This window comes from Anabrus simplex, chromosome X (genome assembly GCF_040414725.1).
Source record: "Anabrus simplex isolate iqAnaSimp1 chromosome X, ASM4041472v1, whole genome shotgun sequence".
Lineage (NCBI taxonomy): Eukaryota > Metazoa > Arthropoda > Insecta > Orthoptera > Tettigoniidae > Anabrus > Anabrus simplex.
In genome coordinates, this window is record NC_090279.1 from 35,952,033 (window position 1) to 36,024,121 (window position 72,089).

The window sequence follows — 72,089 nt, forward strand, 5'->3', positions numbered from 1 at the left end:
AGGGTCCCCATCAGTGGCGGCTCGTGAAAAAATCGTCCTACGTGCTACAAAAAACGCTAAATACTCTGTTTTCACTCTTCAGTGCAAACAGGATCTTGGAAATATAGATCCTCACTAAGTACACTAGTTTAATTTCACTTGATAAATAATTGGATAAATCTCCATATGAACTTTAACACTAACAAAGTGATAGAAAAACACGCACCAACAATATAACCGCGAGATCAAACATCGCAGAAAGCAACTGAAAGTGCTGCCAACCAACTGAATCACTGAGACCTCCTCTATTACCAGCATAATTTACCTTCTAATGCGGGATAACATTTAGGGTCAGTCCAAGATTCTTTGACTCACGTACGAATTCCTTATTTTTGACACAAAAGGAAGATGGATATTGGTTGGTTACCTTAATAACAACGTTATGTTTGCGATAGATTGCCCCCAGTTACGCTGTACATTTGAGCCCAGACGATGCTGCTCTCTAGTGGCAGAATCGCTTATCACGTTCAACATCAGGGTAGCAGGAGGCATCGAGCACTTCTACCCCCTTGCGGGAAGACAAGTAACCATAGACGGGATCAGTGAAAGTTGATCGCGGTTGACGGTATACTCCACCGGCTACGGGGAGTGTTGCAAGCTTGGCTGCGCCTGCGTATTGCTTCCTCCAGGCTACAGGCCAGAGCTCATTTCTCATGAGCACGAGAGGAGTTCCCCGGGAGAACAGAGCTAGGTGTTCGACAGATCTCGTCCTGATTTTCACAAAACACAAATTCATACCGTACTCAAAACAAAGAAAAGGCACCAGGATAATTGTACTGATAATAATTAATCCCTTACAGTTTCAAGCTATGTGCTGGAGCCCGGTAGCACGTATTGACCGGCCGCCACTGGTCCCCATACTGCGAAAACCATAAAAGTGGGGAATTTCCTCAATTGTGCCGAGAGTTGAGGGACTAACGTGTTATGTTGTGAGAACTAGAGAACTCTATCAAACTAAAAAAGCAAATTTCGAAAAACACTTCGAGCCTAAAACCGCTTGGTCATTACTCGTTTTCTATCTTATTCAAATCCCAGCTGAAATATTCTTTCTGTAATGCGTTCCTTGGTTCAGTACTCTCCGGGATCTTTGATCTTTTGAAAAATGGATCGCGCCCAACGCAGGTTTTTCTATACCGGGGCATCGATCCTGTACTACGCACTAACCAAGGGGTGGAGGATGGCTGTTCAGGTGGACAACGCCACCGCTGATGACCTGGTCAACTTGCCGCCCGGTTTCCAGTTTCAGAACCCCACCAGGCTACCCGCGGTCAGTCGCGGCGCTCACGGGGCCCGTGGGGCGCCATCCGGAGGAACAACCTAGTGACGACGTCTGGGAAGTGCCTGCCGCCCAGCACGCCGTACATCAGCCATCATTAGTTGTGTCATGGACTTGTGGAGTGATTCTGTGTATTGTTTTGTTCATTACAGCCTATGCAGCCTTGATCTTATTCTTTTGTTAATTGTATTCTCATGCATAATTTGTTTGTACTAGGTCTTCGGACCGCCCTCCTGTATTCTTTCATGTTAATAAACCACTTGAGGGTTCCAGCTTGACGCCACAATCGACGTGCCGACTAAGCGAGTTTGGGGAGTACCCTCTGGTCGGACGCCCGATTGTAGGTCTCCAGCGGAGCCTCTCGCCACCGTCGCCCGGACGCGCGCGGCTGCGCCGAATGCTGCCCGGCGGTGGAAAGGTGACGCCCCATCGCCCCGAACCGACAGCCGACTGACGTCCCTCCAGGGGCGAGCCTCCTTATATAGAATTGAGGCTCACGTGTACTGAGGACAGCACTTCCCGGGAGGGAGCGTCAGCAGGATTATCGGCCGACGCGATGGGCCGCCACGAGAGGCGAACGCCTCTCTGTGCTGCTTTATTGAGAACTTGTACTTACAAATCAAGAAGAAATACATTAGAATGGAGGGGAGGTCCGCGGCCCGACTACAAAGTGTATCGGGCCACGGAACTGTCCGTATACACAAGAACATGATCATAGCCCAAGTGGGCAAAGTCCTGTACGAAGTGATGCACTGCCACGACCGCGGCCACATTGATCCGATGAGGCTGGTGGAATGCCTGTGCCCAGGCCTGGTTCACTGCAGGGCAGACTGCTGCAACGCTTTGTGGGGTGGCGTCGCTGTAGAGAGCCACCGGACATCTGGCGGGCCGTCGACAGGAACTGAGGGGTGAAGAGTCCTCGTACCCAGAAGAACTCGCCTGAAAGGATGTGTTTAGCAGGGAATACCGGCCACCCCATGACCCAGCAGAGCCAAGAAAAGTAGCCGGCAGCCTGTTGGAGTTGATGTGGGGACAGGTCGTGCAGCTCGCGCACAAGGGAGAGGGCGCGCTGCTGGGTGACATGATGCATGGTCACCTCTTGGCTGGGGAGGTCGATGGTGACGCCAAGATACGTCAGTATGGGAGTCGGGTGTTGGAATAGTTGAGGGTTTGCCGAGAATCTGGGTAAGATAGACATCGATCTCGCGCATGAGAGCGTCCGTGAGATCGGGGCTATGGATGAGCCAGGGATCATCTGAACACCGAACTCAAGGGACTGCAACGGCCCAGCGTTGCATGACGCATGGGGCCAGGCTATGTCCCATCGGCAGGCGGGTCCAGCGGTAGAGTATACCGTAGGAGTGTCGGGTGTCGCGGGAGATGGGGATCCATGAGGGGCCATATGGACGAAGACTTAAGGGAAACTCTGCTTAGACTCACATTAGCGCTCGTAGTGGTGCTTAAGTGACACAATGCATTGGCTCACACTAGCGCTCGTAGTGGTAGACAAAGGCAAACTGCTAAACTAATCGACCGGGTGACGATGATTAAACAAATGGTTGCAGTTTTTAGGAATCAATATAGAATATATTCTCATAGTTTATTATATTTTACTTACTTAACAGTCGTAGCTCATATCGCTACGATATTTTCAGCATTGAGTTGCTTGCCAGAGGCCTAGAACTGTGGATTTTCCTCCCTTTTCTTCTTGCGTTATGCCATATGTGGAAGCATTTTTGTTCATTACTGCCGATGTGTTTATAAAACATCCTCCGCACACTTTTACTCATACCCCATCTGTCTTAAGATATGAAACATATGACACAATTCCAAATGTCCCCTCATCAGGATCTCCTGTTCTGTATCAACATGTGGTGTTCTCCCCTGCGCACTTTTGCTCATACTACATCTGTCTTAAGATATGAAAAACATGACACAATTCTGAATATCTCCGTATCAGTATCAACATGTGGTGTTCTCTTACCACTGCTGCCAAGAGTCCAATATTCTTTCAATAATCTTTCTCGTACGTCTTCACGAAGTCTCTCTTTACACTTTGATCGATAGTCGCTAAGTGGTTCCATTACTCTGGCTCTAAAGTGGTATAAGATTTTCCCTTTCCGCTGTTTTCAACCTGCGAACAGCATTCTTCTCGCGAAAAACCTGATGGAAAACATTAACATCTTCTCCACTTGAGCTTTCAACTTACACAGGCAGAGAATCTGGATCGTTTCCCTGTTGTCATTCACTTCTTCACTTTCATCTCTGGCCATTGGCTGCAACACTCAAATGACCATTGTTGTACTCCTGAGCACGTAAGCCCGTGCACTAAGGGTGCAACCTTACTCTTTCTCCCCTGTAATGTAAAGATAGTGATTTATAGTTACCTTTCTAACTGTTGGGTTTCTATTCAGTGTCGCTAACCATACAGTTTAGGGACCCTACTTTCCGATACGATGTCCGGCACTATACAGTCAGGATTTATCTCCTGAATTGCCTGAATTACGTATTGCCACTGCAGTCACTAGTCTTACGTTTGCGGGTGTCATTGTATATCTGTTTGGCTAATACCAGGTGGCATTTGATAACGTAGTTTATGACAAATGACGAACGCAGCATTTTATTAATTTTGGTTTATTAATTTGGTTTTATTTCGTCCAATACTTACGTACAGAAATCAGTTAGGATGTCTAAGGAGCACGATATGTCATAAAGGACTCCCACGAAGTGAAAGCAACGTTACCTCGTTCACAGAACACTTCAGACCGTGGTACGGGGTATTGAAAAAGGAAGGCGATGAGTTGTCACTCTTAGCGATATGGAATTTATGGCAAGAGTTTCACAATTAATTAGGGCAAGTGTTAATTTTAACTTTATTCCTGTGATAAGTTTCTGACAATGAGAATCAGTTGAACTGGAAAAATTCTTCGTTATGAACCTATCCTAACCAAACCTAAGCTAAACATCTCTAGTCTCGAGCTTTAATGCGGTTTGCAGACCTAGCCTTTGTGTATTCTTATTGCCTTACGGCATATGTGTATGCAATATACTAGCTCTTGTTTATTATTACAGCGTGGTTTAATTTATATTTCTATTCTGTTTATTGGGTAACATCTGCCGCCTGTGCGACTGTCCTAAATGCTTCCAGTAATGCTGGATGGTTTGCACACCATTTCTAGTGGTTAAATCCTCCACTCACTAGTAAATTAATAGTTTCCGACTGCAACTGAAGAGCATCCTCTATATTTTCATAGCCGCTTACTTGGTCATCAGAATAAAAATCTCTGCGAACAACTTGTGCGTCTCTGGGGAAACCTTGATTCTTCATCTTCAGCTAGTTGCTTCTGTGATCTGGTAGCTAGGAAGGCTGCTGCTGCTGTACCATATGCTACAGTTGTCAGTCCATAATGACCGGTGTGTCCCTAGGACATTCACTCCAGATAATAAGCTGAGCGTTCCTATCATCTGCATGAACCGTCACTTGCCGATACATTTCAGCAATATCTGCAGTGAAGGCAAAGATATGAATTCTAAATCTTAGAATAATGGAGTAATGATCATCTTGTATTGTCATTCCAGCCATTAATATATCATTAAATGAAATATTGTTAGAAGTTTTAGCAGGTTAATCAAATACAACCCTCGTTTTTGTAGTTGTGCTACTAAGCTTAAAAACTGGATGATGTGGTAGATAATAGTTTCCACCTTCATTCCCTGACCTTATCCATATACCACATGGTCTCATACTAGTGAAGAAGGTTACAGAACTCGTGCTTAAGTGAAGGCTGCCTACTGAAATGCAGTTCTAGTTGTGCCAGTCTTGACATGGCATGACTGAAGGAGTTTCCCAGAATCTCAGGTTTGTGCTTGAGGGGTAACTAAACTATAAATCTACTTGTAGCTTCCCTAGTGGTACTGTAAAGTGCCTTTCTGTTGCTCTCTCTTCTCTTGTCATGACTGGGGACGTAATCTCTTCTATTTCCCTGGACTGCTCTAGCTGCGTGTCTAACCTGTCCTCTGACTTCGAGAAACATGTTATTAATGTAAGACATTATTCTCTTCCCCCTGATGGTAGTGTCCAGCAATAATCCATCCTAGTTCTGTGTCTTGAGGAAGAGGATAATCTGGTGATCGAGTTCTGTGACCAAGTTCAATAATGAAAAGAAATGTTCTGTACCCATTAACAAGTCAATGTCTCTTGGCGGGAAGAACTTGCGGTCAGTGAGCAAGTTCCAATGTTAATGCTGAATGTAGAGCTAACACTCTACCCCACCAAGTGCCAAAGTTATGAACAGTGGAAGCCTTTACCTTTCACCATTCCAATGGTCCCCATTGCTTGTACGGAGATGATTTTGTTTTTTCCTTTTTAAATACAAATACTCATGTTTATTATGTTTGTTTATTCACACTCCCTGCTCTGTAGGTAATTCAGTGTCCATGGAATGGCTCTTGATTTTGAAAATTACCGTTCATTTATTTTGTATTGCATACTTTTGTTGTTATTATTATTATTATTAATATTACATACGGTATCTCTTAAAATGTAAATAAACTAATATTTAATATAGTAAATTATGCTTATCTCTTTGGATTCATTTATTTTATTGCATATTGTTATCGCTATGGCAAGACGACTTCTTTATGATGTAGACACAGTACAAAAGTATTTCTTCCCAAATAGATTTGTTATACACCCCGTGTGGGTGAGGGACGAAGATAAAGAATACACCCACGATGTACTCTGTCTGTTATAGGAGGCAACTATAAGGGACGATCAAGGGATGATAGTGTTAGAGCCATGAATATAATTGTGATTAGTAGCATCATGCGGGGAACTCCATGGGTCACCTTTACTTGCGAGTGGTACCACTATGTTAAGTACACAATAGGTTGGTGATTAGTAGCAACATAAGATGAGTCTGTATGGGTTTTCCAGTACCCGTGATTGGTGCCATTGTGCGAAACACCACGGGTCTGGGCGTTGTCTGCGATTAGCACCACTATATCAGCGACACCGTGGGTCTGCGTTGCCTGTAATTAGTACCCACTATATGAAGAAGACCAAGGGAATAGTGGAACCCGTGATTAGTACACCTAGGTGAGGAACACTGTGGGTTTGCGTTGCCTATAAGTAGCGTCATAATGTGAGAAACACCATTGGTCTCCGTTACCTGTGCGAAGTAAAATACTTTTGAGTCATACCATAATGTGTGGAACACTATAAGTCTACACTATTTTTTATTAGTACTGCAACATTACAAATACTATGATTTTACTTTACTAGCGATACGTGTCATTATGACGGGCCATTGACCACCATTTTGGACCCCTTTAGACAACAAGCATCCTCAATTCAGGATTATGCTTTAGAAGCAGTCCCTTGGTCAGTAATACTATCGTTTATGACAGTTTCTGGGTCGGATCCACCGATTGTTTTAAATTCATATCCATCCTTAATTCTTCATCACGTTTTTATTCTGCTCTGTGGACGATTTTGAATTTTTAAATTGTCATTCTCTTTCGTCTCATTTCATACCATTAGGGACTGATGACCTAGATGTTAGGCCCCTTCAAGCAAAAAGTACCACCATCATCACTCGGTTAATTATACCCGCACCAATTAGACTACAGACTAGGGAAGTGCCTTTTATTGCAGTACATAACGTTCTTACTTATTGGTATAATTAAAGATCTGAAGATCCATATACGGTTATAACTGGTATAAATCGAAACTGTGTAACTTGGGAGAGAGTAAGCCCATGTGGTATTGCGCGTCACAAGAAACTGAGTGAATTGGCTGTGCAGTTCGATTACACTGCTGTGAGCTTGCTTTCAGGAGGTGGTGGATTCCAACCCCTCAGTCGGTAGATCTGTATTTGTTTTTTCCTTGGTTCCCTCGTTTTCACTTTAGGCTAATTCTGTGGCTGTACCTTTATTAATGCAAAGACCGCTTCCTTTCATTTTAGTATTAGCCCTCTTTCCTATGCCATTCTTGCCTTACAACCTGTCCTCTATCAGTGTGACTTAGGCCAATATATTTAAACAATCTGGTAATTTTGTTTGACTCATTAGTGCCCCTGGAGAATTCCTCGGCTCCCCTAATGTGGTAAGCTTGAGATACACCAAAGTGTAAGTTCAAAATATGTTTAAAATGACCCTCCTGTCCCCTACTGCTTATTAAAGACAGACGAAGAATAAAACAATATCCAAGCCAAAGGAAGGATGTATAGGTCCTACGTGGTAAGTCCTTGAACTTATGGAAATTGCAATAAAATATACAATCTAGATCTCTCTCGCTCCCCCCTCCCGTTGACAATACGGTTATACTAATGCCTAAATCAAAATAAAGGCAGGAAATATTTACATTTAATTTAAGCTGATGAAGGAGGGAACGTATGACTAGCTCGGGTTGGCGGGTTCGAGTCCGGCAGTATTTGAGGGTGTTCAAATACGCCAGTCTCATGTCTGCAGACATACCGGTACGTAAAAGAATTCTTGTGGGACGAAATTCTGGCTCCTCGTTCTTTATAAAAACCATAGATTTAGTTAGTAGAAATATTAACATTATTATTCTCAATTCAGAAATGAGCTTGAAAGCTGACCTAATTTCCGTTCACATAGCTTAGCACATTAGTTGTCCTCTATGTTTCCTGGATAAGCATGAAGACATAACCAGCCTGTAAACTGAAAATATGACGAATAATCTCTCTTACAGGTTATTGATGAGAGAAAGAAACTGAGAAAATCGAAAAGAAAGCAGCTTGATTTGTTCTGGGTGATATGTGACAAAAGAATAGCTTTACAAAAATGTTGCAAAGTTTGGGCTGGGAAGAATTGGAATAAAGGAGACGAGCTGCTCGACTAAGTGGTATGTTCCGAGCTGTCAGTGGAGAGATAGCGTGGAATGACATCAGTAGACGAATAAGTTTGAGTGGTGTCTTTAGGAGATTAAAATACGAAGATAAGGCTGGAATTCAAGAGGAAAAATTGGGGCAAATATACGTTCATAGGATGTGGAGTTAGGGATTGGAATAACTTACCAAGGAAAACGTTCAATAAATTTCCAATTTCTTAATAATCATTTGAGAAAAGTCTAGGAGAAAAACAGATAGAGAATTTGCCACGTGGCCGACAGTTGTAAATGCAGATCAGTATTGATTGATTGACTGATTGGTTTAATGATTGATTGATTGAATGATTGATTGAATTAATGATTGATTGATTGATTGATTGATTGATTGATCGATTTATTGATTGATTGATTGATTGATTGATTGATTGATTGATTGATTGATTGATTGATTGATTGATTGATTGATTGATTGACTGATTGCTTGATTGATTGCTTGCTTGCTTGCTTGCTTGCTTGCTTGCTTGATTGATTGATTGATTGATTGATTGATTGATTGATTGATTGATTGATTGATTGATTGATTGATTGATTGATGGACGCTCGTACAAAAGAAAGTAAAGGCACTAAGTAATTTCTGGAACTTTCGAAAATCACACTTCAAAGTCTTCACGCAGAATGCCAAGGAATGTAATGCTATTCTTCAGAAGATGCTCAGCGAGCGGTTAGCTACAGAAGTAGTAGTAGCTGGTCAATTTTCTAAGTAAGGATGCGTATATTTTATATTATGACAAAAGTTTTATAGTATGTACTTATTTGTATTAGACATTAATAATCTTATAGTTAATGTCGTTAAAAACACCTATTTACAAAGCAATCCACAAAACAAATATACTTACATTGTGACCAAGAGCTGAGACATACTGGCAGACAGCCGCCGATCTGACACCTATGAACTTAGAAGACACACAGGGCGCCTCCTTGTCGTGGAGACTTCTGGAAACCGTGCCGCCTAATGGGGAAGGGTGTAACTTAGGAATACTGGCTCCTTCCATTACACTGTGATGCGCTGAGACGAAACGGCGAGTTGGTTCTAAATTTTGCGGCCAACAGCCGCATACGTTAGTCGATTGGGCGATATCAATGCGAGAGTTGGAAACAGAACTGAAGTATTCGAAAGGGTAATTGGTAAATGTGGGGAATACATGGAAGCTAAAAGGAACGGGAAGCGTTTGTTCGACTTCTATGCTAGTTTGTGTTTAGCTGTTACGAATATATTCTTCAAGCATAAGGCTATGCAGTTGGGGAGCTAAGGGTAACAGGTCCACAAAATATATTATATCTTAACTGATTTTAAATTCTGGAAGTCTGGTAGGAAAGTATGAGTTTTACGGGGATTTTTCGGTGATACAGACCACTATCCGATCTGTAGTGAACTAAGTATCTCTAAACCTAAAATACAGAAAATGAAATCTATCTGCAAACGAACAAGAGTAGAGAATCTCCAGGACGAGGAGATTAGACAGAAGTACATGGATATGATTAGTGAGAAGCTTCGAACAGTGGACGGTAAGCAGGTTCAGGATATAGAAAGAGAATAGGTGGCATACAGGGATGCTGTAGCAGGAACAGTAAGGGAATGCCTAGGAACGCGTATGTGTTAAGGTGAGGAAAAGCGAACTTCTTGGTGGATTGATGAAATGACGGCAGCTTGTAAACGTAAAAAGAAGGCTTATCAGAAATGGCTCCACACAAGGGCTGATACAGACAGGGAATTGCACGTAGTTGAATGAAACAGAGCGAAACAAATATTTGTTGAATCCAAAAAGAAACCGTGGGAAAAATTTGGTAATAACCTGGAGAGACTATGTCAAGCAGCAGCGAAACCTTTCCGGACTGTAATAAAGAATCTTAGGAAGTAAAGGAAAAAGGAAATGAGCAGTGTTTTGGGTAATTCAGGTGAACTCATAATAGATCCCAGGGAATCAATGGAGAGGTGGAGGGAATATTTTGAACATCTTCTCAATGTAAAAGGAAATATTCCTGGTGGTGTCGCGAACAACCTAGCTAAAGGGCAGGAAGAAAGTGATGTTGGTGAAATTACGCTTGATGAAGTGGAAAGGATGGTATATAAACTCCATTGTCATAAGGCAGCAGGAATAGATGAATTTAGACCCAAAATGGTGAAGTATACTGGGAAGGCAGGAATGAAATGGCTTTATAGAGTAGTAGGATTAGAATGGAGTGTTGGTCAGGTACCTTCAGATTGGACAAAAGCAGTAATTGCACCTATCTATAAGCAATGGAACAGGAAGGATTCCAACAACTATCGAGGTATCTCATTGATTAGCAGGGAACGGATTTATATGTAAATGCATATCTCTTTAGGAAGATAAAATTAATTATATTTTTCATTATTTTTACGAATCATGACGCGTGGAGTTGAAAAATGGAGTATTCATTTTCCATATTCTTCCATATTTCGGAGTTTAGTACATATGTTCCATATTCTTCGTCATTAAAATCAATATAGTCCATATTTCGGTTAAAAAGTATTAAATTATATTAAATTAGCATTCATCTCAATAATGAAGAGATAAATTAAAAATCAATATTCAAAAAATTAATATTTTAAGTGGTGTGCAGGTCATTATCACGCCTGTCCAGGTCTGGGCTGATAAAGTAAGCTGAAAAGCGGTGCGAAGAAAGAGAGAGGTTGAGCCCGGAAGTGGTGGAGATCAGATGGTCAGTACCGTGACTATCTGAATCACACTTACAGCACTGATAAGCTGCATTACATAACATCGACTGTGTCTGTGCCATGCTTTCGTAACTAGGGAAATCTCATTCAACGACGATGTGCTAGTGGTTTCCGGATTAGTTAATTCGGGCATTCCCGTCGATTGCTTCATAACTCCATCTAGTTCACTACCAGTCTTCACAGTTTGAATTATCAGTGAGACGGATCATAGTGTTCTAGTACGTTCAGTGTGTGCAGTTGTATATTGATATTCACTGAAGACATTAACATTGTTACAATGTGCCTAAAGTAGCTCAGTCAACCAGTTTAAAATTGAAAAGTTACGTATCAGAATTTAAAGAAGATGGTTTATCAACTGACAGTAAGATATTATTTTGTAATTTGTGTCATTGTGCAGTGACATCTACTCAAATGTTCCTAGTGCAACAGCACGTTTCAACCAGTAAACACCAGGCTAACAAACAAGGAGATTCCAAGCAGAGACAGTTGTTTCTGACACAACCAGCAACTTCCAGTGTAACGTTCGAGTTCAACACCGATCTCTGCCGTGCTCTCATCTCTGCTGACAAACCTCTCTTATAATCAGCGCTTCATGGAATTTCTCGAGAAATATACCAAACGATCCATCCCGGATGAGTCAACGTTCAGAAAAATGTACTGTTCAGCCATATACGATGAAACTGTTCGGAAGATAAGGCAAGAGATTAAAGACGGTACAATTTCGGTTTCCGTGGATGAGACAACAGACAAAGAAGGCAGGCTAATTGGCAACGTAATCATTGGCTCTTTAAGCGAAGATTATTGTAAACGCATTCTCTTAAACTGTGATGTTCTAGAAAAGTGCGATAACAAAACTATAGCAAAACTGTTCGGTGAGGCTATGAGTAACCTCTGGCCACAGGGCGTTAAGTATAATAAAGTGTTACTTTTTATTAGTGATTCTGCACCTTATATGATGAACGCCGGATAACCATTATGTGCTGTATATCGTAAGATTACTCATTTAACATGTGTAGCACATGCCTTTCATCGTGTGGCTGAAGTGGTAAAAGGCAGTTACCCCAAGGTATATTTTTTGATTTCCTCAGTGAAAACAGTTTTTCTCAAAGCCCACAGAAGAGTTCATCTTTTGAAAGAAATGTACCTAGAGATTCCAGTGCCGCCTAAGCCGATTCTAACTAGGTGGGGTACGTGGCTGCAAGCGATTGAATATTATGTTGAATATATATAGGCTGTATTAAGAACGTTCTGCATACCATGGACTCTGAAGATGCAGCCTCAATTGAAGCCGCGAAAATAGTTGTTTGCGACATATATGTGAAAAATGACTTATGTTACATTCAGCATAATTTTTTATGCATCAAAAAAAACACTGAAAAGGCTCCAAAACTCGCATCTCCCACTTTCAGAAAATTGTGAAATTGTGAATAAAACTGTGGAACAACTAAATCCTGCAAATGAAGCAAACAAGAGATGGCCACTGTGCTTTCAAATAACCTCGGATATGAAGAAATGACAAAGGTTGCTGCAATGCTGTGTGGAGATTTAACTGTAAAATTAACACTGGATTTAACGCCAGTAGGTATTGTGAAGTTGAATTATGCCCCCATTACGTCTTCCGATGTTGAACGCAGTTTCAGTCAATATGAAACTGTCCTTACAGATAATAGATGGAGATTCACTTTGCAGCACTTAATAGAACATTTTGTAATCCATTCTTTTGGTAACAGAGCATAGAATATTGTGTGTTCTTCAAATATATTAAAATGTGAAGTGCAACATTGTGTTGCATGTAGATCTACTTTCTTTAGCTTCTTTGAACTTTGATAAAAATAGAAATGAATGTTATATGTGCAATTTTAAGTCCATATATAATTCCATATTTGAATAAAAATAACTAAATATATATGTACATATTTCAATATATATTAGTAGATATAAATCCGTTCCCCGTATGGTTACTATACAAAGCAAAGTATTCACCGGCATCTCGGCAGAGAGGGTGCGATCAGAGAGGAAGTTGCATGAAATCCAGTGTGGTTACTGAGCACGGAGGGTCTGTCAAGATCCAATTTTCAGTACGCACCAGGTGAATGTAAAATGTTAGGAAATGAATAGACAGCTGTGTATTGGTTTAGTATATCTAGAGAAAGCATATGAGAGTGTACTGAGGGAAATGATGTTCACAATACTGCGGGGGGATGACGTTAAGGGTAGATTATTAAAACCAATCAAAGGCATTCGTGATGACAATAGGGCTCCAGTAAGAATTGATGGTAGAACGGGTTCTTGGTTCAGGATTCTTACAGGGGTTAGACAAGGCTGTAATCTTTCTCATTTACTCTTCGTAGTTTACGTGGATCATCTGCTGAAAGGTATAAATTGGCAAGGAATGATTCAGGCGGGTGGAAATTTAGTATGCCGTCTGGCCTCTGCTGACGACTTCGTCTTAATAGCAGATTGTGCCGAAAGCCTGCAGTCTAATGTCCTGGAACTTGAAAATAGGTGCAGTGAGTATGGAATAACAATTAGCCTCTCCAAGACTAAATTGATGTCAGTAGGTAAGAAAGTCAACAGAAGTGAATGTCAGATTGGTGATACAAACATGGAACAGGTAGATAATTTTAAGTATTTTTGTTGGTTGTTCCCCCAGGATGGTAATATAGTAAGTGAGATTAAATCAAGGTCTAGTAAAGCCAATGTAGTGAGTTGGCAGTTGCGATCAACATTGTTCTGTAAGAAGGAAGTCATCTCCTGGACGAAACTGTATTTACATCGGTGTGTTTCCAGACCATCTTTGCTTTACGAGAACGAAAGCTGGGAGGACTCAGGATATATTATTCATAAAATTGAAGTAACAGACATGAAAGTAGCGAGAATTGTTGCTTTTAAAACAGGTGGGAATAAAGGCAGGAGAGTAGGCCTACTCGGAACTAGCAGATAAAGGCTATGTTGGGAATGAACTCGATGGATGAAGCTGCACGCGTAAACCGTCTTCGGTGGTGGGCACATGTGCGATGAATGCAGGAGGATAGGTTACCTAGAAAAATAATAGTCTCAATTATGGTGGGTAAGAGGAGTAGAGGGAGACCAAGTTGACAATGGTTTGGTTCAGTTTCTAACGATTTAATGATAAGAGGTATAGAACTAAATGAGGCCACGGCACTGGTTGCAAATAGAGTATTGTCGCGACGTGCCGTTTTGGTAAATTCACGGAGGCTTGCAGACTGTACGCCGAATGGCATAACGGACTTTAATGATAATGCATGTATGTATGTATTAAAACTGTATGATTTTATTTCCGTTAGTGTACGAAGAATTGGATCGTAAAGTTCAGGCAGTTCAATCCTCCATCCATGGCTGTCCACATTCGTTTAGACTTACGGACCTGCTTTCGTATTCTCTTTCTTTCACCCGGAGAGGTTCCTTCGCCCTTATATATCCTCTTTGAGCTAGACATAGCGGGACACAAGGTTCTTAAACTCTACTCATTTCACTCAGTGCCAACAGTGCACTTTTCAGTAAGTGCCTCATACTACAATTATAGACATTACGGATGTGTTCAACTACAACTCTCCCCACAGTTGTGTATTTTAGAATATATATGTGTGTTACAGTGTGATTTATTACAAGTATTGGAACAAGCCCATTCACATTTCAAGTAGCGGAAGAAGTGTCTCATACTCTGTAGTTGTCTTAATACAGTCTACGCTGTGCTGCGAATCAGTTCGGTTGTACAGTGTGCACGGTATTTACTTGGTGGTCGCGAGGAGTTTGTTCGTGCTTTGTGTCTTGTGAAGTTAGCGTGTGATGGCTGCCGCCAGTGATGGGAGGTCCCTTCTGGATATCTCCAAGTTACCAGTTGAAAAGGAGATTGAGGTGGAAATGGAAGATGTTTCTCTAAATAGTCAATCTAATAATCAAAGTTCTCAAGATCCAATACCTAACAAACAAACCACTCAGAATACTCAAAAGTCGACATCTTTGATTAGTTCGGACGAATACACTCGAGAACATTCTGGTCCTTACATTGTTCTAGTAGAATCTGTAACGGACAAAAATGTTGGAGAGCTGCATCCTATGACCTTAGGTCGTTTATTTTATGATCGAAATTTACCAGTAAAATCCATCATACGTAAGGGCAGAAATCGTCTTCAGGTGCAATTTGAGCATGCAACCCAAGCAAATAAATTTTTGAGTCACCCGTTATTAGAATCTATTTGTGCACGGGCATATATTCCAAGCACAAGCATATTCCGTGTTGGTGTCATAAGAGGGGTTGATAAAAATTTGACTGAGGAATCTATACTCCAACATCTCAAATCTGACTACATTGTTAAATCTGTCCAGAGATTAAAACGTAAAGCGGTTGTTAATGAGGCTATCGAATACCTTCCTACTGGATCAGTAAAAGTAGTTTTCCGATCCCAGCAGTTGCCACGATATGTCTCTCTATATAGTGTCTTTCTGAAGGTGGAACCATTTATCTTTAATCCCATAATTTGTAAAAACTGGCAGCGATACGGCCATACAATACGTCAGTGTCGTTCGCAAACGTTCCGATGCGGCAAATGCACCTTGTCGCATGGTACGGATAAGTGTACGGAGCAGTATACCAAATGTGCTCATTATAATGGGGACCATCCCACAGGACATGAGTCATGCCCCGAGCACAAACAACAACAGCTTATTAAGAAAATAATGAGCACCGAGCATGTATCTTTTCTTGAGACCAAGTCCAAGATTTCACCACCTAGCTACTGCCCAGCGCAACACCCCCAACAATTTCCCCCTCTTGTTGCTGAACACTCCCCTCCTCCTATTTCAAATCCGAGAAAACGAAAGTTTACTCAGATTATTACTCAATCACCCAGACCGCAACCCGCTCAGGGGTATGATCGAGCTGCACACATGGCTATCCTTCGGGATACACCTAATCCACTTACTGTGCCTATGAACATAATGATCCCCCCACCCCTTTCACAGCCGCAATTCTCGGCTCCTTTGGCAGATGTAATTTCCCCCCTTCCATCTTCTGACCAGCCACAACGTCCCGTTTATCGCCAAAAAGACGACTTACAACAGGACATACATAACATTCTTATCCTCCTACTGCAGGCGGTAGGCGGTCACCCTTCTTTACAGCATGTTATTTACCAATTACGTGACAGGTTAAGTGATATTTTTTCGTTATATGATCAATATCATCCAATGGAATGCTAGAAGTGTCCTTCATAAGAAGAGTGATATTCAGTTAATGAAACTCATGCACATGTTATTGCTTTACAGGAAACATGGTTTTCCGAACAAACAAATTTTCTACTTCCCGGATATGATCTTGTGCGGCATGATGGCCCGGGGTATGGAGGGGCTGCATTTCTTATTCATTCTACGATCTCACATCAATCATTACCTATACAGTATTACATACCACATACTTTTCTTGTCGCCATTTCTTATCGGCAACTACACCTTATTAACCTGTATTGCCCCCCTGATATTTATATTTCGAGTTCGATTTGGTCTCGCTTTTTCCAACAATTTCATCATTTGCCTCATATTATCATCTTTGGGGACTTAAATCTGCACCATACAGCATGGGGTGGCATTAGTGATACCCCACGAGGCTCATATCTCGTTATAGCGTCTCAGCAGCATGACCTAACTCTTCTTAATTATGGATCCCCCACTCGCCTCACTGTACCTGGATCCCCACCTAGTGCGGTTGATTTAACATTTTGTCGATCAATCTTGACCCCTATAATTACGTGGTCAAGACTCTCAGATACCTACACCAGCGACCATTATCCCATATGGATTACGTATGGAGTTGGTAGACCCATACAAGACCAGCCCACTTCAATGTCATCCAGCAATGTACGTTCAATACGATCATTTGATGAACAGACACATATATCTTATAGGCAATATCATCTTCGTCATATTTCCGAGCGCATCAACACGTAGGCCTACTCTTCCCTTATGTCACTTCTTCATCAGTATCTTGATATCTATCATCCTCCCAAACCATTCGCCTCTTCTACTCCTCGCCCGTTCCATTATATCCATTGGTGGGATAAGGAATGTCACCAATTAATATTAACCCGCAAGGCTTTATTCCGCACATATCGTCGTTCTCTAACGCGAGATAATTATTTACGTTTAAAGAATCATATTGCCAAAACTAAACTTATCCTTAATCAGAAAAGACGTGCTGCGTGGAAGTCGTTCATCTCCTCTCTCAATTCTCATATGTCAGCTCTGCATTTATGGAACGCTATTCGTATGTTGTTGCGTGCCTCTCAACATCAAGTACATCGAATCATCCCACGTGATATCATCAATAAGTTTCTGCATTCTCTGACCTCCGACTATGTGATACCTTATTTTGAACTTCCCTCGTATAATGTTCGCTCACAGTACTCCACTCTAATTCAACCCATTCAATTAAGTGAAATATCAGCTGTCCTTCATTCCGCCTCTAAATCCACCCCAGGCCCGGACTATATTTCATACACTATGCTCCGGCTCTTACCCTTAGGAACACAAAATGCACTTCTAAATTCTTATAATGATATTTTACTGAATAAGCATATTCCACCGCATTGGACTGAATTTTTTCTGATACCGATCCTCAAACCACAAAAATCCCCAACAGATCCAAACAGTTATCGTGGTATTGTACTTGGATCTTGTATTCGTAAGACATTCTTAAAAGTATTATTACAAAGACTATTATGGACTATTGAGTATTATCAGTTAATACCTAAATATCAATATGCTTTCCTTAAAGGCAAAAGCACCCAAGATCCTATTAATATTTTTACTATTGATCTGCTCCTAGCCAAACATCGAAAGCAAAGTACTCTTTCTATATTTTTAGATATCAAAGGTGCATATGACTCCACTGTCTTTGGGAAAAATTAGCGGTAAAAGGCATACCTCCCGCCTTTATTGTTATCCTGCAAAAATTATATACATATCGCTCATTAAAAATTAAATAATCGTATCATCACGTACCCAGCCGCTCTGCTTGTAATGGTTTGCCTCAGAGTGATATATGAAGCGGAATTTTATTTGCCCTTTATATCAGTGAATTGGAACATCTCATTTCACAATATGCCCGAGCACTTATTTATGCAGATGATATAGTTCTATACACATCGCAAGACAACATTGATGTTGCCCGACAGCTGATGAACCAGGTCATGAGTCACGTGTATATATGGTTTCAAGATAATGGCCTTCAACTATCCATCGAAAAATGTGCGGCAATGATATTTACTCATAAGCGTTCATATGATCACTCTCCCTTTACTTTTGAGGGATATAGTATCCCTCTCACTACTCATCATAAATACCTTGGCATAATCTTTGATCACAAACTCACCTGGCAACGTCATATTACTTTGATACGTCAAAAAGTTGATGGATTTATCAAAATTCTTAAAACTGTAGTTCGTCGTAACTGGGGCGCCGACCCCAATACTGCTCTTTCCTTATACAAAGCATTTATACGCTCCATTTTTGATTATTCAGCTCACATAATAGACATCGCTTCAGTTACCTCGCTTATTCCACTCAATACCCTCCAATTTCAAGCTTTACGCCTTTGTGTTGGACCACTTAAGACTACCCCAACCAATGCATTATTAGTGGAAACGAGTGAAGTCCCACTTGTGATAAGGCATTTACTGCTCTCACAAAAATATCTGATTAAAAGGCTTGCTTTTTCATCTTCCCCTTTAATTCCAAAGCTACAGCTCTTACAAGACTACTATCAACAATGTCCGCCTAGATCGGGACGCGTGCCAGCTATACATACTGCATATACCATTATAAACAGATTCTGCACTTCGATCCTTAGAACTCCTTCCATACCCATGTATTCTACTCCATTTGCAAGCTTACACTACACACCCACAATAATTTTCTCTCATACATCTTTATTAACAGGATCGTCAGCTATCGCTGATTGCGCCTACCCCATGTCAAAAAGAATGCGCATATCTCCCTCTGTTATCGGTGTAGACTTTTACACAGATGGGGCAAAACACCCCCAAGGAGTCGGTGCTGCTTTTGTTATTAGAGACTCCAACACAATTGAATGTTTTCATCTTCCGACTACTTTCTCCATCTTTTCTGCAGAGTTATTTGCCATTCAATAAACATTAATTTACATACAACAACATTCCTTGCCAAAAGCTACTATTTATACCGACGCTAAAAGTGTATTACAGGCATTATCCTCTGTTACTCCATCCTTAAATTTATATATTTATACTGTTAAATCCCTACTTTATCACCTTGAACAAAATGGCATATATACTACACTCGTGTGGATACCGGGACATTCCAATATTCTTGGTAATGATCTAGCGGACACTGCTGCTAAAGAAGCTAGTCGACTCCCCACGCCCCCTCTTAGGCCGCTATTAGCCGTGGGCGACTAGTGGCGCAACTAGTTGCTCTGGCGAGTCACGGACCATTGGATCAAATGGAGCCTATTAGCCGCGGGCGACTAGTGGCGCAACTGAGCAACTAGTTGCTGGCCGTCATCTGAGCCGGCGACTGCTCTGGCGACTTTTAGTTGCTCAACTGCGTGACGGGACATTGCAGTAAATGTAGCCTATTAGCCGTGGGCGACTAGTGGCGCAACTTACGCCGGATGTACCTCCCCGCGCATACGGAAACGTCACTCAAGTTCGTGTTCTCACACCATCTTGACGTAATGCGGACGATGGAACGCAATTGAATCAGCGATCCACCTAACCGTTATCTTTCTTCATTACCTTGTTTGGTATCGTGCTGTGGCAGAGTGAATATTTTACTTATTGTGATAGTTTATTTATTGAAGATGGAGACATCAAATAAACTACAACAGCAAATGAAGGAGATGGCAAAATAATTTGAAAGTAAAATAAATAATGAAGACCATTTTTGACTTAGAATGAAAACCGGTCACTTGGGATTCCAGAACTGAAGCTTAGGCCTACACTGACAAAATAAAAACACTGAATTCTTGGAACAGCATTTTAAAGAACTTGAGGTGAGTATTATATATATAATATATATCATATATAATATATATATATATATATATATATATATATATATATATATATTTGCAAGAGGCTTTACGTCGCACCGACACAGATAGGTCTTATGGGGACGAGGGGATAGGAAAGGGTCAAGAGTTGGAAGGAAGCGGCCGTGGCCTTTATTAAGGTACAGTCCCAGAATTTGCCTGGTGTGGAAATGGGAAACCACGGAAAACCATCTTCAGGGCTGCTGACTCTGGGATTCGAACCCACTATCTCCCGGATGCAAGCTCACAGCTGCACGCTCCTAACCGCACAGCCAACTCTCCCGGTGTGTGAGTATTATAAAACGTTTACTACTCTTATATGGTAACACTGTATGTAATGCCCATATAAATTCAATAATCGTTTACATTTACAAGTACCATTGATCCATTATATGGCTTTATTAGTGAATTACAGCTCAACTGGGAAACACTTGTTTAGTCGTATGTCGTTTCCCGTTATTTCTTCTTTTACGTGGCCAAGCAGTTTGCAAAATGACGACTTTGACATGCGCAGGTAATTGAAAAATTTACTGTCATCCCCATTTAGATCGTCAAACAATGTATAATATAATCCTCTAGTCAGCCGAGAAACAAATATAGGATGTTTCCGCACTTTCCTAACCCTTCGGTTTTTCCTTTTTAATAGATGCTCAAGAAGAAGTTATTCGTAGGACGCCATTCTCTCAACTGGCTATTCCCCGGTATGAACCGAGCAAGTATTCACAAGTTGCGCCACTGATCGCCCGGTACTTAAATCCACTGGCAACTAGTGGAGCTTGCGCCGCAATACAAGTTTCGTTTAGTTAATCATCCTAACTGTGTATGTGGTGAATTAGAAGGGGATAGTAACCATCTCATTTTTCAATGTCCTCTCTATTCTGCACCCCGGCGTAAGTTATTCGCTAGCCTGACACGAATGAAAATTCCCTTTCCTACAAGTCTTACTTGTCTATTAGTTGTTCTCTCATCTGATATCATTGCAGTTCTTAATCAATTTATTGACGGTGCTCATTTGACCCTCTAATCATTCCACGCTTTTGGTCATTTAATTACATATTTCACTGGTATATACTGTCCCCTTCTCCGGGGTCGCTCAGTCGGCGGAGCGAGAGTCCCAAAAGGGTGGACCGTTCGCAGGGCCGATTATGCTATTAAGGGACAACTTCATAGAATTTATATTTTCAGGACCCTTGGTGACTGGATAGGTGACACAATATAAATGAAAATCAGGGCAAAATAACAACAACGTTTATTAAAAACATAATGGAAACTCAATCTGGACAAATGCATGAAAGAAAAAAAAAAATTTTAAATACAATGTGATTTTTGCAATAAAAGGAATATCTCAATCTTTAATGACTTCTGAATAAAAGAATACGACTGTAAGTCCTCGCATGCTTCTGGAGTTAGATTCCATTGCTTCTCCAATGAAACTCCACCTAAGATTTTACTCTGTAACATCGAATGAATCACTAAATTAGCAAAGCTGTCATTTCCCGTTATAACTCATGTTTAGTCATTTACAGGTAAAATAATTTCATACATTTTGAAGAACAATTACTATTAACTCAGTATTTACTTGTTCAAGAAAATTTCTTGAACATTCATTTCACTCTACCTGTGAAAAATCCTCTAACTCATTTTGTCATCATAAAATTCCTTTACAATTTCATTTTAGTGTTGGGAAATATTTTTACAAATTCTTCACTTTAGCGTTTGGAAATATATTTACAATTTCTTTGGCATAACTCCCTCTCTCTCGTAGACTACGCTTGACTGTATTCTTTCCTTACTCTATTTAACCTTTCTAAATTACCTAGCATTTCATGGATGGATAGAGCATCATGTGATCCTACACGGAATCAACAACAACAACAATTCATCACAGTCACAAAAAAAATATACAAGATAAGTTTCCTTGGAATGGTAAAAGTAAATGACACCAAATAACCCAATTCTACCAACTGGTTATAAGTACCTTTTTATCACACAATGAATCTGTAATATTTATTATTATTATTATTATCCAGTCATTTATCTCGTCTTCCTCTTGAGTTTTATTGAAGATCCTTATAATCATCTGACCAGAATAAAACTCGCTCATGACTGTAGTTATGATGATACAGAAAGCCAAATTTCTCTCTCGAAGAATAACCATCACCATCATCAGTGATAAGAGCTCAAGAGCCTCGAAAATATCTAATATCGATCAAGTCGTGTATTATTCATATCAGTGGTTGAGCCAGAAATAGACCTATTATAGTCCCTAAATCCGTACATCCTCATAAATCATTATCGCCATAATCATTCATTACAATCATTGTGACTCATAATACCGTTTAGGCCCGACATGCACCCTAGTAGTCCCATGTCGTCCATTAATGGCGAACTCCATTATCACAATGACCATACAAGTTGAATCTCAACAACTTTTACATTATCCGACCTTTACTATTTTGATCATTATTATTATTATTACTATTATCCTATAATGGCTCCTAGATCGTTCTCTCGAAGAATATTTCTAACATTCGTCGTTCACTTTCCCTTCTACCATCAATCACTACACATGACTAACAGGGTTTTAAAACTACGATTTAATTATAGTTTACTCCTACATTTAATCATATCTTCATTTACTATTTTTATGAGTTTAATTTACTCTTATTATTATTATTATTATTATTATGATTGTTAGTAGACCTTACTCCCTTAAATCACTTTCGAAGATCATAATCATTCACTCTTGTCAACTCAAGAACAACTGGGATTATTCATCATCACGTCCAAAAATAAAATTATCATTATTCCAAGAAAATGCAAAGATAGAACAATATTGAAATTACAAATCAACGAAGTAAGGAATGCTCTCCCATCACCATTACATACAAAATTACTAAGGAAACTACTTTACTCTACGCAAGAATACAATCTAGTCATCTACTAAAAGAGAAGAAATTTTACAAGGGTACTCATATTTCCGGTGAAAATCCTTGGCGTCGGGATGCTGCTTCAGGCGACAACGTCTCTTGCCTCATCTATGGTGGTTTACGGATGTACAAAGTCATCGCGTTGGCGTGCACTCTGGAATTTAGTTCCTCATGACTGTAGCTATATTCAGCGTCTTCTTTTTACTCCAGCAAAGTCCCAGAAAATCTCTCGATTTCCCTCTTGATCGCCGCATGTCGACAACTTGGTTTCCTCGGAGATAGCTGAAACTAAAATATTCTATTAGCACAGGGATCCACACTAGCTATAACTCACTAAGTTATGTACAACACTTAACTTGGCGCAACGATGTACTTTAGGTCCATTATTACTATAAGCTTCGTCTTCTGAACACATTCATTAAGTTATGATACGCCTTAGGCTGACAAATAATAGGGCTGACTATTATGATGATTAAATAAAGGTTAGATTTCCTCTCGCCTATCCACTTGAGATCGTGATTTCCTTCCATAATGTCCAATGGAACATTCCTAAAGCTTCTATGGCAAGAATCGGCTTTAATGAGCACGCTGACTGTCTGCGGTTTAACGTTTTCCACCCGGGAGAATGCACGACTGTAATAAGCTCGCTGGATACTGCGTTGAGCTAACAATGAATTACACTGGCATTCAAGTCATGTAATGATCGTGCCCTACAAGGATTACACTAGTATTCACGTCGTCTGAACATATTCTTCTTTCCCGTAGAGAATACACGGTTCGACTTCTCGTAAAAAACAACTGTCCGACGTGCTCTTGAAAAAAACTGTTCTGGCCGTCGTCTCATAAAATTTCTCTTGAACTGTTCTGACATTCTTACCCAAGAACTTCCTTCGACTTAGTTCCAGAACAATCCTAATATTTCCAGCACTTTCCTCAATTTCTATTGGCTGGTAATCGACCTGCGCCATAGCTCGTCCTTGACCGCTACGAGTGGATTTTATGAGAACATTTCTCCTCCCCTTTGTCGTCTGCCGGTGTCATGACGTAACTGCGCTCTGGTCGCCCTCGATCAGCTGTTGACCTAGTTTCGGCCGGCTCGCTCTCGCACAACTGTGTCACAGCTGGTACACGCGCACTCGTAAGCAATGCTCCGTAATAAATATTCCCAGCTTTCTCAAATTAACTGAGGTACCATTTAGACGGGTACATAATCCCCCTTGGTTGATTTAGGATTTAATTAGCAGATTAAATCATAACAGCTCAGTTTACTTTCTAAATGTACACGGAAAATGTGCACCATTACAGCTCCTTTTCAAGATTAATTTCTAGGATTTCTCCGGAACTGGTGATAGACGCGTAAATTCCCAGCATTATAAATAGCTCTAAAGTGTCCATCAAAGCTCTCTACCTGGTATGCATTGTTCCCCAAATCTTTAATTACTCTGTAAGGTCCAACATATAAAGGTGCGAACTTCGCGTAGAATTTTCCAACAGGACTTGAAATAGCGGGTTTACGGAGTAATACGTACTCTCCAACATTTAAGGGACGATGAAATCGTTTCTTACGTACTCTCCTCCGTCTTCTGTTGGCATGATCTACAAGGTTTTCTCTCGCTTGGAGAATTACTTCCGCATGAGTAGGACGTCTTTGGTCCAGGTGTGGAATTACGTTGTCCCAAGTTCGGACGGGATATTGATTGAAATGAATGACTGAGGGAATTAATTTCGTCGCCTCATGCACTGTGTTATTTACCACGTCCATCATTATTGGTAACACTGCGATCCACCTTTCGTGTCTGTTTTTACAATAAATTCTGCAAAATTTTGAAATCTCTTGCATCACCCGCTCAGCGGGATTACTGGCTGGATTTCGGATCGAACTCATGGTGTGCTTGATCCCCATTTCAGATAAGCCTCGTCTGAACTCTCCAGCCGTGAATTGCGATCCGTGGTCAGTCAGCAAGACCTTGGGTTTCCCCATCATAGGAATTATGCTTTTCTTTAATCTCCATAGGATCGATTTTGTGTTCGCCTTCTGAATTGGAAAAAGGGTTAGAAATTTCGAAAACACATCTATGGTCACAATTACGAACTTATGCTTAAATCTACTGGCTGGAATCGGGCCAAATATGTCCATTGCGAATAAGCTTAGTGGTCTCTCTGGAATAATAGGAATAGGTTTTTGCTTAGCAAAGTGTGAGCTGGCTTTCGTTCTCTGACACGTATCACAGGTGCGGATAATTTCACGTACATTCTGGCGGAGTTTATCCCAAGTGAAGGTTTCTTTGATAGTTGCTACAGTTTTATCGAGTCCTGCATGACCCGTAATTCTGTGCACATGCCATACTAAGTCTTCTCGAATTTTCATGGGCACCACGGCCTTTAAATTGACCCTCATGGGGTCCACGAATTGACATAACATGCCCCCTTGGTTGAGATATCGTTTAGCCTTTCTCCTCAGCATTTTGTACCTGGGATCACCTGGTTCGATCTTTCCAGACAAATAATCAATCAAAGGCCTTAAAGTAGCATCTCTTTTCTGCATCTGTGGAAAATATCGTAATTTTCGTAGGAGCTCCAGGTCATCCGGAATTAGCTCGATCCGATAAACCTCGACATCTTCCTCCGGATTACGGCTTAAATAGTCTGCTAACACATTCTCTTTTCCCGGGCAATGCTCGACTTGGATATCAAACTGCTGGACAAAGAGTGTCCATCTCATTACCCTTTCGCTACTCATTGTGGCGCGCGTCATAAACGTCAAGGCATGGTGATCTGTTCGGATTAGTATGGGGAACCCATAAATTATTTTTTTCCATTGCGTCAAAGCGTAAACAATTGCTAACATTTCTAATTCCGTTATAGTGTATCCTTTCTCATTAGGTCGTAATTTCCTGCTTGCAAACGAAATAAAGTCTTTCACGTCCGGTTTCTCTGGATTTTCTTGAAATAGGACTGCTCCCACTCCAACCTTTGAGGCGTCCGTCTGAATAATGAACGGTCGTTCGAAGTCGGGGTAGCTAAGATTAACGTTATTCCTTAGCATTTCCTTGGTCTGGATGAAAGCTTGTTCTTCAACTTCCGACCATTTCCACTTCTGGTTCTTTTTCAATAATTCCTGCAATGGCGAGATCGTTCTCGTATAACCCGGGCAAAAATTCGCGTAAAACTGACACATGCCTAGGAATTGACGTACGTGTTTTATCCTTCGTGGACGTGGAAAATCACAAATAGCGGTCACCTTGACGGGGTTGGGCTTAATATTTCCTCCGTCTATCACATGGCCTACAAACTGGATTTCTTTCTGAAGAAACTTGGATTTCCCTAAATTAATTCTCAACCCTGCTTCTTCTAGATTTGCGAGTAGCTTTTCTAGCTTCATCACGTGCTCTTCAAACGTTTTAGAAGCGATGACGATATCGTCTACAAAACGAGTGGTGAACTCCTTTACCTCCGGCGTCAGGCATCGATCTAAGGCCCTCAATAAAGCTGCCTCTGCATTTTTGATTCCGAAGGGGAGACGAACGAACACATAGGTGTGTTGTCCATACAGGAAACCTGTAAACAGCCTAGACTTTTCTTCCAGCACGATGTGATAATATGAAGACGTTACGTCCATGATTGACAACAAATTCATGCCGGAAAATCTTCGGAGTATATCCTTCACATTAGGCATCCTATCATTCTCCGGAATTAGCCTTTCGTTGACAGCCCGTGCGTCCAAACACAATCTGAGGGAACCGTCAGGCTTAGGAACGATGACAATAGCATTTAAATACGGAGTTCGGGCTTTCTCAATAATACCATCTTTCTCCATCCTCTCAATCACCTTTCCCACTCTATCATAATATTTATCTGGGATAGGGTATACTTTCCTCTTATATGGAGACCAATCGTTGATTAACAGTGTGTATTTAAAGTCTGGAATTACCCCAGGTTTGTCCGAAAATACTACCTTATGTTTTAACAGTACTGATGTAACTATCAATTTTTGTTCAGCCGTCCCTTCAATCTCTTGAGCTTTCATTTCTATCTCTTTTAGGGAAACTTCTTCTTCAGGATCCACTATGTTGTGCTGAATTCGGCCAGGATTTTCATTCTGTTCTTGATTCCAAAGATGGTCCCGCGGCGACAATTGGTTGGTGACCAATTCTTGATATGAGATTTTTCCCCCATCTTCCAGGGATACGATCTCTGAAAAATCGTTTTTCCTTAATAAAACTTGATTAGTTTTGAATTTAATTTGAGCTTGATAGTACTCTAAGAAGTCGACTCCCAAAATCATATTGTATTGGATCCGCGACATTACTACAAAAATGTGAGGAAATTCTGAATTTCCTATCTGAAGTGTGAGGAAAACCTGCACTTTGCATTCTACGGATTTATCTGGTATGATACCCTTAATCTTCATATTGGATACCGGAATTGATGGTATATCTCCTTTTCCCTGCAGTTCCTGTAAAAAACTGTTGGATATAACGCTAATGGTAGCTCCAGTGTCAACTAAACAGGATACCTTCCTGTCGAACACTCGTGCTGTAATGACAGGTAATTTACCTTTATTCGGGTTGTTGCCCTGGCGTCTTTCTTCCAATAAATCATGCGGTCGTGTGAGCCATGAATCCACCTGAATTATCTCAAAGCAGTCCCCTTGACCATTCGCCAATATTTCGGGTATTTCTTCATTCAAAAATTGACGTTTTTTTTTCACCCCTTGACTCCTTCCGGGTTGGCAGACGGTCTCCTCCTCTCCTTTCCGTCTTTTTTTCTCTTCCTGAAATGCGAGGGATTCTGCGCCTGTTACGTCGGGATCTGTATTTTGATTCAAAATAGCTCTTCTCCATATTTCACCTCCGTCTGTTTTCTCCTTGAGTTCCCGGACATGTTCTTTGTTTTCATCAACTGTCCCCCTTGGTTGATAAAACCGATGATAATTTCTTCTTTTCTCGGCGGCATATTTTACTCCTCGAGAAGTTCGGCCAAAATATCGATCTCTTCCTCTTGATCCCATCGAATACGGTCGAAATCCATGGAAGCCCCTCTGTAATCTCTGCTCATCCCTTGTTTCACTCCGTTCGGACCTCTCTTTAGTTTGTACCTCTTTATTTTTCTGTGGAACCACCGTCCTTTCTTTCTCAACATAAGTCGAATTGATTTCCTGACTCAAGGCTCGAGTATTACGGGTATGATCCCTAGACGTCATATCTAACTGTCTTAATACTCTTTCCAGCTCCATAGCTGTTCGGATGTTCGATGCTATTAATATTCTTTGTACGTCCGGCGGTAACTGTCGAATGATGACTCGGCATAATTCTTCCTCTGGAAGTGGGTCGTCCAATTCTCGAATTTTCCGGATCTGATTTGCGGCGAACTCGGAAAATTTCGTAGGCAGCGTCGAAGCATATCGACGAGCATACCATTCCGTCCTTAAATTATGCTGAATATCTGTGTTCCAAAATTTGTCGAAAAATGCGACTTTAAATCCATCGAAATCATCGAAACTGTACCGGAATGCCATAAACCACGTGTGAGCTGACGAATCTAGGTATTTTTCCGTCACTCGTAATTGTCGTTCAGGAGGAATGTCATTATCTTTAAAATATTCTTGTAGGTCCTTAATAAAGGTTTTAGGTGTAGGTCCGTTTTGATTGTTGAACTTTCGGGGTTGATTGTCCTGTAGACGTATAATATTCACAATCTGCGGCCTGTTCCCTTTATCGTCCATTTGATTTAAAGATGCGGTATTATTCTTAGCTCGACCGGAAGTTTTTATCTCCTGTGCTGCATTAGGAGTCGAACAAATGAATCCTGCTTTAAACTGTTGCTCCATTTGTGATTGCCTTTCAATTACGGACACAGTCACAACTCGTGTGCTGTCACTATGCAATCGCAACGTTTGTAGTTCCGTTGTCATATTTGATATTTCGTCTGACATCCCCTTTATTTTATCCTCCATTTGTCCTACTAACCCACGGGACACAAGAAGTTCGTGTTCCACCTTGGATACAACTTCTCCGACAGCTTTCTTATTGTCATTTACAGCTGTTTTCAGACCTTCTACTTCGTCAGTAATGAGTTCTTTGCTCATCTGAATTTCCTGTCTGACCCCCTTGTCGACCTGAATTATACTATCACATACTTCCTTAAATCGTTTAGTCCACCTCAATTGCGCATCGGTCGTATTTTCTTTATGCGATTGTATTTGGTTGCTAAGTTCAGAAATCTTCCTTTCCACCTCAGTCTTATGTGTGATCATATTATCCATAATTGATTTCTTGAGCGTGCCTAGCCTCTCAGTAAACTCCTGCGCTACGCTAGCTATCGAGTTTGTAACTGTTCGTTCAATCTCTTGTTTCAACTTCGCCTGACTATCTTTAAAATCACGCGACATCACTTTAATTTCTTGGGTTAACCTAGTCTGGTTGTCTTTGAACTCACGTGACATCTGTGCTTGACTCTCCTTAAACTCAGTCCTAATAGAATCAACACTAGCCTTAGTTTCCGCTCTCATTTCTGATTGATTACGTTCAAGTCTTTCAATACTAGCTTTAGTTTCGGCTTTCATAGAATCAGCACTAGCCCTACACTCGGCCGACATTTGAGATTGCGCAAGTTCAAGTCTTTCAATACTAGCTTTATTCTCAGCTCCCAATTTCTCAGCGCTGGCTCTCATCTCCGCTATCATCCGAGCTAAAGTATCCAAATCCATTACAATTCATAAGCATTGTGCTCGCCAACAACGATGAAAATGTACATCTTTGCCCCATTTGCCTAAATTTCACCGGAAATTGCCAAAGAATTTGTAAAATACAAAGTATGAACTCCACAAGCATGCTCTCCGTACTGTAACAAATAGACCTATACCGAAGCAATGTCCAGCTGTATTATGTCATTACCAACCTTGGTATCTCTATCCATTTAATTGTCACCATTTAACTGAATAAAAATTACCATCTCCTTGCTTTTGCGCCACAATAGTGCTCGCCGAAACAACAAGATCGTACATATAACAACAACAAAAATATGCCCTGGAAATAACTCACCAAAACGATCAATGCCTAAGCAATGAGGGTTTGGGTTGGCCCCACGTTGGGCGCCACAGAAATATGTCCCCTTCTCCGGGGTCGCTCAGTCGGCGGAGCGAGAGTCCCAAAAGGGTGGACCGTTCGCAGGGCCGATTATGCTATTAAGGGACAACTTCATAGAATTTATATTTTCAGGACCCTTGGTGACTGGATAGGTGACACAATATAAATGAAAATCAGGGCAAAATAACAACAACGTTTATTAAAAACATAATGGAAACTCAATCTGGACAAATGCATGAAAGAAAAAAAAAATTTTAAATACAATGTGATTTTTGCAATAAAAGGAATATCTCAATCTTTAATGACTTCTGAATAAAAGAATACGACTGTAAGTCCTCGCATGCTTCTGGAGTTAGATTCCATTGCTTCTCCAATGAAACTCCACCTAAGATTTTACTCTGTAACATCGAATGAATCACTAAATTAGCAAAGCTGTCATTTCCCGTTATAACTCATGTTTAGTCATTTACAGGTAAAATAATTTCATACATTTTGAAGAACAATTACTATTAACTCAGTATTTACTTGTTCAAGAAAATTTCTTGAACATTCATTTCACTCTACCTGTGAAAAATCCTCTAACTCATTTTGTCATCATAAAATTCCTTTACAATTTCATTTTAGTGTTGGGAAATATTTTTACAAATTCTTCACTTTAGCGTTTGGAAATATATTTACAATTTCTTTGGCATAACCCCCTCTCTCTCGTAGACTACGCTTGACTGTATTCTTTCCTTACTCTATTTAACCTTTCTAAATTACCTAGCATTTCATGGATGGATAGAGCATCATGTGATCCTACACGGAATCAACAACAACAACAATTCATCACAGTCACAAAAAAAATATACAAGATAAGTTTCCTTGGAATGGTAAAAGTAAATGACACCAAATAACCCAATTCTACCAACTGGTTATAAGTACCTTTTTATCACACAATGAATCTGTAATATTTATTATTATTATTATTATCCAGTCATTTATCTCGTCTTCCTCTTGAGTTTTATTGAAGATCCTTATAATCATCTGACCAGAACAAAACTCGCTCATGACTGTAGTTATGATGATACAGAAAGCCAAATTTCTCTCTCGAAGAATAACCATCACCATCATCAGTGATAAGAGCTCAAGAGCCTCGAAAATATCTAATATCGATCAAGTCGTGTATTATTCATATCAGTGGTTGAGCCAGAAATAGACCTATTATAGTCCCTAAATCCGTACATCCTCATAAATCATTATCGCCATAATCATTCATTACAATCATTGTGACTCATAATACCGTTTAGGCCCGACATGCACCCTAGTAGTCCCATGTCGTCCATTAATGGCGAACTCCATTATCACAATGACCATACAAGTTGAATCTCAACAACTTTTACATTATCCGACCTTTACTATTTTGATCATTATTATTATTATTACTATTATCCTATAATGGCTCCTAGATCGTTCTCTCGAAGAATATTTCTAACATTCGTCGTTCACTTTCCCTTCTACCATCAATCACTACACATGACTAACAGGGTTTTAAAACTACGATTTAATTATAGTTTACTCCTACATTTAATCATATCTTCATTTACTATTTTTATGAGTTTAATTTACTGTTATTATTATTATTATTATTATTATGATTGTTAGTAGACCTTACTCCCTTAAATCACTTTCGAAGATCATAATCATTCACTCTTGTCAACTCAAGAACAACTGGGATTATTCATCATCACGTCCAAAAATAAAATTATCATTATTCCAAGAAAATGCAAAGATAGAACAATATTGAAATTACAAATCGACGAAGTAAGGAATGCTCTCCCATCACCATTACATACAAAATTACTAAGGAAACTACTTTACTCTACGCAAGAATACAATCTAGTCATCTACTAAAAGAGAAGAAATTTTACAAGGGTACTCATATTTCCGGTGAAAATCCTTGGCGTCGGGATGCTGCTTCAGGCGACAACGTCTCTTGCCTCATCTATGGTGGTTTACGGATGTACAAAGTCATCGCGTTGGCGTGCACTCTGGAATTTAGTTCCTCATGACTGTAGCTATATTCAGCGTCTTCTTTTTACTCCAGCAAAGTCCCAGAAAATCTCTCGATTTCCCTCTTGATCGCCGCATGTCGACAACTTGGTTTCCTCGGAGATAGCTGAAACTAAAATATTCTATTAGCACAGGGATCCACACTAGCTATAACTCACTAAGTTATGTACAACACTTAACTTGGCGCAACGATGTACTTTAGGTCCATTATTACTATAAGCTTCGTCTTCTGAACACATTCATTAAGTTATGATACGCCTTAGGCTGACAAATAATAGGGCTGACTATTATGATGATTAAATAAAGGTTAGATTTCCTCTCGCCTATCCACTTGAGATCGTGATTTCCTTCCATAATGTCCAATGGAACATTCCTAAAGCTTCTATGGCAAGAATCGGCTTTAATGAGCACGCTGACTGTCTGCGGTTTAACGTTTTCCACCCGGGAGAATGCACGACTGTAATAAGCTCGCTGGATACTGCGTTGAGCTAACAATGAATTACACTGGCATTCAAGTCATGTAATGATCGTGCCCTACAAGGATTACACTAGTATTCACGTCGTCTGAACATATTCTTCTTTCCCGTAGAGAATACACGGTTCGACTTCTCGTAAAAAACAACTGTCCGACGTGCTCTTGAAAAAAACTGTTCTGGCCGTCGTCTCATAAAATTTCTCTTGAACTGTTCTGACATTCTTACCCAAGAACTTCCTTCGACTTAGTTCCAGAACAATCCTAATATTTCCAGCACTTTCCTCAATTTCTATTGGCTGGTAATCGACCTGCGCCATAGCTCGTCCTTGACCGCTACGAGTGGATTTTATGAGAACATTTCTCCTCCCCTTTGTCGTCTGCCGGTGTCATGACGTAACTGCGCTCTGGTCGCCCTCGATCAGCTGTTGACCTAGTTTCGGCCGGCTCGCTCTCGCACAACTGTGTCACAGCTGGTACACGCGCACTCGTAAGCAATGCTCCGTAATAAATATTCCCAGCTTTCTCAAATTAACTGAGGTACCATTTAGACGGGTACAATACGTTTATTCACTCATTTTCATTTGATCTTAGTTTTCATTTGGCTCCCGTTATACTTCACTTTAGTTGCTACTGCTTGTCTCGCTACTTTCCACAGCTACAGTCTTTTGTTACTCCCGTTCCTCGTGCTTCAAACATTACTATACGTAATTCAGGTGCATTCGTCTTTCACCAACTAAATCAGAACATTGCGCACTACTGTTCTTAGGATAGTATTCTCATTTCTGCACTAAATTCTCTGATATGGGCCTATACCTCAACTCCTCCATATTCCTTCAGTTAATACTCCTATTAGCTTTAATTTTTTCCTTTCTCCCTACTACATTTGTCCTAAGTGTTTGTCTATCCCAATTGTAGGCCCGGTGTTGTGTTTGAGTAGTAGACAAGTCGCCAAGATAGGCCACTTTGGCGTGAAGTTTAGTACCTTTGTTTCCCTGTGCTTTTTTCTGTGTCACACACCCTTCTTTTCCCCCTTCTCACCTGCTTTACATTGTTACGTTCCATACAAGAATTTACAACTTGTGTCTCGGGAACGCAGGATGAGGAGCCTTTCGGAACATCTCGGAACACTTCGGCTCTCTTCGGTTCCACGAACTATAACTAGGTGAGCTTCTCTCTTCAGTTCACGAACTAGGCCGGATTTAGCTACAATAACGCGCCATTTCGGACACCAACACTTTCCTCACGTGCGTGTGGTAGCCTTTGTGTTCTTCGGGTGAATTCTTACGTTTTTGTATGATTAAGAGTGCCGTAGTGAGTTGAAGGTATTATTACTGAAGGGGTGGATAGGCGTAATTATCTTGGTTTGTGTTCGGGTTCTCTAGGCACTTTAAAGTTTTCCTGTGATTTATAAGAGTGTCGGCGGATAGTCGTAATTTATCGTTCAATAATGGATACGTATAATTGTAATTTCTGCAGCGAGTCATTTAGTGTACATAAAAACTTACTGAGGCACATCAGTACCAAACATCGTGGCAATCAAAGTGAGAGTTTTAAGTGCAACTTATGTGATTACTCCACTGCAAGACGTGACAATCTTAAGCGGCACACATTCAGCATGCATGAAAAGGTCTCTGCAAAATTTGAGTCAAAAATACTTTGTCCATTATGTAAATATGACTGTGCATCACGAAGCGAGATGCTTCGGCATTACTCGTCACAACATGATATAAACGTAGTTAATGAAACTGTGGAATTTTCTAGTGAGAGTGATTTCTATAACTGGAAATCTAAGGTCGAAAAAGATCATCTATGCGAGTTTGTATGCAGCAGGGGATGTTAGGTTAGAACTACAGATAACTGCTCAAAATTGTCATTCCACTGTCATCGTAATGATGTTTATAAATCAAGAGGGCAAAACGAGCGCCACCAGAAAATATTGGGAAGTAACAAAATTGATGGATGCTGCCCAGCTAGCATGGATGTCACATGTCATCCTTCTGGCAAAGTTGAGGTTTCATTCTGCAAAACGCATGTAGGTCATCAGGCTGAGCTAGGCCGGTTAAGACTTTCAAAATCAGAAAGGGACGAAATTGCACTGAAAATATCACTGCAGATTCCCTTTGACTGCATTTTAGACTCTGTTAGGTCTTCAATTAAAAGCAGCGAATTAGAGCGCCGCGATTTAATATCAAATAAAGATCTTCACAATATAGCGAGAGATTATAACTTTAAAGCCGAGGCAGTTAGACATGCGAATGACAGCACGAGTGTGTGGACTCTTGGGTGAAATAAATGCAAGAAATAGATTCTGTAGTCCGGTTCTACAAACCCCAGGGAGTTAGTATGGAAGCCCATCCACAGCTGCGCGAAGAAGACTTTGTCTTAATTGTAATGAATGAGGCGCAGATTGAAATGTTACGCGATTATGGAAATAATTGTATTTGCATGGACAGCACACATGGGCTTAATTCTTATGGATTTGAACTGACAACTCTTGTGTTGGACGAGTTATTTCAAGGCTTTCCTTGCTCGTTCATGTTTTCGAACAGAGGAGATCTTCCGATTATGGAGATCTTCTTAACAGTTGTTCTGGATACTCTCCGTGCTCCACTTCAACCAAATGTACTTATGTCTGATATGGCAGAAGTATTTCATAATGCGTGGTTGAAAGTTATGAAACCACCTCAACATCGACTGTTCTGCTCATCGCATGTAGATCGAGCGTGGAGGAAAAATCTTTGCAAGATTAAAGGACGTGCAAAACAAGCCGAAATCTATAAAATCATTAGAACGCTAATGCAGGAGAGAGATGAAGAGGCCTTTCGAAAGATGTTTGACGAGGTTCTACGGCTTCTGAAAGAAGACCCAGACACCTTAGAATTTGGTATATATTTTGAAAATAATTATCGGGCATCTGCTCCAAGCTGGGCGTATTGTTATCGTCAACACTCAGGTCTCAATACAAACATGCACTTGGAGAGAATGCATGGAGTGATCAAACATATATATCTAAAGGGAAACAAGCCCAAACGATTAGTTATTGCCATCCATGCTCTAATGAGGTATCTAAGGGACAAACTCTATGATAGACTTATGCATCTGAATAAAGGTAAAGTGACCTCAAAGCTTTCGGCCATAAGGCAACGCCACAAATCGTCATTTCAGCTCGACCCTGAAGATGCAATATATGACAATAATGTGTGGATAGTGCAGTCAAAACATTCCAACGAACTTTACGAAATAAGGCGAATGAGTGAAAGCTTGTGCAAGTGCGCATTGCTTTGTACCGAGTGCGAGACATGCCTCCACGCATTCACTTGCAACTGTCCAGATTCATCAATCAAGTTCAACATGTGTAAACACATTCATTTGATATGCAGAGTAGCAAGTAGAGTCTTCGAGTGCAACTGAATCTACAGACAATAATTTAATCATCCACGAGGCATCCACTACAGATCGAAAACAACGTGCAATAATCCAAGAACTACAATGCCCTGGAGCAGCAAAGGCATGTGACAGTAAAGCGAAGAGGCGAGAAATGTTAATGGATAAATTCAGGCACATCCTAGATGAGGCTGAATCCGATGAAGACTTCGACATTATTGACAAACGTCTGCAAAATTTATTGCCAACCATTCAGGCCCGCAAATCTGCATCTTCGCTACCTCCAGTTTCACCAGCAAAAAAATCGAAATTTGAACCTCAGAGAAGATTTATGCCAACCAAGAAACCTCATAAAAAGATGTCGTTATCCATCACAAAGCCCACAGCCACAGAAGAGCAAGACATTGTAATAAAATTACTCTTAGCTAAATCTGAACCACAGTGATCAATCATGGGTCTTCTAAACACAGTAGAAGGTGATAAGTATCAATATTTATATTATAATTATTGGCAGGAGTGTACAACAAAAATTCTCAATTACCTACTAATAGACTGGTAATTAAATTAGTGAAGTGTGTGATTTGTGAATTTACAAACTAAAATTCATACATACAGTACAATATAAACTTAAAGTATGTCACCTGGAATCATAATTCTTCTGCTTTGCTCGAGACAAAACAGTGTATGTATTGTAAAATATCACATTAGGTTTAACATTCAGTTGTCAAGTATTCTTATCTTCTTATCTTGGATGAATTAGATAAATTGAAAGTTGACAATGGCGCAATAGTTGCAGGCATACGTTAGATTTTATTTTGTTTTTTTGTTGTTGTTGTAGGTGTGATCAGTGGGTGATTTTGATAACATTTACAAGAAAGAAGGATCTATCTACTTCAATACCACATAGGCTACATGATATGTTGAGATCACTTCCAATCCACAGATTGTAGGAATCCTTGGCTCTATAGTGAGGGGTAAGTCATCAATCAATCACTACTGATCTTTATTTAGGGCAGTCGCCCAAGTGGCATATTCCCTATTTGTTGTTTTCCTAGCCTTTTCTTAAATGATTGCAAAAACAATGGAAATTTATTGAACATCTCCCTTCGTAAGTTATTCCAATCCCTACCTCCTCTTCTTATAAATAACTCTTGCATTCCAGGTTTATCTTCATTTTGTGATCTTCCCTACTGTTAAAGACACAAACTTATTCGTCTACTAATGTCATTCCACGCCATCTCTCTGCTGACAGCTCAGAACATACCACTTAGTCCAGCAGCTCGTCTCCTTTCTCCCAAGTTTTCCCCGCCCAAACTTTGCAACATTTTTGTCAAGCTACTCTTTTGTCGGAAATCACCCAGAAGAAATCGAGCTGCTTTGCTTTGGATTTTTTCCAGCTCTTGAATCAAGTAATCCTGTTAAGGGTCCCATACGCTGCATCCATACTGTAGTAGGTGTCTTACCAGAGACTTAGGTACCTACAATGATCCCCCAAAGGAACTTTGACACCATCAATGCAATAATTAAAACAGAGAGGACTTTTCCTTTGTGAAACTCACAACCTGACTTTTAACCCTGTTTATCATCATACCGTTGCCTACGGTCCATCTCACAACATTATATAGGTTATTTTGCAGTTGCTCACAAGCTTGTAACTTATTTATTACCAGTGGCATGTACAGAGGGCTACCAAGGCTATCAGTGAAGCCCAAATCTCCATTGAGAATGATGGAAGTCTAAAGCACATTGTAGTCTAAGCATCTGAAACACTGTTCCATTTACAAAACTTGAAAGCAGTGAGAAAGAAACGTCACGCATATTTCTGAGAGCAAGGCATCGGAGACTGATATTGCAGCCCAGACTCTCGCCCCTTTCCCCTCGACTCGCCACACGCAGCTTGCTGCTGGATATCGGATAGGAGCGAGGACCAGCGGAGGATAGGTGTGCTAGGCTTCAGTCCGTCTGTTCGCCACTGCTAACTATCAACCATGCGTTACTCATTGTATATACTTCCTCACCTCATACTTCTGAATGATATAGGAAAGAGAGTGTGGGAATTCCTCACTCCCGTTTACTCCTTGTAGGAAGAGACTGCAGGGCTAGTGTTAGATGAGCAATATCGTTTTATTTTCATTTTGTTAAAATGAAATGCCACATTTTAGGTTTAGCGTTTTCTTTCTTTTGTTGGATTGCCGGGCTGAGTGGCTCAGACGGTAAAGGCGCTGGCCTTCTGAACCCAACTTGGCAGGTTCGGTCCTGGCTCAGTCTGGTGGTATTTGAAGGTGCTCAAATACGTCAGCCTCGTGTCAGTGGATTTACTGGCACGTTAAAGAACTCCTGCGGGACGAAATTCCGGCACCTCGGCGTCTCCAAAAACCGTAAAAGAGTAGTTAGTGGGATGTAAAACAAATAACATTATTATTATTATTATTATTATTATTCTTTTGTTGGTTGGAATCGAACCCATGATCATGGGTCGGACACCACCACTGATCTCCCAAGGAAGCTAATTTAACCAGTGAACGATGGGTACGACTGCTGTAAAATAATAATACAAATACAAATATAATGGGACCGGGAGAGTTGGCCGTGTGGTTAGGAGCGTGCAGCTGTGAGCTCGCATCCGGGAGATAGTGGGTTCGAACCCCACTGTTGGCAGCCCTGAAGATGGTTTTCTGTGGTTTCCCATTTTCACACCAGGCAAATGCTGGGGCTGTACCTTAATTAAGGCCACAGCCGCTTCCTTCTCATTCCTAGGTCTTTCCCATCCCATCATCGCCATATGACCTATCTGTGTCGGTGCGACGTAAACCGAAATAGAACAAAAAATAATAGGGCATGGCAACTATACAGGCTTGGTGTTGACCTAATGGGGATAAAATGAATGGCGAAGACATCATAAATACCCAGTCCCCAAGCCAGGGGAATTAACAGTATGAGGTGGTTGATTCTGGAAATTGAACTGGGGCCATCAGACCAAAGGCAAACGTTCTATCCATTTAGCCACAAAGCCGGACTCTCATTTCCTAAACCTTAGGCTACCATCTCCACTGATCAGGGGTTGAGCAATGGCAGTAGCAGAGTCCGGTGCAATAGCCTGTAAAGCAGCCTTCACAACACAGCAGGCTTCTTCATTGACTACTGGCTGCAGCTCAAAACGCTGAAGGCTTGACGTTCACTAAACCAACCATCGAAAAGAGGTAACCTAAGTCTAGTGGTAGCCCATGTCTTAATCTCAGCATACGCCACTGTTTATTACTCTGTACAGAATAGCATCGTCTGCAGAAAGCCTTATCCCTGACTCCATTTCTTTACACATGTCATTGATATATATATAAGAAAACATAAAGGTCCAATAATACTGCCTTGAGGAATTCCTCTGTTAATTATTACAGGGTCAGATAAAGCTTTGTCTACTCTAGTACTCTGAGTTCTATGTTCTAGAAATATAGCCACCCATTCAGTCACTTTTTTTTTCTAGTCCAGTTGCACTCATTTTTGCCAGTAGTCTTCCATGGTCTACCCTATCAACTGCCTTACATAGGTTAATCGCGATACAGTCCATTTCACCTCCTGAATCCAGGATATCTACTATATTTTGTTGGAATCCTAGAAGTTGAGCTTCAGTGGAATAACCTTTCCTAAACCCAAACTGTCTTCTATCAAAACAGTTATTAATTTTGCAAACATGTCTAAAGAGTCCTGGAGGGGCGTGCCATTCCAGCTGATGAGTCCAAATGGCACGTCTGGACGAAACTCTGCATAATGCACACGGCCTAACCACCCAAAAGCGGGTTCTATTGCTGTGATTTTAATGTCTAAAATAATCAGAAATAATGTTTTCCCAAACCTTACATTCAGTGCATGTCAAACTGACTGGCCTGTAATTTTCGGCTTTATGAGAGCCTACGTGGCTCAGGCGGCAGCGCTCCGGCCTCTCAACGCTCTCAAAGCAGAGCCGGGACAGGTTTTTCTCCGGGTATTCCAGTTTCCCCTGTCATCTTTCATTCCAGCAACACTCTCCAATATAATTTCATTTCATCTGTCATTCATTAATCACTGCCCCAGACGAGTGCGACAGGCTTAGGCAGCTGGCACAATTCCTATCCTCATCGCTAGATGGGGGCTTCATTCATTCCATTCCTGACCAGGTTGGACGACTGGAAACAGGCTGTGGATTTTCATTCACGCTTTATGATGATAAATAGTTCTTGTGTATAAAACTTTTAACTTCCCTTTACTGCTTGAAGACAAAGTGAATATTACATACCCATACATACATACATACAGAGCTACAGATGGTTATGCCCTTCAGCATTCAGTCTGCAAGCCTCTGTGAGTTAAGCAATAATAATATTATTATTAATAATAATAAATAATTCAGTATTTTATTGCAGTCAATGGTCATAAGATTAAATTACAATTCATAATTCTTTTAAGTTACACTAGAATAACATGCACATAATTTGAACACGAATATTTTGCACATTAAAGTATGGTATCTTTCAATTCATTATTATTATTATTATTAATATTATATAATGAATGCACCAAACTTAACATTTCACTACTCATAATGAGGAGTATACATTACTTGCAGCAGAAACATGTCAGCGATTCTTTTCTCTGAAGACAGGTAAGAGTGCGATACCTATCACAAGCTCTACCGCGTGGAGCGCAGATACACTGCGTACTTGGCCTGTGGTAACTGAACGGTGAAACCTGTCCTCACTTTGTCATTCCGACAAGATTTTGCTTTTTACTATCTTTACAGAGGGTTGTTCCTAGGCATTCCCTTGCTGCTTTTACTACCGCATCACTGTGTGCCACCCATTCTCTTTCTATATCGTACGCCTGTTTCCTGGACTGCATTACTTCCATAGATCCGAGGCTTGCTTGAAGTGTTCCAAGCTTGGTCTACTTCCCCTGTTGTTGGGGGTGGTAGAATAGCAAACCCGGTATCCCCTGCCTGTCATAAGAGGTGACTAAAAGGGGTCCCAGGGGCTCTGAACTTTGGAGCGTGGGTTTTTGACCAAGGGGCCCTTAGCTGAGTCCTGGAATTGCTTCCACTTACTTGTGGCAGGCTCCTCACTTTCATCTATCCTATCCAACCTCCCTTGATCAAGTCTTGTTATTTTCTGACCCCAACGGCATTATGTATGGAGGCTTAGGACATTTTTTATGTTTATGTCCTTCGTGGCCCTTGTCTTCCTTTGGCTGATACATTCATTTTTTGAAGTGTTGGACCCCTTCCATTTTTTCTCTCTGATTAGTGTTATATAGAGGATGGTTGCCCACTTGTACTTCCTCTTAAAACAGTAATCACCACCACCACCACTCTGTGTCCGGCTCAATGGCTAAATGGTTAGCGTGCTGGCCTCTGGTCACAGGGGTCCTGGGTTCGATTCCTAACAGGGTCAGGAATTTTAACCATCATTGGTTAATTCAGTTGGCACTGGGGCTGGGTGTATGTGTCGTCTTCATCATCATTTCATCCTCATCACGACGCATGAGTCGTCTATGGGCGTCAAATCAAAAGACCTGCACCTGGCGAGCCAAAGTTGTCCCCGGGCACTCCCGGCGCTAAAAGCCATATGCCATTTCTATTTAATACCACTCTGTGAAGCAGGATGCTACCTTACTTCTAGTCCTAGTGAGGACCTCTCCCTTGATGGGTCGTAGCCACCTGAGTGCAAAGCAGGCCATGACTCTGAAAATGTTAGGGTATCTTGAGTCTGAGGACCAGGTAATAGGCCACTCAGCTGTTACCTGTGGTTCTTGAAGTAGGAGGTGACAGCAGTAACCCACACCATGCACCACAAAAATTAATAGTATAATTGAAGACATGCTCGCAAAAACGGTCTAACCCTCAAAATTAAAAAAAAGTGAGTTAGGTGCTGCTATCTATTGAGCAACATGAATAGTACCTATTCCTACATATGCTAATATCAGGAGGGATCGTTTAGAGGAATACAGTAGGTGAAAATTTGAGTGTTTAACCTGAGGGCCTTTGTCAGAATGCAAAAATGGGCTAACCCCTATAGAGCAGAAATTAAGTAAGTGTACGCAACATTGCAGGCTTAGCACTAACATTGTGGTGTAGTGTGGTGGTGAACCAATGATTGAAACAACGAATTTGCCGAGAGCGGGTAACATTATGAACATTACATAAGAATTTTAATGTAACTTATCATTAAAAAATTCATTACTGAGAATACAATGTCCCTGGTTATATACGAATATATACCTACTCCAGAATGTTCATTGTATCAATGTTGGTGACCCTGGCTACTGCTTGTAAACAACAAACATGGTGGACACAGAGAGTGAATTTGCTGAGCGAGCTGAAAAAATGTGCGGAAATTATCGTAAAAGGAAAAGTAATCCTGCAAAATGGTGTCGGGAAATTCAGAAAAAGAAAAGGAATAGTGGTGAGGAATATGTTAATTACAAAGGTGTTGTAATAGAGAAGAAGAGTATTGGTGCAAACTGCCGCTGTTCGCGTAGGCGTTTTGAAAAGGTGACAGAAGATTATCGTGAAAGACTTTTTCTCAATTTCTGGAATTTGGGTGACCATGACTTACAAAATGCGTACATTTCTGGCTGTGTACAGATTTGCCCAGTGAAACGAAGATATGTGAACGATTCTAGTAGTAGTAGAAGACTATGTTCATGTGTTTTCAAGGTTATGGTAGATGCAACAGAGGTTGTAATCCGTAAAAAGGCCCTATTGTCTATATTTGGATTGAGTAATGGACGACTTTCTCGAATAATTCAAGAGAAGAAAACTTCAGGCACCTTCAAGGTAAGCAATCACTGTGATTCTAATCACTTTTAACGTGCAGTTCTCTACGTAAGTTAGGTTGTGCTTCAAGATAATAAAACAAGGTTTAAGAGAACAGGGTTTGATTCTGTTTTAGTTGGATCAGAGGGATCAGCATGGAAACCGTCCCAACAAAGCAGAAGAGGCATATATAAACTGCGTAAGGGAGCACATTGACAGTTTCCCCACGCGGTCGAGTCATTATTCTCGGAAAAAGAATCCTAACATGAAGTACTTAAGTGGAGAACTCAATATTAGTGTTTTGTATAACCTTTATATGGACAAGTGCACCCAGGAAAATAGGACACCAGTTAGCCTTGCCATTTACAGAAAGATTTTCTATAAATATTATAATTTGTCATTCCAAGCACCTCGTAGTGATACATGTAAAATATGTGACAGTTTAAACATTCACATTTCAACAGAGAATGATCCTCTGAAAAAAAGATCTGGAATGTAAGTTAGAGCTGCATAAACGAAAATCAGAGTCGGCCTATGAGCAGTTAAAAGCAGACACACAACTATAGTTCCGTTTTTATGAGTTTCGACTTGACAGTTAGCCGGAAGTCAGCCGCTGGTGCCAAATTGCCACGAATACAAACAGCTGATTTACGATACACAACACAAACAGAAATGTAAATACTGGAATATAAGTCCATAATCGGTTATTCTTTGTAGCAACATATATGATTCACGTAAGATCAATAATGCACAACACATTTAGGATAAGGCTACAAGATAAAAATATGTCAATGCTCGAGCAGATAAACCGTGAGAAAATTAAATTAAATGTCTACTCACCATGTAGAAGATCTCGCGTTGCTCTTAGATTCAGTTTCCCGTTACGAAGGAAATAATCCTACAAAGTGAATATACCACTCTTTTCTCAGTCACTATCGGCATTGTCATCGTCTGTTTAGGTTTCACTCTCGCTTGGCCCTAAAGAGATAATAAAGTCTACAACATAATCGTCTGAACTACTTTATGCCCGTTCCTTCTGGCTATCCACCACATAAACTTGGTATTGGGGTTTGTTTTGTTTCAAGAGATGCATAAGATCCCCCTTCCCCATGTCATCGCGAACCGAAATATTGTGCTCCTTCAACCACTTAATCAACTCATTCTTTTTAGCCGCCATTGTTGGTACTTTGTCAAGAATGACTCTCTAACATTACAAACAATTTCCCGGGCCCGGCTCCTTAGTGGAGTACCTCGTCCGAAGGGCTTTCTTCTCTTGGGAGCTTCATCCTTAAACGTAGGCGTCGACATAACAGAACATCAAATTCGCACACGGGCCTAAAATTAACCTACTATATAACTACCGAACAAAATGTTAAACTAAGCTACTATATAAAATAGATTACCTGTTAGACACTATTTACTACAATATAACGCGCTATACTATTAAAAATACTAAACAATACATTTATAAACTCTACACTGCGAAATATAAACGAACAACAACCTAGCACAAAGACCGCGAAAAGAACTGAGCACAATACAACACACAGCTGATAGCACGTGGTTACTGTAAACAAGAAATCGACAACACTGCTAACCGCAACTGGAGTCTAACGCGCTCTATCGGAGCGATTGGCTGTTGATTAATTCACTTACCCTCCGCCAAAAGGCAGCGCTCAAACGTCAAGTCGAAACTCATAATAACTGAACTATAGCTAAGGAAGACAGCACTGTTCATGTGATTGCTTTTGACATGCAGCAATGTGTAGGGATAATATTTTATAAACGTCAGCTTTGGACTTTGAATTTTGGTATTCACAATGTTGCAAATAACGCTGCAACAATGTTTATGTGGCCTGAGGATGTAGCGGGAAGGGGGGCCGATGATATAATCTCATGCCTTCGGCATTATGTTATGACTTCCGTTCCTGATAATGTTAACCACCTGATAGTATATTCTGATTCTTGTTTTGGTCAAAACAAGAACTTTTCTTTAGGTAGCTTTTGGATGTTTTTAGTCCAGACTGGAAGATTTAATATAATAGAACATAAATATTTAGTGCCAGGTCACACGTATTTGCCATGTGACAGAGACTTTGGCCTTATAGAGAAGAAAAAGAGGCAAGTATCATCAATTTACATTCCAGATCAATGGATGGAACTTGTTAGGAAGACTAGGGTTAAGAAGCCGTTTGCAGTGGTAAAGATGACACGTGACATGTTTATCACTGCTTCGCCTTTACTGGATAAGATAACGAAAAGAACAGTCTCTGATTCGAAGCAAAAGGTATTGTTAAGCAAGATTACATGTTGTAAAATCAGTAAAGAAGATCCATTTAGTTTACTTTTCAAGTACTCATACTCTTTAATAGAAGAGTATGATTCTGTAGATCTCAGAAAAAAAGTACCTGGTAGACCATCATTCGGTATTGAACACCTACCATGCAAGTACGACAGACCTAGGCCTGTACTTCCAGCCAAAATCAAGGATATTTTAGACTTGTTGGATTACATACCCCTCTCTGTATCATGCATACTACAGATATCTTGCTTCCAATGCATGTAGTCCCGTTCAAGAACAAGAAGACTATCCACTTTTTGGAAGAAGGCCAGAATTCGCCGGCACAGCTATGACGACATACATACGGGACCTCCTGGGTAGGAGGGGTTTCGGGTGGGGAGAACTTAAAAGATACTGAATTACTTTCACCTTGTATTTCCTCTCCCTTCACTTTCTTTCAGCCCCAGCCTATATTTCACCGGCATCCATTTAACCAATTTTATAGGTAGTTATTTCACTTATATATTCGCATACTAATCTAATTTTACTTACCTGTTATAAATTCCTGGCGACAGGCCGTCTTGAACCAGCGATCTTCAACTCCGTAGTCCATCAGCTTATCCACTCAGCTAACATGTTACTTGATAATTTGAAGTGTAAACGATGTATACATAGATACATATAGTACATTACCAGTAATAGAGATGGCATTGCAATGTAATTAATATTTACCCCAAAAGATGACTCTGTCGTCCCTCTCTGAACTGTCGCCAACTTAACTTTTACGAGGAACAAAAATACATCTAACTCAAATCACGAGTTTCATTACCAGCAGTGTGATTATTGTTTGAAGAGGGAGTACAAGTAGACGAAAACAAACCAGTCGTGTGTCCAGTTATGTTATAGTCTTGATTGCTATCTTAAGAGGAAATAGGCCTACAACTAGACGAAAACAATCGAGTTGTGTGTCCAGCTCTGTCATAGTCGTGATTATAGTTTTAAGAGGAAGTATAACTCGAGATAAATAGTCGAGTCGTGTGTTCAGTTCTGTGATAGTCGTGATAATTGTTTTAAGACGAAGTACAACTAGCCAAAACAATTAAAACTCCCGTTCAGTGCTGCATCCATACTAGTAATTATTATTTTAAGAGGGAGTACATCTACGCAAACACAAGAAGTCCATCTTCTATCTACTCCTGTGCCAACTTTTGGTGAGTACCCATAAATTCATATCCTGTCTCAGTGGTTGCAATATACTTGTGTGTATAGTGTTGCTTTCCTATTCGTAATGCCATCACCAAAAGTGTACTTCCAACAACAGTCGCTCAATTAGCAATGCTGTCGCACCTAACCGAACCTAACCTAACGTGTCACTACCAGTGGTTTTCGGTGGATCACAACCTAACCTGTAACTATCAGTGGTTTTCGGTGGATCACAACCTAACCTGTCACTATCAGTGGTTTTCGGAGGATCACCCCGCCAAATTATTAATGCTGTCGCACCTAACCAAACCTAACCTAACGTGTCGCTACCAGTGGTTTTCGGTGGATCACGACCTAACCTGTCACTGTCAGTGATTTTCGGTGGATCACCGCGCTAAATTAGTAATGCTGTTGGCAACCCTGAAGATGGTTTTCCGTGGTTTCCCATTATCATACCAGGCAAGTGCTGGGGCTGTACCTTAATTAAGGCCACGGCCACTTCCTTCCCATTCCTAGGCCTTTCCTCTCCCACCTATCTGTGTCAGTGCGACTTAAAGCAACTCGCAAATAAAAGTGGTTTTCGGTGAATCACAATTGCTTTCGTAAAGGATGCTAGAGGCTGTTGGCCGCTTCGCAGCCCTAACATGGGGGCTTATGCCCACAGACCCCGTTTTGCTTGTCTCTAGACCAATGGTTTTGCCACTAGCCGGACTTAACCAAACCAGATCAGTGCTTTTCCTACTTGCCGGACGTACTTAATATTCGTAAAGTTTTCGCGAAATCAAGTCAGCCCCATCATATCGCGCCGTTAATATCTATTTCACTATCCAACTAGTCAATTTTTAACCCAATCTAGTGCCAATCTAGTGGCTGTGAATTGTGTTACGCAGTCTCAAACAGCTAAATATACCAGACCATTAATTCATACATTTAGCGGCTGCTACATGTTCCTTCGAATTATCCGCCTTGTTTGCAAACATCAACTCGCTAAACACGTCATACATGACGTTATATAGACGCACGAGCAGCAGCCGCGGAGCCCGTGCTCGCCCGTGCCGGCGGATCCTGGACTTATACCCACTTTTTGATATTCCTGATTATGATTAGGTTAAGGTACAAGATTAAGTACCTGTAGGCCAACCTCATTATTGCATTTGTTGATATATTATGTATTATTTGTTTGTAACAACACTTTCCTTATCTATATTATATAATTTATTGCCAGAATTATTTGTATTTCCCTTCCATTTATCACAGTCAGGTAGGTACGTTACAAAACTAACACATGTACATTGAATATACAACTTCCCTTAAGTTCATTTAGCTACTGCATCGCTAGTCTGCAATAAAACAACTTAAAATTGCTATGAAAAGATTTTCTCTGAATGTATACTTTGATTTGATGTGCAATACACCAGGTAAAATTAATGCGGTATATATATATATATTTTTGTTCGGTTTGCAAAACTTAAATTTTCTCCTTTCAAGCAAAGTGAGAGACCATTTTTGCGAGCATGTCTTCAATTATACATCTGGGGCTGTTTCACATCTAGTATGAAATTGAATGGTATTTCACAACAGTTCATCATATTCTTGTAATTTATATGCTGTTTTATTATAGCCTGCCCGTTTTGCATTTCCTAGTACTAGAACATGGGATTATTCAAAGAGCAATGTGTATAATTAATATGAATATGAACTTTGTTTCAATGAACTCTTTTTTTCTTTTTTTTTCTTTTAAGGCTAAAACCCAATTCTGTGCCAACACAAAATCTTGCCGGCAGCAGCGTGAAGGGCGTTTTGAGATCAAGAAAAGGAGGGAGTTCACGCAAGATGAAGAGAGGAGAAGAAGAAGAAGAAATGGAACATCTCCATCCACCAGTACTGCTCAGGTGCAGCCAACAGACAGACTTCTGCAAGGTGTCCTAAAAGTGTTAATAATGATGTTATACAAATTGAAGGGTGAGGTGTGCAGGTTAGAAAAAAGTAAGATCTTAATTGCAGCTCATACCGAAAGGATTGTTTTAAGGGTCAGGTGAAAAACTTTCTTCATAAGAGCAAAGGACGGTGATTCACTGACAGAGATAAAACTGTTGCTCTTGCAATATATGTTTTTCTTCTAAAGCATACCAGTTCACCCTTGTCTCGGGAGCGCATCGTGTATAACCACTCGGAACTTTTCTGCTCTCTTTGATTCCACGAAGTATACACTGCGTACCGTCAGTTGTTGCGGTGGGTGTGGCACTTGCAGGCTGCTTAGCACGCCAAGTTTAAGTATAAATTTCCTTCATTCTTAAGGAATAGTACAAATAAAATCTGTCCCCCACCCCAGAAACTGCATGGACTTGAGTCCCAGTTGTCAGTTTGAAAAACCTCACTGAAGAAAAATGATTCCATATGACATACTCCAAGTTTATACTCTATGTATGAATTTGAGTTTTTAAATTCACAAATCACACACTTCACTAACTTAATTACCAGTCTATTAGTAGCTAATTGAGAACTATTTTTGGATTACACTCCTGCCAATAATTATAATATAAATATTGCTATTTATCACCTTCTACTGTGTTTAGAAGACCCATGATTGATCCCTGCCGTTCAGATTTAGGTAACAGTAATTTTATTGCAATGTCTTGCTCTTCTGTGGCTGTGGGCTTTGCGATGGATAACGACATCTTTTTGTGAGGTTTCTTGGTTGGCTTAAACCATTCTGATGTACAAATTTCGATTTTTTTGCTGGTGAAACTGGAGGTAGTGAAGATGTAGATTTGCGGGACTGAGTGGTTGGCAATAAATTTTGCAGACGTTTGTCAATAATGTCGAAGTCTTCATTGGATTCAGCCTCATCTACGATGTGGCTGAATTTATCCAGTAACATTTCTCGCCTCTTCGCTTTACTGTCACATGCCTTTGCTGCTCCAGGGCATTGTAGTTCTTGGATTATTGCACGTTGTTTTCGATCTGTAGTGGATGCCTCGTGGATGATTAAATTATTGTCTGTAGATTCAGCTGCACTTGAAGGCTCTCTACTTGCTATTCTGCATATCAAATGAATGTGTTTACACATGTTGAACTTGATTGATGAATCTGGACAGCTGCAAGTGAATGCGTGGGGGCATGTCTCGCACTCCGTACAAAGCAATGCGCACTTGCACAAGCTTTCACTCATTCGCCTTATTTCGTAGAGTTCGTTGGAATGTTTTGACTGCACTATCCACACATTATTGTCATATATTGCATCTTCAGGGTCTAGCTGAAATGACGATTTGTGGCGTTGCCTTATGGCCGAAAGCTTTGAGGTCACTTTACCTTTATTCAGATGCATAAGTCTATCATAGAGTTTGTCCCTTAGATACCTCATTAGAGCATAGATGGCAATATCTAATCGTTTGGGCTTGTTTCCCTTTAGATATATATGTTTGATCACTCCATGCATTCTCTCCAAGTGCATGTTTGTATTAAGACCTGAGTGTTGACGATAACAATACGCCCAGCTTGGAGCAGATGCCCAATAATTATTTTCAAAACATATACCAAATTCTAAGGTGTCTGGGTCTTCTTTCAGAAGCCGTAGAGCCTCGTCAAACATCTTTCAAAAGGTCTCTTCATTTCTCTCCTGCATTAGCGTTCTAATAGATTTCGGCTTGTTTTTCACGTCCTTTGATCTTGCAAAGATTTTTCCTCCACACTCGATCTACATGCCATGAGCAGAACAGTTTCATAACTTTCAACCAGGCATTATGAAATACTTCTGCCATATCAGACATAAGTACATTTGGTTGAAGTGGAGCACGGAGAGTATCCAGAACAACTGTTAAGAAGATCTCCATAATCGGAAGATCTCCTCTGTTCGAAAACATGAACGAGCAAGGAAAGCCTTGAAATAACTCGTCCAACAAAAGAAGAGTTGTCAGTTCAAATCTGTAAGAATTAAGCCCATGTGTGCTGTCCATGAAAATATAATTATTTCCATAATCGCGTAACATTTCAATCTGCGCCTCATTGATTACAATTAAGACAGTCTTCTTCGCGCAGCTGTGGATGGGCTTCAAAACTAACTCCCTGGGGTTTGTAGAACCGGACTACAGAATCTATTTCTTGCATTTATTTCACCCAAGAGTCCACACACTCGTGCTGTCATTCGCATGTCTAACTGCCTCGGCTTTAAAGTTATAATCTCTCGCTATGTTGTGAAGATCTTTATTTGATATTAAATCGCGGCGCTCTAATTCGCTGCTTTTAATTGAAGACCTAACAGAGTCTAAAATGCAGTCAAAGGGAATCTGCAGTGATATTTTCAGTGCAATTTCGTCCCTTTCTGATTTTGAAAGTCTTAACCGGCCTAGCTCAGCCTGATGACCTACATGCGTTTTGCAGAATGAAACCTCAACTTTGCCAGAAGGATGACATGTGACATCCATGCTAGCTGGGCAGCATCCATCAATTTTGTTACTTCCCAATATTTTCTGGTGGCGCTCGTTTTGCCCTCTTGATTTATAAACATCATTACGATGACAGTGGAATGACAATTTTGAGCAGTTATCTGTAGTTCTAACCTAACATCCCCTTCTGCATACAAACTCGCATAGATGATCTTTTTCGACCTTAGATTTCCAGTTATAGAAATCACTCTCACTAGAAAATTCCACAGTTTCATTAACTACGTCTATATCATGTTGTGACGAGTAATGCCGAAGCATCTCGCTTCGTGATGCACAGTCATATTTACATAATGGACAAAGTATTTTTGACTCAAATTTTGCAGAGACCTTTTCATACATGCTGAATGTATGCCGCTTAAGATTGTCACGTCTTGCAGTGGAGTAATCACATAAGTTGCACTTAAAACTCTCACTTTGATTGCCACGATGTTTGGTACTGATGTGCCTCAGTAAGTTTTTATGTACACTAAATGACTCGCTGCAGAAATTACAATTATACGTATCCATTATTGAACGATAAATTACGACTATCCGCCGACACTCTTATAAATCACAGGAAAACTTTAAAGTGCCTAGAGAACCCGAACACAAACAAGATAATTACGCCTATCCACCCCTTCAGTATTAATACCTTCAACTCACTACGGCACTCTCAGATGATGAAGATGCTTGTTGTTTAAAGGGGCCTAACATCGGGGCCATCGGCCCCCGGCACTTTTAATCACAGGAAAACTTTAATAAAGCCTAGAAAACATGAACACAGACACATCACAACTGTGCGTGAACCTTCTCCTGTGCGTTACTTCGCAGTGGCACCTTACGCTAGCCGAGTCTAGCCTGGTTCATGTTGTACCGAAGAGAGCTGAAACAATCCAAGTGGCTCCACGCACTGCGTGATGTACCGAAGAGATCTGAAACGTTCCGAGTGGCTCCACATGCCGTGTTCTCGAGTCGAAAGTGTCACTCCCTCTTGTATGTGTAAATTGTAGAGATGTGTTCATTTATAAAGAATTCAATGTTTTAATAAAATATTATCTGAATGAAGAAAATGAAAAAAGGAATGGGAATTGAGATAGAAACATTAAAGCAAAGATGATCATGCATATGTAAATAATTGCATACAAAATATTTGGCTCGACGAAGATGAATCATTCAGGACATGTTGTTTTACATATAGAGTTATTCAGCTGAATGTACATATGTGTGAGACTAACACATCATACTTTGCATAGTTCTTTAAAGTACTTTCAGTTTTCACACTTACTGTACATTTTCGTGGTGTCTGTATGTTCAAATATATTGGTACAGAGGTGTTTCTTTTTTAAAATAATGTAACATATTTAATATCGCCATAGATAACAGGTAAATGAAAAAGATATTTGCGACTGGTTTCCTTCCCTATCCGAATTCATTGAAACTATATCTTGCGCACCTGAACATTAGTGCTCCGGGTCACCACTTGTATCGCAAACATCTACGCGCAGAATGACTGTCGCTGGGGTAATGTTGATTATTACATAATCTGCAGATTTCATTCTACAAGACTTTTAAGGTATTTATTTACATTTTTCTTTTGGGTTTGTCATAGTTATTGTGATCTTGCGTTCTGAGATTCTATTCTGCAGACCCCTATCTTTTTGGTCGCTGCAGACCTCGTGTTTTAATTTACATATTGCTTGTTCCGTGTGTATCTTTACTATATGCGAGAGTGGAGATTGACACTGATCTGTGTAAATTATGTGTGTACCTGTGACTTTGATTTGAGACCCTGTTTAATTCTCTTCGAGTCTACAACTGGCTGAGCTTGTAATACCAATATAAATGGTCCGTTATTGGACATTATAAATTTTGATATGTTTTGATGCTAGTGATACGCATCTCATGTTCACCAAAAGAGAGGTGATATGAGTATGGAATGTATCATGCGTTATATGTGTGTGGATCACTATTGTATTTGGGGTGAGCCTGGGTTGCTGTGCGGCCATCCGACATTGTGATATGTGTATCTTGTTCAAGCTCACAAGCCTCTGGTTTTATTTGTCATGCAGTACGAGCATTCTCGTATCCTACCTTGACCCCCATACTTATTTGGATTTGCTCATATTGGTCTCTAGGTTGTGTGTGCATGTGACTGTGTGCATTGATGGATGAGATTTGTGTTGGTTTCCACATCTCGCAAATATTATTTTTGTGCCTTATTTTCTTTATTGCATTTCTTTTTGGCTTATTTTTAAAATATTTTCATTCAGTTAACATGTTTCATTGTTTGAGATATTGATTGATCTCGGTAACTCTGCTGACCTATCATCTTCCTAGATTGTTTTTCTTGTTTTTCCTTCCGGCCGGGTTTTTGCTTCTCGGTGCCTTTCTGATAGCTGGGGATGTGAGTCTCAATGGAGCTATTGTTATAGTGGCCTGCGTCTTTTGAATGGACGTGGCTGTTGAGGCCTATCATTGCTGTATACTCCATTATGCAATTTTCTGAGTTCTTTTGCACCTGTTCTACTTTTCACAGAGAGAAAGGGGGTGCTTCCTATTTTGACTGTTTTGTGAAAAGGTTTGTTTTATTGATGTAATTCTCACCCATCGCAACGCTTCCATGACAACTCTGTTAGTGTTTGTAAAAGATAATTTTTTCTGAATTGAAAGGAAATTGACTATGCACATGTTATTCCTTGGACAGAATATGTAAATTATTTGTTATTTGTATCCCGGCTTTTGTTCATTGACTCAATTTCATTTTTATGTTAATAAACCCTTTTATTGGATCACTTTTCTTTTATTGGGGGTTATGCCTCTATCATTTCCTCCCTGTAATTTAAGAGGCACGAGTTCAGATCCAGGCAGTTTTCAGCCTGTTCCTGTAGAGTCCACAAGGTAAGTATTCGTGTTGTGGTGAGTATATATTTACTGATCCGTGTGGGTTGGCGGACCTCTCATGGACGGCGTGATCAGATGGTGCACAAGGCTGCCAACTTGTCTACTTGGGAACTAAGAAAGGCACAGAATTATGTTTTTGTTTTTTCTTGCCGTACAGAGATTATCCACCACGGCCATAGAAAAAATTCCTCTCAAAGGAAGTGTGGCCCCAGAAGGGCCACTGTTCTCATACAGAGATTGGCCTGGATGTGTAAAACTAGGTTACAGTTACTAAATGATGTTTCTCTCTTGGCATGCGGACAGTATACTCCTTTACAGGGTGTATTTACTTGTGCTTTTATTATGCGCTGGTTGATGACGGTATGTAATTCTTATCATTGCTGGGAATTATTTCACACTCCATTTTACACTGGCCGGTAGCAATGCTAGTAGCTTCTAAAGCAATGGAGAATGGTGAGTGCTGCTCTTTATTATGTAATAAAAAGTAAATGTACTTCTGGGGGCGTATTGATGTGTTCCTGGACATCGCAGTTATCACATCTGTCCTCTGAAAGGAATTCCACGTAACATTTGCATAAGTTCTACTTCCTTATAATGTTATCACGCTTGCAATATGCAGAGTATATTTTTACCCTCACCCCCCTTAATCAATCCTTATTCTTTTGCTCATTTTTCAAAGAATCAAACCACTACTTTCTTTTCCTTCTGATTAGTGTTAAAAAGGGGTGATTGCCCAGTTGTACTTGTGCTACTTCTTAAAATAATACTTCCAAGGGTGACTTGCCTGTGGTTAGGGGCGCTCAGCTGTGAGCTTGCATTCAGAAGATAGTGGTTTCGATCCTCACTGCCGGCAGCCCTGAAGATGTTTTACCATGGTTTCCCATTTTCACACCAGGAAAATGCCGGGACTCTTCCGCTTCCTTCCCACTCATAGCCCTTTCCTACGCCATTGTCACCATTAGATGTATCTGTGTCGACGCAATGTAAAGCAACTTGTTAGAAAAACAATTTATGAAGATAAATACCAGCTGATATGCTGGAAAAGGGATCCCATGCGAAGACCATCCTGTTCATAAATGGTATTCGTAAAAGAAAAGTAGTTGTTGTCAATAGGAAATTTAAGGAGTCATAAAATAATTCTTTCGATTTTAATCAGTTTGCGATTATTATTGAGATTCAGCTATCGGTATGTTGATATGCATGTTGGTGATATCGTGGTAATAAATGGAAAAATGAGGTAACTGCAAAATGATTAGAAATTTTTGAATAAATTGAAGTTCTGTAGGTGGGACTGTTCCTAAAACTGATAATGGGCCTCGTAGGTACCGGTATGTTTATTTTGTGTATTTTAGGGAGTGCTCTTGCAGTTAGTAGTTTGGGGCTCATGTTAATTTCAATGTCTGCTGTTCATGTAACAAAAACAGAATTTTTGAGTGCTGTACAGTAGTATTGCCTTTATGTAAGTTGTCCTTGATTTTTTGTTTTAGGTGGTCAAATTGTGTGTTAGCTACTGATTACGTATTTTTATTGTCCTATTGTTTGTGAATATTAAGAAATTTGTGTTAATATATTATTTGATGAAAAAATTAAAATAAAATACATAAAAAACCAAATTCTTCTTCTTCTCATCCTACTGCTTTTCTCATATATGTGGAGTAGGGGATGCGACCTGGCTTGCACATGGATTTGGCCCTAATTTACGAATGAGTGCCCTTCTTGACGCCAACTCTATATGGAGGGATGTAATCACCAGCCCTCGGATTTTAGGGAAAGACCTATTTTGTTCTTGAAGGAATGAGTTAAAATGAAGTTGTATTTACACATTTCATGTATTTGTAAGGTTAGAAACTGTGGTCCTATAGTGCCTAAAAAATGTCCAAACTGGCGTTAAAACCTATATCTATAACTATAATCTATCAGCTTCATTGTCCGTATTGATGAATTAAGAATACAAGTATGAAGAATGAGATTTCCACCTAATCAAAATAAAGTATTGATTAGGTGGAAATCTCATTCTTCATACTTGCTATATCTATAAGTCGTATTTTTATCCCTAAATCGGTTAAAAATGCATTTCAGTATATTCCGAGAAAATAAAATATTTGCTGACTCGTTTTCGGTATCTTAAACAAAATTACAATCGGGAAGCTGTAAATCACACACCCCGAAATGCCTTAAAACCTCCAACACTCCCATAGTTTGTCAAGAGGCAGGAGGCAGTAGCCATTGATCTGCTGGAGAAAAAAAACTGGATTTCATTCTGTGAAAACATTTCGGTGTTCCCGTTTGTTCAGTGCGTGAATTAATTGCGTAATTAAAAGTGGTTACAGGAGTTGCTCCTGTGACGTTTGCAGCAAAGAGGTGAGTAAAGTTGTTTATTTCCCCTTAACGAGTTATTATCAATTAGCAAAATAAGTATGGTATTTTAATTGATACATATTAAAATACGTACAATTGAAGCTGCCTAAAAGTATTTTAGAACCTACTTGGGTCTTTTAGGCAGCTAAAATAACCTTTTAACACCAAAAGATTAGAGGCCTAGCAATCACAATTGCATGTTTCTGCGGTGGTTGGAAGTGCAGTGCGTTGTCTGAATATTATTAAGAGGAACGTGGTGAAACAAACACTAACAGCCAATATCTGAGCCACAAGAAATAATTATACGGGATTAGAATCTCATACTTAAAAACGTGCCGCGCTAAGCAGCCTGCAAGCGCCACATCTCGAGTGGAACCGAACAGAGCCGAGATGTTCCGAATGGCTCCTCACAAAGAGGATTGTGGATCCTCATCCTGGGTTCCCGAGCAGAAGTTCCCGAGACACAAGTAACCAGTCCAGCCTATAATAGTTCATGAACCTAAAAGAGCCGCTCCCAGCTATAGTTCGTGGAACCGAAGAGAGCCGAGATGTTCCGAATGGCTCCTCATCCTGCGTTCCCGAGACAAAGTGAATTTACATGACATGTTCGCAGTTCGATCATATTTACTGGTGCTCCATATATTTTGTTCTCTCCACAAGTTTATACCTATCATTATTGCGTGCTGTTCTGGCTTTCATCTTTAAATCCAGTGCAAGTTTTGGTTGTATGTGAACAGTGAACCCTTAGACTGCTTTCAAGACATAAGTTTTTTCAACCCTCTATAATATGTGCAAAATGCACTTATCCTATGTTTTTTGGACTCTATTTGGCGTGTGATCTCCTTTTTATACGCATAGTGGCTGGACGACAGTAAAAAAAGTCCATAAGTATCAAGGAGTAGAAGGAGAAGAAGAAGAAGTCTTAAGTAATACATCCTTTCCTACATTCAGCCTGTTCTACTGACTGTTAGAAATCAAATTTGTACTTCAAGAGTTGGTTTTAAGTGGTTGAACAACATTCAAATATCCGGTTTTGTTTCTAAGTAGCTGGTATGTTGTTATATAAGGCCAATTCTTCAGCTTATTCCGTTATGAAAGTTACGGATTTTCTTCATTGAGGAATTGTGATTTATGTCTTTTTACACTGCGTCCACAACCTCTAACATATTGTCGGTAATGTTCAAGTTCAATAATGTACATTTGCTAAATGCATAGATCTCAAGTGCGAATATTAGAAGTTAATATTAATTTAGCATTAAGAATGAATACGCATATAACTAGCTTGCTTTAGAAAACTCCCAGCCTTTGCGTTGCAAGTGCCTGCAAGTTGTGTGTAGTAGCAATCTATCACGTATCTAAATTTTGTGGAATGAGGATTTTTCTTTTCTTTAGAGCATCGCAGATGAAGAAATGCGGATGGTAGTTAGACAAAAAATTGCAATAATTAGTGTGTAATTTTAATTACCGATATTGTTTTGCTGTGTTATTTACCTCTGTGTGCAATTTTATAGTGAGGCTGTGAATGTTGAGTTGTTCATTACTCTGTATGATGCGACATATGGAAGTAGGGTTCAAATTCTTGAGAGGTTTCCATTTAGGATATCTGTATCTTGTTTTATCAGTGTTGTTATGGAGATTCTTCTGTATCACATCAATACCCCGCAGCAGCTATTTCTGGTATGTTTTTGTGATGATTTAGGTTACTCTCCGCTGTCTTTTTTGATTTATTGCTGTGTAAATGATTTTCAGGAGTGAGTGCTGGTGAGATTGCATGGGGTCGAATACTAGTATCTGTAGCTCTGAAAAACGTTTCCATGGTTTCCCCATTTTATCATTAATTAACCTTAATTAATGCCACTGCATACCTAATCTTAACCCTTTACCTTGGAGTTGTTAGTGCAACATTAAACTGCTTTCAGGAATGGAAGAACAATCTTCAGGAATAAATTCTGGCTGTAGAAACTGTAAACGGTAGTCAGAACAAGTAAACACGGTACATTTCAGTATTGTCCCCTACATTAAAATATACAAAATACAAATGAGCATAGTTTCCTGAATAGATATGTGTTGACATAGAAATGTATTCCCTGGCAATGTGTAAGAATCTACAAAATTAGCCACAGGAACGAAGCTTGTATTACCTGTAGGAGAAATTGTAGTATTCATTGTTTGTGGAATATGTTTATATTTACAGTAAAATATCACAAAGTGACTAATGAACACTGCAATTGGCTGAAATGAATTCTCTGGGGCACTACTCAAGGTATTCAATATATAAAGTTAAAAATGTCATGATTTTCCCGTATTGAATAGAGAAACACACATTAAACAGAAGGAAGGATCCAACTTTCAATACTCCGTTGTTAAGTTATGATCACTGTGTTAGTTGTTTTTAGACATTTATGACTTAATTTTTGCACTGCTTTGCCAATTGGCTGATGATGACACTTCAAATGTGTTGAAACCGGTCCCAAACGAACAAGTTGTAACCTCTATTTGGTTCAACTTAAAGCGGAATATTGAAAGGTGGATCCTTCCTTCTGTTTAATATTGTGTGTATTCAACATAGACAATTTTCGAACCACCTGCGAAACAATAAAAACTGCTTAACATTTAAACCACTCGTTTGACATGGAACTCCCTACAAGGGGCTCTCTGTTAAACACCACTTGGTTGTGTCATTAGACATGACATGCATAGAAAAATAAAGAAAAGGCACTTAAGTAAAGTTTGCTGGCATTGTTCGATGAAATGGCCTGATAGCAGTGTTGTATAAACTTTTGTCTTCATTTCAACAGATTTTTCTTCATTTTCCATTTCCAGTCTTCTGGGTGGAAATGTGAATCAAGAACCTCCTCAGTTTTTCTCTCTCCACCACTCCTTTCCTTCCTCGAATATTTTTTCTAATTTTACTCCACTCTTCTCTGTACTCTCCTTACCGTATCCATTCACCCCTTTCTGGGCATTCTCCAATGTCATTCTCCTATGACTCTCTGTAAATACTTACTGTGGAACTCTATCCTCTTCCATTCTCATCATGTGTCCATACCATTTCAGCTTATGTGTCTCTATCTTGCCTTTCAGTTCAGGGAATCCAATTCACTCCCTCATTTCTATGTTTCTGACTTTATCCCTTTATGCCCTCCCTATTATTTCGCTAAAGAATTTCATCTTGGCCTCTTGCATTCTGCATTCATCATGTATTTTTGTTGTCCATGGTGTGTAATACATTGGATGCAAAATTTTCTTGCATTCCGTTGGATGTCCCAGTTACAGACAATACATCTCACACATTGGTAAAACTCATTGGCTTGTTCAAGTCTCTATCCAGTTTCTTAATTTATTTTCCTATCTTCTTCAATTATTCTCCCTGAATACTTGAAGCTTTCCACAACTTCTAATGGTCTTCCATTTACTTCAATATTCCCAATTCCTTCTCTATTACCTCTCGTCACCACTACTATCGTACTCTTTTCCACACTGATTTTCGTTCCATATTCCTCCATCTCCTGATTCCTTACATTATCTTGTTCTTGTCCTTCCATTTCATCTTCTCCACATATTACTGTTTTATCTGCAAAGAGTGAGGCCTTTGCCTCCTTGGTTCCCATTTTTTTGTTGTATACTCTTATGGATTTCATCAATGATTGTAATTAAGATTGGAGGGGATAAAACACATCCATTTTGAAGTTCTGTTTCTACTTTGAACCAGTTTGTTTGTCCTATCTTAGTATTCATACTACTTACTCATTTTTCGTTCATGGCTTTTATAATATGTTCTTCACCTCTCCCTGCCTTCTTTTTTATCAGTGCATCCGAGACCACTTGCGATGGTACACTGACATATGCCTTCTCAATATCGATAAATATCATCACTGAATCCAGCCTAAATTCCCATCTGTTCTCCGTCACGTTCTTTAGGTTGAACAGATTAAAAACTTTTTAAATTATGTTTACACTGAGTAAGGAGTATGACTCCATATGTAAGTGAAACACAGATAATAACTGGTGCCAAGAAAAACAGAGTTTGAAGCCTTTTAATTGCCGTGTTATCAGGAGATCTTGAAGATCATTTTGATAGAACATGTCTCAAATAAAGAGATAGTGAATAAGCTTAATGAGAGGAGATTGGTTTGAGAGAATTTGATCCTGGGAAGGAAAATTTTGATAGAACACATTTCAAAGAACTGTGAACTTGTTCAGTTAGTTTTGAAGCCGATTGCAAAGGATAAAAATGGTAGGAAGATTCCAGTATATGGACCCCGGTGATCAGAGTGATATGCAAACCGTAAGAAAGGTCATCTTGTTGCGGTTTCAGTTGCATATAAAACTGTATGTTAGATAGCTATTAATACGATATAAGGTGTCATGTAATACTTTTTTTTTTGCTATTGGCTTTACGTTGCACCGACACAGATATGTCTTATGGCGACGATGGGACAGAAAATTGCTGGGAGTGGGAAGGAAGCGGCCGTGGCCTTAATAAGGGTACAGCCCCAGCATTTGCCTGGTGTGAAAATGGGAAACCACGGAAAACCATGTTCAGGACTGCCGACAGTGGGGTTCGAACCCACTATCTCCCGAATACTGGATTCTGTCCGCACTTAAGCGACTGCAGCTATCAAGCTCGGCCATGTAATACCAGGGGTCCTTTGACTATGATCTTGATATCGACAGATAAGTTAAATTATATTTCCTATGGAAGTGATCACTGTTTTAGAAATCATATAAAACTGCAGGTCCTTAGCTTTGATTGAAGTATCAGTCATAGAAAACTTGAGGTCCTATAGGTATGATCATAATATCAACTGTCATGTAAAATTTCGGGTTTTTTGGTATGATCATAATATTGATGGTCATATAAAATGACACGATTGTTGCTTAGTTTGTTGACAAACACCATAAGTATCAATGACATCAATAAGGTAATATATTTTTCAGGCTTATGTTTCAGTGTAAGGTCAGTGGAAGTAATCAACCATACCAGTACCTTCTAACTACTTCAGTTTGCAGTGCAAAATGGACCTGGAAGCAAAGATCAAAGAGGAACCAGCCTGGCTTGAAGGAAAAACAACTGCATCACTTGTAAGTCTCATTCCAGATAACTTTATAGAGGTCAGAAATTAACCCCTAATAGCTGAATAAGTTTGGCAGGAGCATTATTTTCTATGTGCTTCCTCAGTATTAACACCAGCAGTCACCAGTTGCTGAATGAGCATCTATGCGTAGTACAACATTGTTTTGCTTATTTGTCTGGGAATACACCACAACGCACTACACAAAGCTGCCAACTCTTAGGAACTTTAGGTTGGGCTTGGATTAGTCTGTACTTTTTACTGTCAGTATTGAAATTACTTTGGTTTAGGGGTTGCACTTTTTTATTTTTCCCCTCTGATTAAAACAGAGGATGGTTGGCCAATTGTACTTTAAAAAGCTAATATCCTCCTACACTACTGCACCATTATTAGCACCACATGTTAAAAATTATTACTCCTACCATAATTAGTGTAGAAGAAGTTAAATCACAAATCTTTCATTAGTGTTTTTGAGCCTGGATACACCAGTGTGCTAACCGAAATGTCAACACAGGTGTGATTATTCTGGGTTACCCTCACATCCACAATGTGCTGGAAGACATTATGTGTTTTAAGGAATGAGCAGATTTGCCTATGACATACGAGGGATGAAATAGCTCAAAATCTGAATGTACATTCTCTCAAAATAATTATTTTTCTCAGATGTTGAATTCTTCTAGAAAGACAGAATAGTGATTAGTTCTTTCTATTCCTCATATACAGGTCAGATTCTATGTTATATGGAGAACCATGTCTAAGGGCTCTAGAATGTATGATTTCTGAGAATGATTTCTTTTATATGCCCCTTCTTAGTGGGCTCTGACACTTTAAGGACTTAAGGCACATTAAACAGATTATTTTCTTTCCTCTTTGTCATTATTTCCCTGTCCTTTTGTGCATCCTTTTCATCCATTCCTTAGATCAGCTACTCTTCTCTTCTGTATTGAATGTGTTAAGTTGGCATATTCTAGAACTTGTTACTTTAATTCACTTTTATTAGTTACTTAATTTACATGAGAACATAAGCTTTTAATCACAGTCTCTCCCCCCTGTAATGCTGACAAGGTTTTATGAATCTAAGAGTGAAATTTAAATGTCTCGTATTAGATCATAAAAGATCTTCTGAAACTGCAGATATTAACTCCAACACTGCTGATTCTCCCTTGACGGTGTCCTCATCCCCTCAGCTCCTCACAGAACACTAGATAACATGCTTATAGTAGTGCAATATTTCATTTCCAGCTGCTTTAACTTTGGGTTACATCACATCTTTCACTGTTATATGACTGTGATAAGTCTGCTTCTTTCATGTTTATTTTTTTTATTTTACACTTGGAAGCATTGAAATATGCTGTTTCAAACAGAACTGTATTAATGTTTTATGTAGCCCCTGTGATCTCAGCAAAACCATAGTAGAGAATGTGATTCCATTATTTCAAGTTATTTTAATCTGTCTATAAGCAAACTCTATGCAGAGAACAAAAAATCATTTAGAAATGTTGTAGCACTTCTAATTGGTTCAGACAACTTTTATCATTTGATTGATATGATTGAACATATGAAAACATTTCATACAATTTAGTGTTTATGCCTATGGCTGCGTCATGGCTTGAAAACGTTTGGCATTTTATATTTTGTTCTCAGTGTCATCCTTTCTCTGACATAAGGAGTGAGCAAGAATAGTAACACCATTCTCAGTACAGCCTTTGGTTATAACAATCCTCTGCTGGTAGAAATCTTCCTTAAACATTAGTGAAATTCTGAAAGTAACTGTAATACTGGAAATTAATGAATTAAGATGCTCATTTGTTGGTGACTGTATTTGTAGATGTGTGTTATGAGCATACCTAATATTTCTTATTTTCCACAGGAAAATTTTAAACGTGTATCAGAAGTGATAGCTCTGAAAGGAGAAGTTAAATCAGAGTTAACGGAGCCAGAGTCATTGCAGGAAGACTCTCTTGAGGTAATGTATATAATTTGATAATCCATCGTCAGATAATGGAAATGGTAGAAAATAGCTCAACAGATACCAGAGTTTGATCCATCTTTTTAGTGCACATGATTGATAGTCCTACCAATAATATTCTTTTTTATGAGATTCACTGTTTACATATAAAGTTTTCACTTTTCCTTCAAGTTGTTCCACGATCTTGCGTTATGAATTGTGCAGCAGTTAGGATTATTCCAAAGAACTCTACTCTATGTCATTTGGTAGCTGGTATCATTCCTACTAATACTTTTGAATTCGTTAATTAGTTTTGAACACAAAGTAGCTGAAAGGCACATTCTTTTGTTACTGTTACAGAATATTTTGCTAGTCGTTTCCAAATGAAACACCTTTGTTATCTTATTGATTATATTAAGTATTGTTTTCTAAATAATACAGTAATTTATTGATACAAATTGCAGGTGATATGCTTGTTTACTGTGATTGTTCGCTCGTATACTACACACATTGTAGCCATCTCTTGGCAAGAGAAAAATATTCTTTTTCTCCCTAATGTGGTCTGTGATGATACTAGTCCAATGTGACTTATAATATTTGTACCGGGAGGTGCACCTCAACCCCGCACATTGAAAAGAAGCGCCTTAGGGAACACTATCTATCGAACAAAACTTGAAACCACTAATGCATAAAGTTGCGACATTGATCAGAAGATGTCACTACTGAATAACTGAGTATGTTATTTTAACATTTCCTAAACTGACTGGATTTCTTTGTTTTGTTTTGGTGTACATCAAAAAGTTTGAATTTTTCTCCATAGATGTCCCCACAAAAAGCTACGGTCATGCACTCTGGTGCAAGGTGGAATAATTACCGATTTAAAGAAGTTTTGGGTTTATAAGTCTTTTCAACTAAAAAAAAACTGATATTTTGTTCCTTGACCTAGTGAAGAATTTTGTTAAATTTGAGATCTGAAAAGAAATATAACCTTTGTTTTAAAGTTTGTTTTAAAGTTTAAATTAATCTTTGATATCGTAGATAGACCCATTAATGCTGACACCTTCTTTCACCTCTCTGCGTTCCACAGATAATCTCGGAACAATATTACTTAAACATGCAATGAATAAATAAGCCATTAAAGAGTTATCTTGCCTTTCTGTTTCATACATCGTAAGGGATAGTGTTTGTGAATAGACCTTGTAAGTTCACCATTACTCACCTGAACATTCGTTACATGAATAATTCATCATTAACAGGATGCACATTTGATCGCTGTCATCGTCCACTTCATAGCATGTGTGTCATCTTCTTTTACTATGACTATGTTGCTATGGGGTATTTCATTGCCCATTTATTGAGATATTCATTTCACCATCTCATCCAGGAGTTCTGGGTTAGCTGCTGAAAATATAGCCATGTGGGCAAGGTTGTGATGAGAGAGGAAGTATAATCATGACCAGAGGGTGTAGTAATTGGCTCTCCTATAAGGAAATTGGTTGTAGTTAGGTAAGAAGTGTCAAAAGGTTCATCATTTAGCTTTGGTGAGAGGATGTATGTGTTTCAAGAATGGTACATTCTTTGTTGGTGAAGCGATAAGAATCCATCACTTGTCTGGGGCGTTAAATCAGACTCATGACAGCTGCTTCCTAGATTCCACCAAAGTGTGGTGTTGCAGGAGGGATGAAATGCCACATCAGTCCCATGCCTGCAGTTGTGCAAAGAGTTGGTTTTCTGAGGGTTATTTTGCAGGAAGGCCGTGATTTCTGTAGCTGCTCCGTTGAAATTTGTGCCATTATTGCTGTAAATGCTTAGGGGTTGACCTCTATGAGAACTAAGTTGATAAAGTGCGGAGAGAAATGTTGTTGTGGTGAGATCGGGTATCATGTCTAAGTAGAGAGCCTTATTAGCTAGCAGTCTGGTCTTGTTCGATTTCACACAATTTTTAAATTATATTTGGGCCAGCATAGACTGTTCTAGTTTTAAGGAATGGGTATGTCGGGGTTAAAGGCACCATTTGTGTATTTCTCATTAATTATTCCTCTATGTAACACTTTGCATAGAGTAATCAGGATCCTGATTTTTATTCCCCCAGGCGTGAGATCATGGCTGATGATGCATATGCAATGGGCGAAACATAAATTAGTATGACACGATGTAACACCTGAGATGTGTATGAGTGTGGCTTCTTTCTGTTCCCCTTTCTGAAGACGTCCTAAACTTGTCTCTCAGTGTGTTGAGTGCCAGGATGAAGTAGTCCAAGGTGTTCTGCCATCATAATTATATCTGTGAGGTGATACAGAATTTCTAATGTTTCCAGTCTGCTAGTATTGGAGTATTGTGCAGTCATCCACTGACAAGAAGATGGCCTTCTTGATCTATGATTGGATAAATAGTCTTTATATGAGTTGTTAGTTTCCTGCACAACATTAATATAATATTTGTGTAAAGGGTTCAACTCCGATACAAACAGTGGACTTTAATTTCACTCCGTGGGTTGTTTACAACAATCTCAGATAATTATATGTTACAAATCTCATGACTGGTCCATATTGAAATGTACATTAATTCAACGAGGTTACAAAAGTTTATTGAAATCCTCGTATTCAATACACATTGGGTTCTTAAAAGTAAGAATTTCATCTTGTCATACTAATATAAGGGGACATGTTTCGCCCACTGCATGTGCATCATCAGCCGTGATCTCATGCCTAAGGGATTAAAATCACGATCCTGATTAGTCTAGTCAAAGTGTTACATAGAGGACCATGTGTTATAAAAAGGAGGAAACCTAGTCCCATGCCTGCAGTTGTGTGAAGAGTTGGTTTTCTGAAGGTTGTTTTACAGAAATGTCTTGATTTCTTTAGCTACTCTGAAGAAGTTTGTGCCATTATCGCTGTAAATGTTCAGCCTACAGCCAACAGCGCATAAGCTCAATGCTCTGCCCATCTCCTCTCCCTCGCCACACCCCTTCCCTCAGTACCACACAGATACAATACAAGAAGTGCAAGTGTCATTTGTTCTGACGCTACAACGGCAACTAGTTCATACCAGAAAGGTTGACGGTGTAGGTAAATGTATACACAGTATTTTTCACAAAATTTAACCCTTTTTTCTCTGATCATAAATATTGTTCTACCCTCGTCTTGTTACTGATTCATCATAACACATCCCTCAGTAGTCGATTTGAACATTGAAGCTGTAGCCATCTTCAAGCATGTGCGTCTCCACTTGACTAATTCGACAAAAGGAGGTTACCACATCAACTAGTAAAAACATACATAGCAACACACGATCATCAACCTTTTTTCACTTCAACGAAAATAAAAAGTGAGTGGCCTCCCCATACAAATATGGGTTTGCTGCTGCTTGTTGTTTTAAGGGGCCTAACATCGAAGGTCATCGGCCCAAATAAGGGTTTAACAGGGTGTCTACCTGCATGGAAAACCGCAAATCAGGGAATGTCAGAGAATTCGATTAATAGCGGGAAAACCAGGAAATGTCAGGGAATTCAGAAAATATCTGGAAATTAGTTCTTTGGCCAGATAAAATGGACGTACCTTATTTATCCCTTAATAGAAGCACATTTTTTAAATTTTTATAACACTAATCTTGGGTAGGCTTATGTCTTTTATGCCAGGAATAAATTGTGAAGGAAACTGAATAAACATTCAAACAAAACCAAGTGTGATATTGAATGTGAAGTAACCAATAGCTTCAGTAGCTATATGGGTAGCCTATAGCGCTCTGATCGGTTGATCCAATTTTCAGTGATTTGATTTGCTTACTATTGTATATTCTGTGTTGTTGCTGAATGGAGAGGCCTATATTGCATTTTCAGCTTTCTAATAGCTTAAATATATGGCTTCCACAGTGAAATATGCACATAGACAACAGGTGACTCTGTTTGTTTACTATGTAATGACGTGTGCGATAGTCACTACCTCGTAAAATGTAAAAAGAGACGAAAAACACTGACTGAATGGAGGTAAGTGTGAAAATCACTTGAACTTAATACTCATTCAAGTGCTCATTGCTATTGCGATTATTATTATTATTATTATTATTATTATTATTATTATTATTATTATTATTATTATTATTATTATTATTAAATGTGCTGTTGTAGGTAAACCTTGTGTAAATGAGTAATGCATCGTGACACCATTCAGGCTGCGCCATGTTGAGTTTCTAACCTATCTGATGAAATGGTTCGTCACGGACGTGGGTGAGTGAGGCTTCTCAGTAATCAAGTGATTTGAAGGTGTTATACAGCAGTGGAAGTGATAAAAACTTGCGGCAGTGTTACGTTTGTATTTATGAATCGTACGAACACATTTTGTTGGTATTGTTCTTTTTCTTCCAAATTTGCATTGTAAACAAAATGGGCCGCCAAAACAACAGACTTAGAAGCCCAGCCACTACCAATGATGCCAACGTAGACCACCTCATAAAGTGCACGCTGGACGACTTTATTAACTCGGACAGCTTCCTTAAAAAAAATTGTGCAGGCCATTTTTACCTGCATAACAGAAATGGTTATAAGAGAACTTGAAAAAAGTTTAATATTTAATGTCGAAGCATGTTCAGAGTTAATCATTGGAGCAATACAGCAGGAGGAATAATGTAAGATTTTCGGCATCCCCGAATGTTTGAACGAAAACTGAGATGAACTAGTGCTCAGCGTGTGCAAAGCAGTAGGTGCATATGTTATACTTAATGATATTGATAGGCGTCACAGACTAGGTCCTTGATCACCATGGAAAACAAGACCTATCCTATTCAAATTTGTGTCTTATCACTCATGGCAGAATGTCTTCACTAGGAAAAGGAAACTGAAAGGCTCATCCACAACAATCTGTGAAGATCTTACAGCTACCAGAATGTCCATCATGACGACAGCAATCCAGTGTTTTGGTCTTAGAAACACTTGGACTGACTCAGGGGACATCATAAATCAGGAAGGCTGACGGGATGAAATTAAAAGTGTGCCAGTTAAAGGAACTTCCTATGGCATAAGCTTCTCTTGCAGTGCTATTTGATCACTTGACTATGTGAGTCCAAACCTATCGTTTACCGTAAGTCACAGCTGAGGAGCTAGATTTATTATTTTTTCAAGTAAATTTGTCTATCTATCTATCTATCCATTTACTGTATTTATCTATCTGTCTAAATATCTATTCACTTAATGTGTCTTCTTATCCTACCACTTGTCGATCTATGTACTCTTTAATGAAATTTTCCTAACTCGTTCTCTTTTAAGTCAGGCCTCCATATTACGTGTACATAGCTTTAACGTCAACACTACGTAGAAAAAGCTCCTACTTGAGTATTCTGTATGCCTAATCTGCTGTTGCACATTATCACTATTATTATTACTGACAATTTATTTACCTAAAATATGTTAATTGCTGACCATTAATAGGGTGTAGTCACATGCTGTGTTTTAGTTTCATTTCAGCAATTGGCAATGCATACCACAAACAGCCATAATCCCTCTGACCATAGCAATATTTTCCCTTGCCACACTTCCTCTTCCCCACCTATCCCATCAACCTGTCTATCTGCTAGTCCATTCACCCTAATCTCCCCCTCCTTGAAGTTACAACTCACATTGTCCAGTCAGCCCTAAATAGACATAAAAGCACACTTCACTTATGTCACCTTAGTGCCAAGAGTTTAGTTTCTCAACTCATATAGATGAACTAAATATGTCATAGAAAGAAAGAGATCCACCTAATCAATACTAATTTATTAAAATTTTCTTCTTAACAACAGGACCTGTTTCGACTCTTCACACGTCATCCTCAGCTGTCATGTACATTCACATTATAATACATTTTTTTAATAGTTGTGCCTTGCCCATAAACATTTCATATTTGACTGACATTAGGTAATATGTTTCAGAGTGAATAATACTGTTTTTTATGTCTAAGTTTAGAAAACTATTATATATTAAAAAGTTACCACTTTTTGAACACATTAAAAGTATCACAACGTATGATAAAACATTGCTATGTACATATGACCTTGAATTATATCATTAACATTCAAGTTTTACGAGTAAAACAAGTTCCTAGAATGACTTTGTCATATTGCGTTGTTTTTAGTCTTTAGGTCTATATTACTTAATTTGACAAGGTATAAGCCTAAGATAAAGTATATTATAAAAGAATACGCAGCTACATTTAAGCACATTTTATAGACCTTAAGACTAAAAACACAGCAGGCACAATTTACCAGTCGGTGTTGCGCAGAGATATTGATGTGGACCTGTCTTCAGAACATACTATTGCACATGTCCTATGAATATAGACTTCCTATCTCTAGTCTTTCAAGGTGTTCTGGATATTATGGACATGAGTGTATTTCAATCATTCACAAAATTTACCAACATCAATAAGTAGATCAGAAGCGATAAGAATCTGCAACAGCAGAAAGTAATAGAAAATATTATTTCAAGAATGAAGTCCCTCTGGAAATGAAATTAATATTTTAAAAATTACTTAAAATTTTATGATTGAAGTTGATTTATTCCTGGCTGGCAACGTATCATGATTGGTCCCTTTACGACCCTTTAGGGTTTGGTGGGATCTTCCCTTTAAGTTAGACATTCCGGAAGATATATCCCTTGCAAGGTGCACCATGATGAAAGTAAAGATTCCTCTTGCAAGCAGCATGATGATTCCCCTTGTTCCTTGTCTTGCAGGCTTCTCATAACAGTAGGCTTCCTCTCTCTCTCTCTTACACAAGCACACACAAACACACACACACACACACACACAAACTTTCTCTCTCTCTCTCTCACACACACTCACACAAACACACACACACACACACACACACACACTCCCTCTCTCTCTCTCTCTCTCTCTCTGTAACTGAAGCGGCACATTGATATGTGTTCCAACCATGCCTATTTAAATGTCAGTCGACACTTACTTGCGGGTTCAGATGATTTATGCATACCACACGTGTTCTGGAATTAATATAGTCGTGGTTATGTCTTGTAGAAGACGAAATAAAGTGTTCCCTTTATGAGACATCACGACTAATAAACGTCTCTTGGCGAAGAATATCTTGTAGAATTGTAGTGGGAAAGCGAAGTGAAGTTGTGCTCTACTTTAGAGCAGTATGAAATCAGTAGTGTAGGAGCTGAGTAAGTTGAGCGTCGATTACACACTGCTTTTATCTGTTCTCAGCCTAGAAAGTGATTAGTTGGAAACCAATCATAATTTTTTTCACGTCTTCTTAAAGTATCATGGTTCAAAACTGTTCTTGTGAAGAGGTCTGAAAACTTGCCGGGCGGTGGTAGCCTTGAAAATGTTAACTGTTCATATCTGTCGCATGCTAACGTCCTGACCAATAAGAGAAAAGGAGTGGATCGCCACACGGCCATGCAGCAATGAGCCTAAAGGCGAATTTCTCCAGTGTTATCAGATCCTGGCCTTCACCACAGCTGTTTTAAATGACCCACTGACCGAATTAAATTAGGCTTTTGCGGCAATCTCAATTTTAACTCCAGTTATGCCATCTTCGGTTACAATATGTTGTAGGTGAGACATTTCTTTCCACAGTATACACTGCTGTATAAATGAAGCAGAAGTATTAAAAGTGTATTATTTCGATATATTGATGCGGAATTAGTAAAATTGTAGAAATCGTGTGTGTGGTGTGAAAACTGCATTTTCAGTATAAAGTGTTGTGTAGAACTTTAAGGTGAAACTATCTGTAGACTTGTACAGTGCTTATGTAGTGTCATTCTACATTATTAACAGTTAACTTCTCTGAGATGCCCAGCTATCTTTTAGCTGTTAATGTTAATACTGTAATTGGTTTTACAGTAAAATAATGATAATCATTACATTTACTATTTCTTAATTGATATTTCAACCATGTGTCATTGAAATGTGTTTGATCCAACCCTGTCTCCTCACTTTTGGAGATACCTTTGATCCATGATTCCCGTTTACAGCATATACCCTGCAATTGATTAGTATTTTCGTATACTTCTCTTCGAAATATTCCATGTGATAATTCTGGACGTCGGTTTATCTTCACATATATGTGTACTATGTTTCTTAATATGGATAGATCTGTGTTGATGTAGGACAGTCAAAGTTCATAGAACTATTGTGATAAACCTTTTTCTTGATTGTTGTCTCTTTTTCTTTGTCCCTCAGTGAGAGACGTTGCTTGTTGTATCGTGTGGTACCAAATGTTCACATTGTCAATAAATGTTAGTTGAAGTGAATTGTTTTACCCTAACTGAAGTGCTGTTAGGTTCAACTTGCATTAGCTTGATCACCTCAAGAATCATGTCTTTTGCTGTTCTTCTGAGTAAGGTTCTTTCATGGGGTTACTTTGGAATGTGTTGCAAGAATATAAGCATAAATTTGGAAGCATTGTATAACGTAATTACAATGCTGATAAGCTTGATAAGTCTCTTAAGGGGATTCTTGGTGAAGGGCATACAGAGAAGCTGCGAAGAAGTAAGGGCCACCTCGATCCTAGATCCGAAGAGCATACGTAAGCAGCCCATCTTGACTTCAAGGGAGGAAGGCATGCTCTACATAGAATTTTGGGAATCTACTTTACTACTTTTGGACATGTATATGAAAACTTACGTCCAAATATGCATGTACATCTGGGGAACTGTGAAAGCTGAATTTCTAAAATAAAAACTTACATTTTAACGTATTGTTTGAAATTACATATTAATATACTCTCACAGTAAGTATTGGAAGAGAAGGAATTCAAGCAATTGCTTCCTTGTTGTACTGAATAACTGGCCATGTAGCTCTTGGCCAGCATTTATAAGATGCTGGGCTCGAACCCACTGTCGACAGCCCTGAAGTGCATGTTTCACATTTTCACAGCAAACAAATGGTGCGAATGTACCTTAATTAAGGCCACAATTGCTTCCTTCTCATTCCTAGCCATTTTTAGCTCATCATCGCCATATGACCTATCTGTGTCGGTGTGAAAGAGAAATGGTAGAAACCATCAAATAAACAATATGCCGTAGGTTATGTTCAATTAACTTTCATTAATATGGCTTAAATTTATGATTATAACTGGCCACTGTTCTTTGACTGATAATTACACTCAAACTATTCACGTTTTTGTCTCTTTGATGAATCAAGGAAACTAAATTTTATGTACATATTCAATG

At 39.5% G+C, this 72,089-nt stretch overlaps 1 long non-coding RNA gene across 1 annotated transcript; it reads left to right on the forward strand.

Annotated features, from left to right (window-relative positions):
• The first annotated feature begins 36,565 nt into the window (after positions 1-36,565).
• LOC137503158 (uncharacterized) lies at positions 36,566-48,555 on the forward strand. The gene is made up of 3 exons (XR_011019078.1): positions 36,566-36,625; positions 36,782-36,917; positions 47,954-48,555. It is a non-coding gene; the product is annotated as an uncharacterized lncRNA (long non-coding RNA).
• Positions 48,556-72,089: the final 23,534 nt, after the last annotated feature.